Genomic DNA, 72,089 nt, shown 5'->3' on the forward strand with positions numbered 1-72,089 from the left:
GAATATTCTCCGCAACAGGGCACGGAAAGAATGCCTGCGACGGAGTTTGGGGAATCGTCCAACACCAGGCGACACTTTACAACCTAAGAGAACCACTAAGAAATGCGATTCAGACGGCAAAAGACATGGTAACTGTGTTGTCTGAGAAGATCAAGGGCGTTCACTTCATATACCTCAAGGGGAACGAAGGTTCCAGCTATCGCGAAACAAAAAAGGAAGAATGGCGAACAGTGCGTGCCTTTCCCGGCATACAGTCCTGGCACGTGTGGCGTTTAAGGAAGTCATCAGAAGCAGATATATGCGAACTAAAAGAAGCGAGGACTGTTTGTGCCCCTTTGAGGAAACTGTGAACATTGATGCAGCAAGCAATGTGTAAATAAACAGCTAGTAGCTGCACGGTAGTAATGCGGTGCCGATGGAACTCTGTCATGTCAAACGTTGACTTCGTTAGTGTCACTTGGCTATTCTATTCTCCTTAACTCAGAAGATATTCTCCCCTTTCTACAAAATAAATTAGGGAAATCTGCAGAAATTCACAATCGTCGTTTTATGTCTCGGCTCCTTGTCACGAGCATGCTTGACAAGGCTCTTTTGCTTTTCAGTGATCAAAATTATGCGATTTTTTTAATGGCTCACACAATTAAATTAGGAGGTAAATATCCGTGGAAAGCTTTATAAAACTCGAAGAAGCGTTTTTTTTTTACTGCGCGTGAATCTGGAGTTCCTCCGTTTTTTCTTCGAAGAGTACACGTTTAGCGGTGCGCAGATTGTTTATTTTCTTTCCAAAATTCACATAAAAATTTGTTTCACTGCTGAATTCTCTGTAATGCTATATATAAGTAATAGTTTGCCTTTGGCACAAAAACAATTATCAAATGTCTGCACATTCACTGGAAGTTGCTCACTGTTTCATGTCTCAGGATGTTGTGAAGACCTGGCCAACCAGGCTTTTTTCTCGCGCTGTAGGCGCGTCAGGAACAAAATGATGCAACATGTTTTTAATGATCATTGAAGTACATGCACAGGTGAACATCTGGGGAGAATTTCAGCAAAATCGAAGAAGTGTTTTTTTTTTAATAAGCCTCTGAACTCGGAGTGTTTTAGTTTTTTTGTCACACTTGTGCGCCATTTACTTATTAACCGTAGTGTGCACAGACACGATATTTACGGCCCTTATTTGTGCTTGCCAGGAGCAGCCCTCACTCAAATTTGAACGCTCTAGCTCCATTACTTACGATAATACTGGCTCGCAAAGTACACAACAAAATGCGCTCTGAGCAAGATTTGGAAATTTATTTAAAAAAATATATGTTTTTCTAGCCGACGATATTTCGGGCACGCAATGTACACCAGGCGTAGATTAGGCATAAAAATTACCATTCTCGCCTGATGAGTATATTTCTTGGTAGACGCCGCTAAATTTGGCCGCGGCGCATGGGCAGGTAGCGGCCGGGGTCCCCGCGGGTGGGTTCCAAATTTTTTTTCAGCTGGCCAAAATTTTTTCTGCCGAAAATATTTGTGAATCCGCACATTACATACATGCGGGAATGAGGTAAAAAAAATTCAAGTAAATTGAATAGGTCGACCAGCCATGCTTTGTTCGATCTTATCTGAAATGACCCACCAGCAACCAACGTTTTTAGATCCAGCTGCGAGCTGCGTGAACCGCACGGCGAGTTTCTGCACGCGATTCGTGCGCGGTATTTTCGCGGCCGCGTCGACGATTTCGTGCCTGCGGTGGCTCCTTTCCTGAACTAGCAAGTGCCTTGAGTAGCATTTTAAACAGCGGTTAGAAGCGGTCGTGGAGCTACCGCACTACTCAGCGGCCGGTGCAGCCGCCATGTTGCCGGCGCCTGCCGCTCGGCATGCACCGTGCGGGTGGTTTTCGCGGCGCCGTCAGCAAGCCTCAGGCGTGCGCGGCGCGTTTTCGTTTGCAGAAAAACCAGAAAACGTTTCATGCGGTTCACGCTTTCGTTGCGTGCGAACGTGTTGCGTTCGGTAACTTCTGGGGCCCCCCAACTCTGGTTTCCCCTATTCTGAAACTGTGGGGGCAGGCCCCGAAGTGGTTTTCCCCAACGTTACTAGAATTCTAGTAACGTTGGTTTTCCCTGACTGGTACTACTTGATTGAAAAATTCCCTGACAATTTCCTGACTTTTCCCGGTGGCGCAAAATTCCCTGACTTTTCCCGGTTTTCCCGGTCGCTAGACACCCTGAATATTCACTCTAGATAACAAGTCAAATCAGCTGAATACAGTTTGTATCTGTACTATACATAAGAAAGGAGCTGCCTCTGCTAATAAAAATCCAAACCACATGAAAAAAAAAATTGTGCATGCCTGGTTATTCTTCGTGTGTGTAGGGTAATAAACTTAGGCGATTTCACTTTTAAAGCTTTTGATCACATTGCAAATTTCAATGCAGAGAATGGTGTACAGTGGCTGACCAGCACTCACAGTGTTCACTTCAGAGATCCCTTATCATCCCCAGGAGAACTGCTCCACTCTGCGTCATCCCAGTCCTCTTTATTTCCGTTAACAATAAAAAAAAAAAAGAAAACAATATCTGAATCATGTTATCTTCACTGGAAGAGGATGCCAAAAACCGAAATTTTCTCTATTTTGGTTGACGAGACAGCTACGCATGCATCGCTGCCACCGGATGCCCCGTTCTCAGTCAAAAACTGCGCTCTTGCTGAAGGAGGGAACGAAATCATCCATTAAGGGCCAACTGCCCTCAAATTTCACCTCGATGAAATTTATATTGAACCTGTAATATGTGCCACCAAATCAGCTAGGACAAGAGTGGCAGCCCCGTGAAACGCCCCATTAATCAGTCAGAAGCGGTTAATTAAGAAAGCTCCGCCGCAGACCACGCTACACCTGCCAGCGGATCGTGTTAACAGCCATGATGCGCCTGGGACGCTCCAGCTGATCGGAACCTTTTCCTCTGGCCAGCTACGCAGCCGGAGAGCCGGTCGAGCTCTGCTGTGAATGCTTCACCCATTTGCTGCCTCGTGCGCGCGTAGAGCTTGCGCGCAGGCTTGCTCCCGACCTGTTGGCCGTATGGCCGCTCGCTGGTCGGCTGCAACGTCACTTCAATGGCCGCGCTCTCCTCAGTTTCGGTTTCAAAATCGCCGATTTTTGCCGATGAGCGGTGTCTATGCGCATATTTCAGCTGTTATATTTTGCCCCTTGCTTTCTTTAGGCACACTATACAAAAATAGTGTTTTCAAGAGGTGGAAATTTTGAGTGCAGTTGGCCTTTAAGAGGAGCACCTATCCTGGAACTACAAAAACACCTACGCCACGATGTTCTCTACCAGAGTTTGTTTCAAATCCCCAATCGTCACTTTTGCTTTCCTTCTTTGACACAGCTCATTGGAGTGACCCAAGTTTTATTTTGAGGCGCATACTTAACCCCAATGTTTTGCCTCACAAATTCAACCCTGGGGTCCTCACACACGAGGTCCTCACTATTCCCTCTAGCAACAGAGGTAGCTTGTGGTTCATTATTCCAAAGGATTAAGCCAATGATTTCCCAGAACTCTTTTCCCAAGCAAAGGCGCCATTAGTGGCAAATACTGATTGATTGATTGTGGGGTTTAACACATCGATGCTACACAGGCGATGAGCTGAGCTGTAGTGGAGGGCTTTGGTTAATCTGGACCACCTGGGGATCTTTAACGTTCGCCGAAATCTCATACACACGGGCGTTTTTGCTTTTTGCCTCCATCATAACATTAGCGGCAATTAGAAGCTGGCTAACGTGACTGAATTCCCAAACGAATAGCCCTCATTTGCCCTTCTCTCCTCTGGCAGGCTTGTCCGAGGACAATAGCCGATGTTCACAGCACCTTGAGATAGCGAGGGTGCTTAAAAAGGTAGATGAATTAGAACGGCGTTGAAAAAAACTAATTACACACTCTAAAATGCATGCATGAATTGAATGGGCACTGACCCTCACATTCTGAAGGCACCCAATTTTGTAAACCGACGGCCAAAGTTAGGAACTGGTTCAAGATCTCGGAAGTCAGAGAATAGCCCATCATCTCCTTCTCGCATAAGTGAGGAGCAAATTAAGGAACGCTGTTGTTCTTGCACACGTACGAATACAGCCAGAACCTCTTCAAAGGAGGACGTAAGCCTGAATTTTTCCCGCTTCTGTGGCCTTGCAGCCAGCAATGCCCAAAAGCGGATACACCATGAACAAAAAAATGTGTGCCCTCTTCTCCCTATACACAAAGAAAAAACTAGCAACCTCTGTTCCCTCTTTTACAGCAGAGGAACAGTCACGAAGGATGCAACAGTGAACAGTTTATTAACCTCACAATGATGTACAATCAACGCAAAGCATTCAGACTAGCACCAGCAACTCACCGATGTCTCCGCTCATACAAAGAAGGCAGCAGTACTGTCGAGATTCCTTCGAAAGCAGGCGCAACAGAGGGTCGCAGATTTTAGCAAAATTTCTCCACACCACAAAGCACGCGCTTTAGCTGTGTGCGTTTCAAATTGAGTTGCTGAAGCTGCTACAATTCATATTTTAAATTAGGAACCCCTCGTTACAGCCACTTCTGATGGACCCCGTACATTGCATGATGAACTCAAAACAACCTGTGCTGAGCGTTGAGGTGAATGAACCTGATCTTCGGTTGTGAAAAGCGAGCAATGTGGTTCTGTACACTGCATGAACAACCTGTCGTTGCACGGTCTTCGAGTGGCCGCTCCCTCCGAGGCACTGACTACAGTCCGATGGTGTACGACCGGCCGCACGAGTTGTGGACGGTGCCGGCATCCGGACTGGCTACCAGCCACTCGTACCAGACCTTGCGCGGTGACACACACCGCCAGAAGTGCACCTCCAGCTTGCAGCCTTTGGGCAGACGCACAGGTTCCTGCAAAGGGATCAGGGCACGGGTAGTTCGTTAACGGTAAAAGCTCGTTAGTTCAAACTCTGTTAATTTGAACTTACAGTTAATTAGAACTGACTCCCCGGTCTCGGTACAGCCCTGTATATTTCCATGGGGGAAAACTCCCGATAATTTGAATGCATCGGTTACCGTATTTACCTGATTCTAACGCGCACTTTTTTTCCGAAAAAATATGTCGAAAAAACGCATGCGCGTTAGAATCGGATACAAAACCGAAACTGCCGAAACAGCGGAAATTTCGTCCCACCCATCGCCATCGCCATTTCAAGATGGCGCTTTAGTGCTTCAGGAAGGGGCTTTAGTGCTTCAGACACGTCATCATGCGATTGAAGCAGCTCTGAAGTATGGCCGGTATTCAATAGCGAGGCGCTCATGCAGGCAACCATGTGAATGCACCGTTCACTGGTTACGTCGGGCTCCGCGAGATGGCGGTACTTGTCCGTGTCCGTGCTAAGCGCATGATACGGGTTGGACATTGCAACCTCTAGCCCACCGAACGCAAATTAATGCCTCGACTGAAATGAGAGTGCAATATACAACTCTGTTGGCACCACCGTTGAGAATCGGGCTGAAACGGAGCAGACGACGACGCACGCTGGTGTTATTGTTCTTCGGCTTGCGGCCGCAGTGGCATAAGGCGCGCCATGTTTGTGGCGCTTCGGCCATGTCCGTGGCCATTTCCGTGTTGCCAAATGAAGAAATTGACAGCTAAACTTTTCAATGAATACCGGCTATACTACCATGACCATACTTTTGTTTAGTTATCAAGTTTATCTTCAACAGGGATTCCAGGCTCAATTTTAGGTGTTCTGGCTCAGTTGTGTGAACAGGATGCTGTTTTCTTCAATCAACCATGTGTTGTTAGTGCTCGTGCGATCCAGTTCTCTTCCCTGTTTTATACGCTTGTAGTTACGAAATGTATGTGTGTATTGCTGCCATAACAGTGCCAGTGATAATAGGAGTGCCTCCCTTGACACCTGAACAGTGCCCACGCCAAAGACTCGTATTAGGCACAGCTGCTTGCAAACAGAACCTTGAAGGCTGGAGGCGTTGGAGGGCTTCCCATCTTACCTTGATGGGAAAATACATGGGGAACCAGCTGAACATCCCGGGAGAGTGGGAGTTGGGGCAGATACCTGGAAAAAAGGTGAGAAGAAAAAAACAACTAATGTCACATGCAACATTATGGGGAATATCCTTTTCCACAAGGTTTGGTGCATCTAACAGGAAAAACAAAAAATCTTCAGTGAACTAGTTTCCACTGGGTTGTTCACCTAAGCAAGCTTTCAGTGCCCACATCGTGAACGGGTACTATTAGAGACACTCGAAGAAAACAGTTTTCCACGCGGTGAAACTTTTGATGCAGCTAACTAGAGGCCTGGTGGGCAGCAGACGATTTAGCCCAAGGCCACAGTGGCGTGTGTATCTTATTATACAGTGGAACCCTGATAACATGACTTTCAAGGGACTGCACAAAAAAGTCGTATGATTGGCATGTCGTACGACCGCGGTACAGGTAAATGATGCCCTAGTAGGCGTTCTCACGCGACAGGTGGGCTAATAACCTATTAAAACTACTACAGCTGCTGCAGTCTCACACAATTTGCAGACCCCTAACTGAAATCCCAAATTTCTTTAAAAATAAAAAATTACGCCCACCTCCCCTCGCGGGAACCCTGGTGTGATGCGACGCTGAGGGGGGTTCAAGCGCAAGCGGAGAGCAACCGTCGACCGAAAGGCCGCCGGAGAGCGGCACACCGGTTATATGCGCAGCGCGCCCGAAGGAGAGGAGACCACAGAGAGAGAGAGTACTGCACATGCGCAGCACCGCGCGCAGCGCCACCCACCAGCGGAGTGAGAGCGCACTGGGCCGCACACCCGCAGATGTTGACAGAGTGTGTTCGCTCTCACCTGGGCACGCGCCGGCGCCAGTGCGTCTGCCGCAGCTATGACGTAACACAATCCAACACAATCCACTTTAATCCAATCCAGTCCAAATCCAATCCAAGCCAAGCCAAGCCAAGCCAATGCCCCTCGCGAGAGAGTGCTCGCTATCGGAGAGGAGAGGGGGTGAGCGGTGGAGAGTGCGGACGCCGCCGCCGACGACAACGGACGCACGCAGGAAGGACAGGGCCGACGACAAGAGATGCTCTCAGCGTCGCATCTAAAAAAGGAACACCCATTTCGTGCCCCTCCCCCCATGCCGTTTCTGCTAGCTTCACAGCCGAGCGCCATGCTGCATGCAAGGTAAAGTGGGGAAGGCCAGAAGAGGCGAGAGTGCAGAGCTGGCAATGCTGCAAGCAAGTCATACACGGGAGGGAAAACCATCCCAGGCAAAAACCGACGCAGTTAGTGTCCGACCGATTTTTCGGACCTGGAGGGGAACGAAAAATAGTCAGAATAAAAGAGCCGTCCAAAAAATTCGTGAGTCATTACTCCTATGGAAAAACTGGCGGTTCCTCGGGAAAGTCCTGAATATCCAGCAAGTCTGAATTTTTGGAGTCCGAAAAAATGGTCGGCTACTGCAAATGCGGGAAGAGATGGCAACCAATTTAGTGGTGACCAAAGGGGAAGTAAAATAAATAATACTAAGATACGGCAAGGAAAGAAAGGGCGGGAAAGAAGGAAACAAAGCGACAATGCAGCTTTGAAAGACACTGATAGGCAGAGATAAGGTGATAAAAGCGGTAAAATGCAGAAAGAAACGGCGGTTGGCGTTTAAAGAAACGAACAGGCCAAGAGAGAGCATTGTTAAAAGAAGACACTTGGATCGAACGGACGAGGAAAGTGGGAGTTCGCACATTTGTCGGCTAAGATTGGACCTTCAAATTGGTGGTCCACTGGCCACCGACACTTTGAGTTGTCACGGTCGGCGCGTTGATGTTCTGCTGCCGCATGGGGCCATCGAAAGTGAAGGGTCTTCATACAACTTTTTATAATTTTCAAGTAAACTTTGTGAAACTTGTCAGTCTTGCTGCTTTTTTCCCCACTGGTTTCAAATTGCCATAATTTTTTCAGCTGGTCAATTCGTTCCCAAGATAATTGGAGATAATTAGCCATTTTTGGAGGAATAATAGACAAAACAGTTTCAGTCACAAAACTGTAATCTCTATACTTTGCTGTACTATGAACCCTGGTGAGTGCAGTAAGAGAATCCATTTTTTAATGGAGCGCCTGGAACTAATTTTACAGCTCATTAAACTTTGGTGGCACCAGTGGCAAGGAACCATTTCAGATGCCCATTTCAAACACCGAAGTTTAATGAGCTGTAAAATTAGTTCCAGGCGCTCCATTAAAAAATGGATTCTCTTACTGCACTCACCAGGGTTCATAGTACAGAAAAGTATAGAGATTACAGTTTTGTGACTGAAACTGTTTTGTCTATTATTCCTCCAAAAATGGCTAATTATCTCCAATTATCTTGGGAACGAATTGACCAGCTGAAAAAATTATGGCACATTTGAAACCAGTGGGAAAGAAGCAGCAAGACTGGAAAGTTTCACAGGGCTTACTTAAAAATTAAAAGATGTTGTGTTAATTAATTTATTTATTTAGAAAATACTGCAGGCCAAGAATGGCCCAGGTAGGAGTGGAGGTGGTACAATACGAGAACATGACCGAAAAAAAGAAACAATACAGGTGGCACAAACTAACAGGCAAATATACAACTAATTACGGTACAAGATCTAAGTCACTTCACAAAAAATTTTCAATACACCTTAACATGTTTCCAGATTCAAAAATGTGATGTGGCAGTTCGTTCCATTCTGTTATTGCGTGAGGAAAGAAAGAGTATTTGAAATTGTTAGTTCGAGCAAAGATAGGAGTGAAGTTTTGTGACTGATATCATCTAGTTGGACGTGAAGATAACAGAGCAAGAATATTTTTTAGGTCTAGTACAGTGTTTTTTTTTTGCTGGATAGATAAAAAAGAAATTTTAGTCTTGCTGTTTTCCTGCGACATTCTAAAGTTTGAATTTTGTTATCATGCATTAGTTCAGTTGGGGAATCAGACTGGCGAAATCGGTTGAAAATGAAACGGACGGCTAACCTTTGGATTTTCTCTAGATTGTTAATATCTTTTTTAGTATGCGGATCCCACACCACACATGCATATTCCAAACCAGACCTGATTATTGTATTGTATGCTAGCAGTTTAGTAGTGGGGGGAGAACTATTGAGTTTATTATGCCTAGCATGCCTAATTTCCCACATGCGGATGAACAAATCTTTTCAATGTGAGAAGACCAAGTTAGTTTGCTAGTTATTGTTACGCCAAGATATTTGCAAGTTTCTGTTAGTAAAATGGGGGTTCCTTTTATACTGTACGGGTAAATAAATGGCTGTTTCCTGTTAGTGATGCGCATGAACATAGTTTTATCAGGGTTTACATTCGTTCCCCAGCGGTCACACCACATTGGCAGTGGTGCAGCATTACCTGATCATTTAAGGAGGTAATTGAACGGAATAGAAGACAACCATCAGCAAATAAGCGGATTTCTACACCTTGTTTAGCACATGTTGTAACATCATTAATATAAATAAGGAAAAGCAGAGGCCCAAGGACACTTCCCTGGTGAACACCGGAGTTAACAGGGAGAGGGTAAGAACAAACACCGTTTATGTCAACAAACTGTGTACGTGAACTTAAGTATGATGCAAAATATTTAACAATTGCAGAGGGAAAACCTATCAAAAAATTAAGTTTGAGAATTAGTTTGGAGTGCACTATCGAATCAAATGCCTTGCTGAAGTCAAGAAAAATGACATCAGTTTGGCCTGATTTATCTAGTACCACGGAGAATGAATGGACACAAGGAATTAATTGGGTAGTTGTGGAAAAGACCTTTACGGAAGCCGTGTTGGAATGGCGATAGAACATTCCGCGCGTCTAAAAATTTGATAATGTAATTTGAGATGATGTGTTGCAGCAGTTTACAACATCTGCTTGTAAAGCGTGAACCGCATGGTGCGTTATTGCACGCGATTCGGGCGCGTCAGCGTTGCGCGTGCGATTTTTTGACGCCCGCGTCGGCGATTCAGTGCGAGCGGCAGCTTCTTCCTCGCTCAGAAAATGACGCGTGTCGCGCGCGGCAGTGGGAGGAGCCTGGCGCCTTGCGCCAATGGGGAGGCGCACACCTCATGGCGGCGGTTTCGAAGCGCTCGCGACAGCTGGCTGGCTCTGCCGGGGATGTTTAGGCTTACCACCCCGGCAGATATTGAATGGGTGCTTTCACTAGCGGCGCGGATGATGTTTTATAGTACTGTTTTCGCCCACATTATAAGCTCCTTTACCGCACAAGCAACTTCATGCGTGCCTTGAGCGGCATTTTAGAGAGTGCTTAGAAGCGGTCCCTCGAGCTCCCGACACCACTTCGTGGCCGAAGCCACTGCCACGTTGCTGCCGCCGGCCTCACCGCGCGCACCATGCGGGTGGTTCCGAGGTAGCGTTTAGCACGCTTGTGCCATGTGCGGCGCGTTTTCGCGAGCAGAAAATGCTCCATGCGGTTCTTGCTTAAGTAATTGGTTATGAGGAGATTATTTCCTTTTTTAAGTACTGGTATGTGCCAATGACTCATGTGGCCCCTTAACCTTCTCAGTGGCTCTAAACCACAAATGAGAAGTGCCCTATTCTGCGCCAACAGAAATATGAGCATGCACTGGAAGTGAGAGCTTCAAACGGGGTGGCCTCACTGAGCTTGACGTCCTTGTAGAGCACCGTGTCGAAGTAGCCTGCGAATCCGTGCAGGTAGTAGTTGTCCTCGATGTCAAAGTGCAGGACCTTGTAACGGCTGTTGTCGATCGGAGTATCTAGAAGGAGTCAAGGAAGGGCCGACACTACTCCCGAAGGGCCGAAAATTTCCCAAAAAAGCACTTTTTTAAGGTATCCCTTTTCTCTTAGTTCGCACAATATTTCCCCTGAAAAGTTGGCACTTGAACAGTACCAGGTACCTGTAAAAGCTGTAGAGGCCCGATTTCAATGAAAAGAATAACAATTTTTCCATAATTTCCACCTTTTTCACCTCGAGCGGTACTGCAGTACTGCAGTGGTAGGAAATCATTTAGAGGTACATCCCAGCATGTAAAGCGGCTAGAAAGATAATTTCTTTTGCAGTGTAAAGCTAAATGTTTAAATTTAACGAATTTAGACCGTCCGCAGAAACAATGGTAAAATTACTGCTGTGGTACAGTTGCACTCCCTGGTGTTTCTAAAGCCCAACAGGATATGAAGTATTAAAGTATATCATAGCACATCGAAAAAATTGCCCGAAACGAAATGTCAAAACATGTTGCACAACTCTAAACTTTCACCGATCAGACAAAAAAGAGTGCATGTTTGCGCTCAGGATGTTAAAATACTCTTGACGAGTAAATCTCAAGCACATAGGTTAAAAAAGAAAAATAACATTCCCAAGGCTCGTGTTCCCATTTAAAGAAAGAAAAAAAAAACAGACACCGGTTTGTTTGCCATGTTGCACAGTTAGTTCTATTTTGACAGCTCCTGCCCAACTACCCAGAATGTCGGCACAGGCGAAAGCAAGGCGCAGCAAACTAGAAAGACGCCATGAGGTGCTAGTGACTTGGATGTAACTGAGACCTTGAAAACTCTTTCCCGAGTCTCCAAAACAATCAATCACAGGTGGGGAGGCACGAAAGAGAGTCCCAAATAAGGTCGCCCAGGAGAGCATCTGTTCCACTGACCTTTGTTTGGATGCTTGAAGGTGAACAAGGGCTGGACTTCCGTCAGAATGGTCACATTGTGCAGGCGAACCACGTAGGGTGTCTCCACGGAATGCTGAAAGCACACAAGAGAGACGGAAAACTTCACCGTGTTAAGGGGGGACACTGCTCTTAAAACAACTTCTTTGAATTTTCAAGTAAGCTCTGTGAAACTTGTCAGTCTCACTGCTTTTCCCCCACTGATTTCAGAAATGTCATTATTTTTTCAGCTGGTCAATTAGTCCCCGAGATAACTAGAGATGATTAGCCACCTTTGGAGGAACAGTAGACAAAACAGTGTCAGTCATAAAACTGCAATCTTTACATTTTGCAATAGTGTGAACCCTGGTGACTGCAATAAGAGAATTAGTGCTTGGATGCACCACTTGGAACTAATTTCCCAGCTCATTAAACTTTGGTGGCACCAGTGGCCAGGAACCAGGAAGCTGTAAAATTAGTTCCAAATTGTTTTCAAAGCAGTGTCCCCCTTAACTTCATTCATTCATTTCACAATGTTCTCTTCTCAAAGTTGGGCTGCACATGACCGATCTGCCTCACCAGCGGGTGCTTGTCCTTCTCCCGCTGGGCCACGGCCTCCGAGTACAGCTTGTGGGACTGCAGGGGGGCCAGATAGGAGGTGTACTCGCGCGGAATGCTGATGCCGTCATCTGGCCACCAGGGGGGGGGGGGGGAACGCAAGACAAGAGTACAGAATTACAAACAGCTGCTTGGCGAAACATCGGGGCAAAATACGCTCCAGAACTGATTTGAAAGGTGTCACAAACCTCACCGATGTCATATCCGTCACGGAGTGACATCACCAGAAAGAGTTTCATTGGTGCGGTGGCACTAGGTTTCGAGCCCACGATTACTCTGGCCGCAACAGGACGTGTGAGATGCTCTACCGGCTGAGCCATGAAGTCATGCCCGGGTAGCTGTACGAACGCACCTGATGTCTTTCCCTCTAACTTGTCCATTCAGATGGTGCTTGCCGTCTAGGACAGGTGAAGTGACGTAGTGCGTCATGCCGCTAATGAGCGCCGATAGTTGGTGCCTCGATAGGGCGGCATGTAGCACTGGAAGCTGCTGTGTTTATCCGTCCGCCGCCTATGTAGAACGCCGCTCAGCATGTGGAACACCGCCACCACGTTCCACAAGTTGAGCTCGTCACAACGCAGGTGTCCGGCATACACAGCATGGAGCAGGACCAATGTGGTCGCACCTTTGCCTAAGCGACCCGCCAGCAGGACATCGCTCGCCAAGCACACCCACAAGACTGCTGCCGGCCCTCAAATCATGCTTTTTTTCGCTGTAACGTACTGTGACTTCACCAAACAATTTGCTGACAACCCGTTTGGTTTCGTTCGCACAGTTTGCGAGCGCCTGGCATTTCAATCGGATTTACGCAATGCTCCGGCACGTGCAATCCAGTGTCTAATGTTCATGCGTCTGACCATGCCATACTGACAAAATATAAATAGCGATGTGCAAGTTCATATCAATACACAATAAACATTCAACTGCTCCTGTGAAGGCACATTTCACTTTCGTGTTTTACCGACTCCTATGAAAAAAGGATCAACCACATTTTTTCCCCTTTATCTAAATGCCAAAATGCAGGGTGCAAGAAGTGCTCGTCTACAAAATTAAAAACAGTACCGCAAGCGCTGCCATACAAAACGTGTTTTTGTTTCTTTTCATCCAAACTTTGCAATTTTAAATTTGCACACTGAAAGTATGCGCACGATGCGACCGATTTTCTGCTCAAATCGGGCGCAGTTAAACGTGGACCTGTGTACTAGTTCCAGTTTCAGTGCAACAGAGAAGCCATCCTCTGTAAGGTATTCTTGCGCAGAGGTTTCTCTTTCCAGCCATGCAGCGTGTTTCTTGGGCGGTTGCTGCTGCCACAGGGCCAAGAGGGCACACCAGATAAAATGCCGGGGCTGAGAAAGAAATGTCCAGTTGCCTTCACAAGCAAAGCTAGGTCAGCCATCAAACGAACAAAAAACAGCGCATAAAAGAGACAAAGACTGCACTCAACTTCCAACTGGTTTTATTGCGAATGAAGCACAATATACAGATAGCCGCCCAACCTGGAGATGCGTCAACGATAGGCTGACGGAGCATGTGAACAATGTAAAAAACATGCAGGAGGAGAAAGATGTGGAAGGCTTGTTGGCAAGCCATTGTTTGAACTGCAAAGACTGTTTGCCAGATCGGCAAAGCACTCCCATTATCAGGAAGTGCAAAACACGGCTGTCACGTGAAATTGTGGAATCGGAACGAATTCTAACACTTGGTGAGGCATGCGTCAGCATGGCCTCTATCATGCTGTCTGAAAAAGAACAAAAATTTCTACGCAAGCACAGATGAGTCACCGGTTGGGCGGCTACCTATTCATTCGCAATAAAGCCAGCTGGAAGTTCAGTGCAGTCCTTGTCGTCCCTTCTCAGACCTTGTTTCGTTTTTGCACTGCTTTTTTCCTTCGATCGTGTACCAAGACGCCCAGTTTTCTACGTCAGCCGTCAAAAGCCCTGGCAACTCTGCCGGCTGAAGAGGAGACTAAATGAATGCAACATCCATGGTTGGAAAAGGCTGAAGCAAGTCTCTCCTGCATGAAAGGCAACGCTAATTGGGTACCAGCTACGCCGCCAGCAACGCCAATTGTGTACAAGGCGATGCTCTTATGTTCGGCGAGTTTTTGCAGGCCAAAGACAGGAGCAGCTAACCAAGCAGCTAACGACGGCCGCTGCAAGCGAGATCGCAAACTGAAAAGGTATTTCACACATTAACATCACGTAGAGCAAGCGATAGCTATCAAATTACATATCACAGGAGCTCCCTAAAAGGTGTGCTCGGGCCATGTACTGCAAAGAAATAAGTGTTTTAACTTAGTTTCCCACACTCACAGCTAAATTCCTCCCTCATGCAGTTTTCCTCACTCACAGATGCCAAGTCTTCTCCAATACATCCGCACTGCAATCACCGATTAGGAACACGGACTTGTGCGTCACTTCAGGCAGGGCTCCCGCATTACATTCTGGAATAAACTTAATCCGTCTCCAAAGCGCTGCACAGCTGCTCGTTCCCTTTTGCTACTGCCGAGTTAGAGCGAGCGCTATGGAACGCCTTGTGCATCAAAGGCATGTAAAGCGTTGGGAATTCTTGTGTGAGGACACCAAAGAAAAAAAAAATGAAAAGCAGCGAAGAAAGCGGGAGACCTTTGAGGAACCGCTGGGCGCCGTCCAAGCACTCGGGCGACACCTCGTTGTCCCCAAAGGAGCCGAGCAGCTCGGACACCAGGACGTCTGCCTTCTCGGGGGCCCGGAAGTCACGCATGTCGCACGACACCACCGTCACCTGATCCTTCCACTTCTCCTCTTTCTGGCACATCAGGCTGCAAGTGTGTATAGACAGAAAAAGTGGAGGAGGGGAGAGGAAATGAACATCTCCCCCCCCCCCCCCCCCCTGCTACGGCACCATCAAGGATGGCAAGTACTGGTAACTAAAACTGACGGAACGCCGATAGAATCAACACCTGAGAATGTCATTCTGAGCGAGAAACGTCCAATAAACTGGAATATAAGTTGAGTTCACCCCCTCTCCTCCCAAATGTGCATGAAAGTATCCACTCGTCCCTGTAGTGGTCTTTGGCAGGTTGTCTATATTAGTCTGGCAGCCATAACAGCACGAGCATCCTACTAAAATAGAATTTCGATGATACAATTCTGGGTGATACTAATTCCGGGATGATATGAATTTCTGAAAGGTCCCGGCGAAATTGCATCGTTTGCAATGGAAAAATTTTTGGCTGTTACAAACGGACCTGCGCAGCCCGGCAGATGATACGAACGAGCCGCCGAGACGCCCGACTGCCGAACGAGCAAGTGACGGCTCTCTCTCCCCTCTTTATCACTCTTTCTCCAGAAACGGCCAGGCTGTTGTTTTCGGCTCGCGAAAACGTGCCACGCAGCACGCCCCACGCACGGTGACACCGCCGCGAAACCCCCCACATGCTGCGCGTGGCGCGGCCAGCGGCAGCAACATGGCAGCGGCTCCAGCTGCGAAGTGGCGTGCATACTCAAGCGATCGCTTCTAATATTCCTCAAAATGCCACTCAAGGCAGACATGAAGTTGCTTGTGCGGTAAAGGAGCTGATAATGTGGGCAAAAACGGTGCTATAAAACATTTTCTGCGCCGCTAGTGAAAGCTCCCATGAAATATCTGCAGGGGTGCTAAGCCTAAACATCTCCAGCAGAGCCAGCCGGCTGTCTCAAGCACTTTGCAAGTCATCAGGCTCCTCCATTCTGACGCGCGCATCGTGCGTCATGTTCTCATCGAGGTAAGAGCTACCGCGCGCGCGAAATCGTCGATGTGAGCATGAAAATACAGCACGCACAAAGCCGAGGCGCGCGAATCGCGTGCAAAAACGCACCATGCGGTTCACGCTTGACTGATGTGGCGTGTAGCGAGCTTGGGCACAGCGAGTCAGGAGACGAGCGCGAAGCCTTACGCGCTCCAGAAAGGACTGCTTTGCGACATGGGGGTTAAAAAATAAGCAGAAAAAATCCCGGATTTCTTCCCGCGGAAGTAAGAAAAGAAATACTAACCGAAAACTTTTTTCAGCACTCAATTTTTGGTCTGTGTTGGTTCATACGAATTTCGGATGATAAGAATAATTTTCGCAGCCCCACGAGATTCGTATCATCGAGATTCTACTGTACTGGTATTCCCACCACCCATGCCTCAATGACAGAGCCACATTTTCTCAAAGGGCAAGCATATTAACAAGGTGAAGGTTTGGGCGAGTTGGTATATCATACTTGAATATTCAGAGCGCAAACGACTATTTGCGCTTTACTGGCCAATGACATCACGGGAACCGACCGCTCTGCAGCCTAGGGTGCCTTTATTCACGCGCCCGCTGCAGAGGGTGGAGACATGTATACGCTGGCGCCGCCATTTTGGGTCCCTCGCTCGATGCCGAAGCAAGTCATTGTATCAAAACCGCGCTAAAATTACCGCCGCAACGCGGTTTACTAGCGAATTTTGAATCATCTTATCGGTTTTGCGTTGTTGGGTTTTGTGGGAAACAAAAAGAACAACGCGTTGAGCACGTTGACCCAATTGTGGTGGCAGGGGGCCATTTAAGAGTGTCTCCACCCTGTACGGCGGCGCTGGCATCGAGATACCCTACGGCGGCGCTTGCGCGTTTGTTTACGTTACTGAACCTATGTTACACCACCATACCGTGGCAAGCCGTATTTCAACCTGGCTTGTTTTTGTTCTGAGAGAAAACAATCGTTTCGTGAAACATATTGCTCGCTCGACAAATATGGTCACGTAAGACACCGTTGCTTGCGTCAATCGGCCAGTGTCGGCTGAGACAACCCCAAAGCCCCGCAGTGCTGTGCAGCTAAACCAAGCATAGTGCGTGCATAACCAACAGCAGTATACGCACCGGTACTTCTATGTTTACGTGTACTTTCGTAACTTCCACTGTTTGTTCCACCATTCTTATTGCTTTAAAAGGAATGCACCCTAAATTTAAGCACAAATAGCTCATTCTGCAAGCTTATAACTTATAGCTCAGCCTAACTTGCGCTTGCTTTTGCCGGCCTCCGCCAACCGCAGAGCAGGCTGGTATGACATCATAGGTTCTGTTGTGAGAAATCAGCAGGTGGGTCGCATGGCCATTCCCTTTTTTCCTAATTATGCAGCTTATCTGAGCGAAGTTTATGTTAAAAGTAGTGTCAGTGTGATTCTAACGAGGCCGTCTTTTGAATGAACCAAACTTGTGTTTTGTCTTCCTGGCTCCTTTAATGACCAGCTGGACTGCATCACATGTTCTTATCCAGATAAGCTACTTCTTGCGACGATAGTCCTAGGGACGGCTGGCTGACACTGATACATCCCTAGGACTACTGCTGCAAGAAGTAGCATATCTAGGTAAGAACATGTGATGCAATCCATAGTATCAGTGTGTAACATGCGCAGGTGGTGTGTTCCTACTTTTCAAAGTAATCTTCAGTTGTGAGTGGCACCCTGTTCGTGTTTACCTCAATCCTTCGTCCATGTCTTTTTGCACCTAGTGAAGATGTTTCAGTCGTAATATCATGAACATTGTAGTCATTGTGGGTATGCAGTCAAGCCCACTCAAAACAATCATATGACACTCGCTTACCCAAAACAAAAACAGTGTGATAATCAGAAATAACATTAGAGCAATGGCGCAAAATTGCAGACAAAAGGCACGTCCGCGAGTGCGAGGGAAGCATCTACGCACGTTTCTAGAGAGAGACAGGTGGAGGTGGAAGGAACAGGGGTCAATCAAAAGGTGCGAAGAGTGAACACTCACGAGACAACCGCGTTGGGGTTCTTCTCAACAGCATAGACGCGAACCTTTCGGTCGGCGCGCCGAGCAGCATTCAGCGTTGCCGTCACCAGGGGGCCCCTGCCAGCTCCGACAACCATGACGACGCTGCAAGTCGCATGTCAAAGAGGAAGGGGGCAGAAAGGAATTACTTTCGCCTTTGGCAAGATTAGCTCGCGTTTTGCAGCCGGCACCAATTATTATTCCGAGCAACGTCACCATTCAGTGCCTAGGCTGCCGCCGAAATGCCTGTTCAAACTTTTCAAATGCCTCTTACTGACATGTGGCAAAGAGAGAGAACACTGCTGCTACTCAGTCTGCTGAGCAAGTTTCATCTCAATCACGCTTTCGACAAGCGCGCCTTGCAGAGGCCGTAAATTTTATCCCGCTGCACGAAGTAATCTGCGATTGCGTCGATACGATCCTTCTTTCGTGCCGTTGCCGTCAACTCTGGCCGCCATTTTGAATTTTGCGACCGGGCAGCTTCCGGTAAAGACTGCAGCTGTTTTGTTTCGACAGCAATTGTGGCTGTTTTGAACGTGGTTGATGTATGGTTACTGCATGTTTACTTGTTTTTTAGACCACAGTCGATAGTCTTGTCCACAGCGACCATAGTGCGAGCTTTCCGTCCACAACATATTATTCCCGCTCCATGCTGCCCATGTGCTTCCAAAGAAGTACCTCATCGTGATCCATGATTGTGGTTATGCTGTGTTTTCGCATCCTACTGTTCATGCCTGCAAAGTGCTCGCTTCTGAGTTACGAGACGCTGTATAGTCTTTGCCCATGATTGCAGTACAGCAACTCCAGTGCAAGTAGTTTTTTTTTTTTCTTTTCAAATGTGTATCGTGCCCACTCCGGATTCTTGGAGTAGCACCAATGCGAGTTAAAAAACGCATTCTCCAGGTTGAAAAAAAGAAAAAAGAAAGTGATGTCTCCCAAACATGCAAAGTAGCTTCTACTTTGGAGCAAAAACTTGTATAAAAAATCAAGGCCTGAAAAAAAAAAAAAATGATATTCGATATCCGATTTAATATTCGGCTTTCTTTCCAAATTCGAATCGATATTCACTTCGAAAGTTACTTTTCGGTATTCGCACACCTCTAGTAACCACCAACCAGATAAATGACCAGCTTTCAACTCTCTCAAAGCATCACCCATGGGTCAAATTTAAGAACAGTGTTGAGAAGAGGGAGAAGGCAGATGAATGCATCTGCCAAACCACAGACTCCAAGCTCTCGATTAACTGCTTGTGACGCAGGGAGGCAAATCACCGAGCACAGATAAATGCGACAAGGAAAAAAAAAAAATGAAAAGAGGGAGATACCACTCACATCTCCTTGTCCTTGCCCAGCTCTTCCCCCTTGTCGATGAGTGCAAGGTATATGGCCTGTGGTAGAGAGGGAGCAAATAAAATCCAGTCAGCTGCTCTAAAAAGCTTGCAGTTTCGGGGGAAAAAACCTCAACCAATATTTCCGTTTCATACAGTATTTGTGTACATGCATATCTGGTTTTTGTTGTTGCAGCCCGTTCAACAGGGTGTGAGTTTACCTGCGAGTTCGCAGCTACAGCGCCACTCGTGCGGCAAAACAACTCATGTTCGTAGCTTTGGGACACGAAAATACCGTAAAAACCCGCATATAATACCAGGTGTAATTTGAGGAAAGCAAACATGAATAATAATAATAATAATAATAACAACAATAAAAACAACAACAACATTAATAAAGTAATTTCAAATCTGCATATAATACGAGGAAAAAAGCTGAGAGAGATCATTTATTTGCATTGCAGTTACTGTTCAGCTGTAGTCAGCTCCACTTTATGGAATGGTTATTCTGTAATTGCGACCCAAAATAATGGCAATCAATCATTAATTATATAAAAAAAAAGATCAAATTTCAGAAATCTAATTGCAGATTTGAAATCAGCACAAAGAACTGCATAATACTGCGCAGTTTCATTAATATTGATTAGTAAATAAAAAAAAAAAAACCTCTAAGACCAATACACCCCCTCAAAGGCAGCTGAGTAGCGCTTTTGCAGTCCCAACATCATGATAGATAGACTTTCAATGAGCGTGCCGATTCTTGGTGTAGTCCAGATGGCACCACTTGAAAGAAGCAGCAGACCGCTGAAACCACCGCAAGATGGCGCATCATCCTCCACGACGAGTCTTGACAATGGCACTTTCAAAGAAACCCAAAACTGCAAATTTTCGGCTGAAAACTTTGGTGGGTATATAACACAGGGCAGAAATTTTACATGGTAAAATTTAGAAGAAAACTTGCACTATATGCGGGCTTTTACGGTAGGCCATTTTGCTTCACGAGCAGAGCCACAGCTGCAAATTCACCGGTAAATTCGCGCCACGTAGAACGGGCTTGAGCTCTCACACCGCAGGCAGCGTGTTTTCAATGTGCAACAAGAGCCCCTACTTGTAGAGTATTGACAGTGTTAAACACTGCATCAGGAACGCCACGCCCTCACCTGCTGGTACTCTGTGTACTTGACGGGGTCCTTCTCAAAGGTTTCGTACGTCACCGACTCCAGGTTGTCACCCAGCGGCTAGAGGAGGAGAAGACGAAGAAGAAGAAAAGGAAAATGAGAACTGTTCATACAAGTGCATGGAGAAACTCAGCTACACAGTCAACTGGCTCACACTACCAGACACAATTTTGCTATTCTCCCGCTCATGGCTGACGACTGCCAGTCAAAACTTGTCATTTTGTGAGTCTAACCTCATCACAACAGAGCAGCATCAGAAGCAATAATTTCTTCTCGGTGGCCAGCACAAACTGCAACCTACAGCGGGAGGCCGTTCAGCTTGCGCTGGCGGCCCTTGAACGCCAGCGGCCGAACACGCTGCCTTCCCCCCACCAGGAGGCCGGCGACAGTAGGTAACATCTCGCAGGCAATAAAGATGTTGTTTCTCTCTCTCTCTCTTCTTTGCATCATAGAAAGGCAGTGCCTGATTTTTAAATAGCAAGAGCAATGCTATCGACGATCGGAGGCAGAGGACAACACTGCATCTGATAGGACTCCACACATGGCAAAAGAACTCCGTTTCAACATTTCCTTAGTTTAGGTCACGGCTAACGACTTACGTAATAAACTTTGCGGTTCTGATGCATTCACTTTAACAGCATGTTCTGTGCAGCAAGGTGTGTCAGTAGCTGAGCTTTGTCCGTGGCATAAACGTGACTTCCCATTACCAGAAACATGAGGCTTGAGATGGGAAAAAAAAGACATCCTTTTAGACTCAAAGGTAGGACACTGGTCTTCGAACAGCTTTTTTTAAATTTTCAAGTAAACTTTGTGAAACTTGTCAGCCTTGCTGCTTTTTTCCTACTGATTTCGAATATGCCATTACTTTTTCAGTTGGTCAATTAGTTCCCAAGATAATTAGAGATAATTAGCCATTTTTGGAGGAACAATAGACAGAACAGTGTTGGTCATAAAACTGCAATCTTTGTATTTTCCAATACAGTGTAGACCACTTATAACGTAACTGCTTATAGTGCGGGACTGGTTAAAACGCGGGTTTTTGTGACCACTGGTTCACCTCCCATAGAACTCAATGCATAAGCATACAGCTTAGAATGCGGTTGGCCGAAGCACAATACCTTTTATAGTGCGGTTTTCTGGCGGGACTGCTGATCGACCGGCACAGCTGGGGCATTAATTTAGGGTAGCAAAAGAAAAAATAAAGGATGAAATCGGCCATCTGACGCAGCGCGCACCCCTTGCTCTCCTCTAACTTGGATACACAAGAAAAGAATAGGCACCCTTTAGTTCACGCGTACGTGATAACCACAACTGACCTTGCTTGACGCACCTCGGAAGACAGCGACCCCCGTCCCCGTCCACGCGCAGCAATGGCCCATTTTCGCACACGATTCATGCATGTCGATTTTCGCGTGCGTTTTTTTTTTGTTTTTCACGCCCGTGCCGATGATTTTGCACTCGCGGTGGGAGGAGCCTCGCGATTTGCACCAATGGAGAGATGCGCACCTAATGGCGGGAGATCCGAAACGCTGAGACCAGCCGGCTGGCCGCGCCAGAGATGCTTAGGCCCACCACCGCGGTGGTTTTTGATGGGCGCTTTCACAAGCAACGTGGATGGCAGTTTATATGCCTCTTTTCGCTCATATTATCAGCTCTTTTCTTGCATGAGCATCCTCGCTTGCGCCTCGTGCGGCATATCAGCGAGCAGTTAGAAGCGGTCGCTAGAGCTGCCTGCACCACTTCACGGCCAGGGCCGACGCCATGTTGCCACGTCTTACCCCACCGCACACCACGCCAGTTGTAACTGGGCCAGCATCACCACGCCTGCGGCGTGCACTGCTTGTTTTTATGAGAAGAAATCGCTCCATGCGATTCACGCATTAGAACGTGGTGCAGATAAGCCACCGCTCTTTCCCTTTCTGAACAAGCGATCCACGCGAAGACAAAGATTTCCACCATGCTGCGCTGAGAAGCAGCCGCCTTCGGCATCGTGAACACAAGGTGGGATAAAAAAAAAATCCCACTGCTGTGTTCTTATCACGTTCCGCGGCATCTGTTCATAGATGCTAAAAACGCAGCCATGGTCCTCCAAAACACAAACACACCGGAAGTTAAAGCCGTGCTCGCTGTTTGTAAGGCCGTGCTTGCAATGTGTAAGACCCTGCGGCGGTTGATGTGAGGAGAAAAAAAAAATATAAAGGCCAGGCCTTTGCTTTTAAGTGCCATGCGTTTGAGTGATGATACATAAAAGATGATTTGAGAGGTAGGTTGCGATGGGGCTGATTTCGCGCATGTTTTGGTTATAGTGCGGTACCGCTTATAGTGCGGGTTTTTGCCGCTCCCGCGACATACGTTATAAGCAGTCTACACTGTACTATGAACCCTGGCGAATGCAATAACCAAAGCAGTTTTTTGATGCACCAATTGGAACTAATTTTATAGCTCATTAATATTGGTGGCACCAGTGGCAAGGAACCATTTTGAGTGCCCATTTCAAACACCGAAGTTTAATGAGCTGTAAAATTAGTTCCAAGCGATGCATCAAAAAACTGCTTCGACTATTGCCTTCACGAGGGTTTGTAGAACTGGAAAACACAAGGATTACAGTTTTATGACCAACAATGTTTTGTCTGTTGTTTGACCAAAAATGGCTAATTATCTCCAATTATTTTGGGAAATAATCGACCAGCTGAAAAAAATAATGGCATATTTGAAATCAGTGAGGAAAAAGGCAGCAAGTCTCACAAGTTTCACAAAGTTTACTTGAAAATTAAAAGAAGCTGTTTTAAGACCAGCATCCCCCCTTAAGACTTGTAGGAGAGCTATCTTTCCCATCCTGGAATCCCCTCCAGACTTCTTGGCTTCTGGGCTTTCGTTTCCAACAAAAGACAATGACAACAACACAGCAGACACAAAACTGACCCCCACAGCATGCAGGCAGCACGGAGTTGACGTCACCCGTGAAGAAAAAAAAAAAAAGAGTTTCTCAAACACTTACGTGCCATCTAGGGGTGATGATGCGAACTCCCTTTGGAAAGAAACCAGAGCGCAGGAATGAAGAGAAAGACCCGAACCAAGCAGCTAGCCAAAAATTTCCTTCCCACTAGTTGCGCGCATGAACCCTTCTATCTGGCGTACAACTGAATGCAGTAATGTACGAACCATAGTCAATCAGCGTTCCAAATAACTTCTTTTACAAGAGGCACAGTGCTGTCACTGAAATCCAGTGCTCTAACAGCAGGAGCACATACGCTTTAAGGGGGGACATGGCTCTTACAACAATTTCTTTTATTTGTTAAGTAAACTCTGTGAAACTTGTCAGTCTTGCTGCTTTTTCCCCACTGACTTCAGATATGGCATTATTTTTTGAGCAAGTCAATTAGTTACCGAGATAACTGAGAGATAATTAGCCATTTCTGGAGGAGTAGTAGACAAAACAGCAATCGCCATAAAACTGTAATCTTTATATTTTCCAACACCACGAACCCTGGTGAACGCGGTAAGAGAATCCGTTTTTTGATGCACCACCTGGAACTAATTTTACAGCTCATTAAACTTTGGTGTTTGAAATGGGCATCTGAAATGGTTCCTTGCCACTGGTGCCAGCCAAGTTTAATGAGCTGTGAAATCATTTCCAAGCGATACATCAAAACACCGATTCTCTTACTACACTCACCAGGGTTCAGTGTATTGGAAAACACAAAGATTGCAGTTTTCTGAATAACAGTTTTGTCTATTGTTCCTCCAAAAATGGCTAATTATCTCTAAATGTGTCTTGGTAACTACTTGACTGACTCAAAACATAATGCCATATTTGAAATCAGTGGAAAAAAGCAACAAGACTGACAAATTTCGCAGAGTTTACTTAACAATTCAAGGAGGCTGTTTTAAGAGCAGTGTCGCCCCTTAAAGACCACAGCCTTTCAAAAACAGCAGTGAGGCGTCTACCTGAAATGGGAATCAGCAAGCATGAACTCACCTGCAGTGGAGTTTGGAGGTAGTCTTCGAAGCCCCTGACGAAACTCCCCAGCGGGTCGTCGTGCGGCATAGTCTGCAGAAGACACCAAATGTAAGCAGAACAGGACAGGAAACATGAGGTGCAACATTAACCGTGCAGGTCTAAGACGTCAGCTTTTAAACTGGACAGCAACAACCGCAAAGCTAACATAAAGCTGGAAATGTGCCACAAACTTTTGTAAAATGTTGCGCCTTATTTTTGGCACGTATGCCGAGACACCAGCCTCATGGCAGCAGGAAGAAAGGCTACTTGCCCAATTCATCAAGTGCTTCAAATGGTATATGCAGAAAGCAGATGCAGTGCTACGTCCCTTTTTCAAAAAAGTGGGGGCAGTGCCGAAGTGGGGGCAGTGCACGTTGCAGTGCTGAATGCAACGTGCCATGACGCTGTCGTTTGCTCACTATGGACCACAAATTACTACAATACACGCTTTTGACATTGCTTAACTCTTTCGTTACCACACCTATTCAAATCGAACACCGGTGATCGATGGTTTATATTCCCTATTTCAACATGTTTGAGTCGTTTCTTGTACACCTAATGCGGCCAGTGGTTAGTCTAGGCACTGCACTTCTAGAATCAGTTTAAATTTTCCCGCTCCGGCGACACCGAGATTCTTGACGGCGTTTTTTGGAGCTGAGGTGAGTGTGTTTTTGAGGAAGGGGACGTGGCTTCTGCACTCGACAAAAAAGGATGCAGATCGTGGTTAGGCTGCAGTACCATAATATTTTTTTGTCGAAAGGCTCCTGGCAAGTCAAGTACCAAATAATGATGTCAGCTTTGTAATCCGACAGCATTGAGAGGTGATACTACCAGATTTCTTCTAGAGAACCATCCAAAATAGCAAAATTTGAAATAGTGGTTGGCCTTCACCACAAGGCCGGCACCACATGGGCTAACATTTTCTTTTATATCTGACAAATTGTATTGCACAACTCAATTTTTTTTCCAGGACATTTTTTTTAAATGTTTACCTACAAAATGTATATTCTAAATTTTTTCTACTACTGGTGGTTTATTATACACAACTTACTTTTTTATTTTCTTCGACGCCTGGACAAAAATTTCAAATTTGGTAATTTTTTTGCAATCATTAGTATTTATGAAAACATTATTAAAACTGGTGTCGTTGGAAAGCGCATGGAATCATCTGCATTTTATGTCACTGCAATGTGTGCCTAACCAATAAGGATAGCACAGAAAGAATGCTTTGTTCGGTCAATCGGTCAATTGTTCTAAAACAGCTTCCTCTTAATTTTTAAGTAAACCATGTGAAACTTGCCAGTCTTGCTGTTTCTTTCCCCACTGATTTCAAATGTGCCATCATTTTTTCAGCTGGTCAATTAGTTCCCAAGATAACTGGAGATAATTAGCCATTTTTGGAGGAACAATAGACGAAACAGTGTTGGTCATAAAACTGTAATCTTTATATTTTCCAATACTATGAACCCTGGTGAGTGCAATAAGAGAACAATCTTTTTTATGCATCGCTTGGAACTAATTTTACAGCTCATTAAACTTCAGTGTTTTAAATGGGCACTCAAAATGGTTCCTTGCCACTGGTGCCAGCGAATTTTAATGAGCTGTGAAGTTAGTTCCAAGCGGTGCAGCAAAAAAATAAACGATTCTCTTATTGCACTCACCAGGGTTCGTAGTATTGGCAAATATAAAGATTGCAGTTTTATGACCAACACTGCTTCGTCTACTGTTCCTCCGAAAATAGCTAATTATCTCCAATTATCTTGGGAACTAATTGACCAGCTGAAAAAATAACGGCATTTCTGAAATCAGTGGGAAAGAAGCAGCAGCAAGAGTGCAAGTTTCACAGGGTTTACTTGAAAATTAAAAGGAAGCTGTTCTAGAACCACTGTCCCCCCTTAACGCTGCAGCGCACAGCAGTGCCAAAAAATTGTCTGAAAACCTTACCCCAGCGTGCACAGAACATCCGCTCTAGAGCATGAGAGGTGACGCGGAAAGCCAAGGATGTCGGAGCGCAAAGCAGAGAGCTTAACTTTATATCGTTTTCCCGCAAGCGACCCGCTGTTCCTGCCGCGAGAAACATTTCATGCAGCAGCACTCACCGTGTACAGGTGGTCAAGGTACTGGTAGTAGAGCCGCCTGTGCTCATGGTGGCAGTTGCCTTCCACCATCACCTGGCAGTTCAGCTGCACAGCGAGATGCAAAAGAAAAATGCAGCACAATCAATACTATGCATATAGAGTCCAACTCCACTACAACGAACTCTGCTCCAACGAAATATTTCCAACTGCCTTCCAGCAACCCATAGAAGTCAATGCAATAAAGTATTGCCCACGACGAACTATTTGTCTGTCTTCTCCCCACTTCAACGACATTTTCGCTCAATGGGGCTGGGTTTGGACAGTGATTTTACGATAAAATGAGCATAATGCCATCCATCTGTAGCTTTTTATACATTCAGGGCACCCACACCGCCACACACGAATGAAAAACGCCATTGTTTGCTGGTGAGAACGATGTGGCTGGCCATTTTTACAAGAGGCACAGGCCCGGTTTGCCCAGCCGCAGCAAAAGCCAATCGGTATCCATTTGAAATCGCGCGGATGTGCCTTGCTTGTGCTGCAGTGTCACGCATCCGTAGTGAGCAGCTGTAGTTACAATTTTCCTTCTACCAATTCATGTTCAGTCTTGAACCCGCATCATCCTATCTTAAAGGAGCCATGAAGACAAAATACAAGTTGTGTTTATTAGAAAGACTGCGGAGCCCCGATAACAATGACACCAATATCATCGCAATCTTCGAACAAATAACGGAGATATTAAAGAAAACGTGTGAGGCAGTCGCGATCCCCTAGCCGATTTCCCGCAACTTTTCTATGACGTCACGGAACCTTGTGTGTGCGATTGGCGGCCGCCTAACTGACCTGTCGCGACGACACATGACTGGATGTCTGTAATGGGGCCTCTAGTTCCATTTGACTGCATCACTTGAATGCTAACGTGCAGTTAACGCACTGAAAATTATGTTTTATCGTTGGCCCGTATAACGTCATTCTTGCTCATAACACGTCACTGTGGCGCAAAATTTGAAAGTTTTTAAATACTTCTTGCTTTTTTTTTCGTTAAAAAAACATCTTTTGTGGCTGTAATGGAGCTGAGTGAGATACTGAATCCTAGTTCTTTCAAATTAAACGAAGTTGTATTTTCTCTTCATGGCTCCTTTAATGGCAAGCGTACATTTGCTATAAATGCAAGCGCGCATGGCTTGCCTTTTAAGGCCAGATGCCACCGTGCCCAGACAAAGGATAAGATAACGGGCGCTGCTCCTGGCACAAGGGAGAGGGGGGCTTCTGACAGGGCAGCAGTTACCTGCTAGGTAGATGTGCTTTGTTGTACAGCGATATGTTTTCTGACTGCTTCCCCCCTCGTATCATGCCCTCTACGTCAGGGGAAAAAACGGATAACCACCGGTACTTTGGTTATCTGAATAAACACGACATGACTGCGCATCACTCCTTTCCCTAAAGATAGCATGATGGGGTCAATGATGTGGATAATACATGGGGCGGTTTTTCTTGCCCTTCTGTGGTGTGTTGGGGCACACTTTGCCTCAACAAATTTCCGCTTCAATTAAATTTTTTGTTCATCTCGTCAATTTCGTTGAAGCGGGATTTGACTGCACTATAAATCTGTCCACGGACAAATCTGGTATCTAACCCTTTCAGATTTCATGGACGTACGTCCTCTGCAAACACCTTCAAAATGGTCAATAACGTACATGTACGTCTTCGCTTGTATGGGGCGCTTCCCGCTTTTTGCACCCGCGAAACTGATGTCTATTTGATTTCGATTCACCCAAAAGGTGCCGGCTTGTTACTCTCTCATTTTTATTTAGAATTTTTCTTGTGTTACTCATGAATTAAACACATGTACGTAACAACACAAACGATTTTTTTGTCACTTTATGGTCACCATAAAGAAATTACGACAATTTTTTCTCGAAATAGACTCGTCAGAAGAATTTAAATCAGCAATAAAAAAAATCGACCCTGGGGGGGTCGCATTCGATGAAAAAATTCGCCCCTCAAAGGGCTAAACTGGCCTTCCCAGCTCCAGCAATAGAATCGTCTGAAACAGTGCCCAAATACGTCCTTTTTCTTCTTTTCTGGAGCCCTTTCACAAACCAGCTGTCCAAATATCTGCTAAAAATCCCTTTTGAATACTTGTACACAAAATTTACCCGCTATCGAAAGCATTGAAGTCGCCAGAAATAACACAGAAGTGGCGAGAATAATCAGCTAAGTAGGGCGCCAGCAAGTTCAAACGTCTCACCAGTCGCCCCTTGTGAAACTCTGCTCAAGGGTTGCCCGCCCCCTTTGAAATGAGAGCCTCAAGTGCCCCATCCACTACAGACGATGACCACCACTGTTACTGTAAATAAAAAATGGCGCAGCTGGAGAAACGGCCTAGCTGGCGGCCCGTCTCCCTTCGTCGAATACCCGGCTGTTGAACCCCCCATAGACTTCCGAACTTGCCGCTGAAAGTTCTCCATGACTGGCAGGCCCGGATCGTTTCATCCGCAGGCTTTCACATCTCTCCCAAAGTGCACCGCGTTAGCACGCGCCAGAACCCACGGCCAAGTCCAAAGCCTAACGCCCGCGCTACGAACCCCCCAAAAAATGCTGTGTGCCTGGAATGTGATGACAGCTCATTTGGAGAGACATCGGTTTGATAGCATGAGGTAACCAGGTTTGATTACGACCACGGTAAGCTTTTTTTTTTCTTCCAAATTGTCTGCGCATGTTATTTTGCCCCACTGCTGCCAACCCTGAACCCGTCAAGCCTTTGGGGTGGTTGTGGTTACGCTGCTGGTTTCACGGCATACAGGTCCTGGGTTCGGTTCCTGGGACCTCCCTGAACACATTTTTTTCTTGAGGCTTGGGGCTTTTTTGGTGCGACGAACGGAAAAAGCTCGGCCTAAACAGCTCTGTTCTTAAAGAACACCTTAGTTCGCACAGGAACCAAACCCGGGAATCCACAGCAGGAGTCCAGTGAGTTACCACCGTGCAAGCTAAACACGTCGCATGCCAGTCACAGAGAACTCTGATTCTGAGAGAGCCGTGGCGTGACGCGTCGCCATTCTGCCTGTCAGAGTAACAACACGTCCCAGCAGATGAACCAATGAAAACGAAGAAAGGGACGCAAAAACGATGCAGCAGTAAGGAAGCCTACAATAAGCATCGCCAAGTAACGCACTGCGAACCCTTGATGTACGAGTCCTGGACAGTCCGCGGGGAGTCCGAGGACTGCGTTCGGACCGGAAGTCTCACAGGAAAACATAGGAAAATCGAGCGCCGGATCACATCTCAGGTAGTCCGCAGATGATTCGGGACTCACAATCGAGGAGGCCCTGCAATGCTTTCGCCTACACAGCAGGGAAGCAGCCCCGAGGGTGTTTTTCCACCGAGCGGCGGTCGGTACCTTGAAGAAGCGCAGCAGCACCTCCTGGTGCGGCCTGGACAGCACGGGGAAGCCCTTCTTGTTGGTCAGGAACAGGGTGGTGCTGACCACCACGCAGCGCACGGGCTCCCCGAGCCAGCGCAGCAGCCGACGCTCCGACGGGAGGTCCGCCGTCAGCCGGAGCACCAGGCCGATGCGCTTGTCCGCTCCGCACACGCCCCGGAACACGTTCCACCTGGATCGCGAGAATGCAGTCGGATTGTCGGAAGCTGAGATCATCTCCCCTTTAGCCAGCTTCGTTGCCACCTTCGCGGGCAGCCCGCCTTGTTAAAGGAGCACTGACACCAATTTTCGGCGTTAATATTATTGCACAGTTCGCTTCCTTCACTCAACAGAATACCCTGGCTGAAATATGAGCGGCCTGCGACGCGAAGAACATAGTTCAATTGGATCTCATTTATTGCGCCAACGGAGCAGCGCGCGGAGCGGCACTCAGCAAATGGACATCAGCGTGACATCACTCCAGGAGAGGAAATAGAAGTGACGCGGCAGCGCCCATCAAAAACTCGTGACGTCACTTCATGCGCGCGGCCCCACGAGCAGCGAGCGGGCGCAACACCCTCTCAAGCGGGCGCCGGTGACGTCCGCACAAAGCGGTGAGGTCAGGCAGGGAGTCTGTCATATGCGCCGTTCGGGATGAAAGCGCGGGAATTTGAAACAAACGATTTTCAGGCCGTTCAATGTAATTAACTATCGCACGCTGAAGTATTTGAAGTGCTGTTTCAGGTTGGCCAGACCATTAAGCATCGATAAAAGCAATAAAAGTGTAACATAAATTTTCGTGTCAGTGCTCCTTTAAGCCCCATTTCAATTCGAACGAAGCAGTCAATGAAGACTGCTTTGAGGAGACGGCATAAAAGTCAGCAACGATGCAGGCGACCTTCCTGTCCAAACTAATAAGCGACGCTAGCACCACGTTTTTGCGTGTTAATGTTGGAACAAAAGCCCCTTTTCCTTTATTGAAATACGCAGTATAATTTATTACTAGTGGTGAAGATGACTTTAATTTTTAAATCACGTAATCTCGCCGATTTCGTAAATAGTATTACCGTTATTATTACAAACATTACGTGATTTAAAAGCTACAAACAATTGTACAATTTTAAAATTTTACAATTGTACCAGGCTTGTACCAGAAGTTACGACCATTTGAAGTTTGGGCCTGGAATGTGGGAACTAGAAAAACTGGTTTTGCCTTCCAGGCCCAAACTTCAAATGGTCATAACTTCTGGTACAAGCCTGGTAGAATGATGATGTCAGTCTTACTGCACTCGATTTGTGCACAGTTCACGGGTACCTTGTTCAGCTGCATCCCTCCAGCAGTTATTTTACAAAGGCTGTCCAAAAATCAAATACAAAAGTTCGAATAAATTTGAATGTAGTCGTTTTACACAAAAACAAATTTCATATTTACAATCAGAATGAAGAACTACATACGTTTTTCAATTTCCATCATCATAACTGTAAAAATACAGCTCTTGGACATCAAAGACCCATGTGCCCCCTTAAACGGGATGCACAAGTCCCATGCGTCAACAGGGGGCATATTGGCCAACCTTTAACATGCTCGCAGCACGCCGCACGCCCGAAACTCCAGAACGGTGGGGCATATACCATTCCCAAGGGTCGTCGACGCCGGTGGGGTCGTTGTCCTTCTCGTCGATGGTGTCTTCCGAACGATCCCCTTGTCCCTGTTCCGCAGAGGAAGGCTGGCACAGGTAACTGCGGGTCTGTGCGCTGCCCGAGTCCATGGGCACCAGGATCCACGGCTGGAACATCAGCTGCGAGGCAGCCACAGCCGGTTCAGAACGCGCCCGTTCGGAACATGCAGTCGAACCCACTTGGGTATACTAACAACATTGAAGTGCCACCGAAAAGCCACTGTTACAACCAGTATTTGTTATAACAGTGTTGAGCAGAAAAAGTTGCGTCTGCAAGCATTACAGGTTTTCACCCAGTATTTACAAAACGGAAATGGAACTGCACGGCCGAGCACCCAGACTTAGCCAAGCGGGTGCCCCTAGAAAAGACCACAGTCTTTCACATCAGGAGGAAGTCTCCGCATCAAATCTTTGACCATTCCTTTCTTTCTGGTTGGCAGATTGCATGTTACTGAAGTGGCATTGTTTCCTGCCTTTTTTAACATCGGTGATCAACAGTGGCCTTTGCCCCCCTGTAGCTTTACTCTAATCTGGACAGCATTGCAGGGCTGCCCCTGCCTCTCTCACTGCCTGGGCCGGCTGACAGCAGGAGATCAGAGGGGCCGTCAGGAGGTCTCCTCCTTCAGGGATAGCATATGGCTGCATAAAAGGCACCAACTTTTTCCGAGTGTTGGAAAGATAGAAGAAAATGCCGCAACTTATTTCACGCTTAAGAAGTCATGCTCGGTCACACACAATGCACCCATGATCTCTCAGATCTCCAAATACTGCACTTTACGTAGGCTCGCACCGTCAGGCTCAATTGTTATAACCAACAATAAGGAAAATGACCATTTCTATAAGCGGTTTGTTTTACCATGCAACATATAGCAAAGTTGGTGGTGCCACGACTGTTCACTGTTATATCCAATATATAAATTTGTTATAACCGGTATTGTTACAAGTGGGTAGGACTGTATTGTCATGCAGTGTAGAACAAAGCAAAGCTAACGTTCACTGGGGCGAAGTTTTCCTCTGCAATAAACAAGAAGACAGGACAAGCGGCGAAGAAGCAGTCAACGAAGTGACATGCACAGTCGGGCATCGGCAAATGAAATGCCATGGCGTTTGCTTTTCATGCATTTCTTATCCACAGTGCTAATAGTTCTGGTAACATCAACAAAGTTCAACCTCATTATAACGAACACTCACGTAGTGAACTAAATACCAACTTTCATTGGTCACACTTAACGAAAGTGAAACTGTGAGATTCGCGCGTGCTATCCAATACAAACGAAGAAATATGTGGCCAGTAGGCTGAGAAGCAACTCGGAAAAACTACCGGCGTCCGAAACTACAGAAGTAGAAAATGCTCCTTTGCTCAAGGCCACCGTGGAAAACTCCATCCTGCTCAGTGCTGTGAGCAGCCACCAGACAAAGATCACATCCTTCCTCTAAAAAATAGGAATGCAGGCCTGCTGTGTCAAATGAACTTTGTTCTGTTCGAATTTCCCGTTTCATGTTCTGGTTCATTGAGCTTGCAATGCCAGGAGGAGGAAGATCAGGGTTACCTTGTTTGCAGTAGGTTTGAAGATTAAAATCATCTGTTTTTGTATCAAGGATTTTTTGCACAAGCCAGATTACTGATTGGTTGGAACCGATTTTGAGCACTACTGTTACAACGAATTTCGGATACAGTCAAACCTTGTTGAACGAAGTAGTATCGGGGCAGTAAATTAGTTCGCTATATCCGATATTTGTTATAAACGGAGGCGAAAATCAGCCCTAATAAATCGGCAACCTGGCTCGCGCAACAATCCTAGATAAAAAACGCATTGTCCTAGGCCTTGAACCCACTATAAACGAGGTGGTCCTTATCTGTCTCCTTGTGTCATTTCAAACAACACAGACCGGAACGTGAGAACGTGAAATTACAAAAGAACAAGGTTTGTTCGACTAAACAGGCCGGCCTTCTTTACTTGAAGGAGGACGTGCCCTTCGCCTGGTGGCTTTTCACAGTCTGAGCGGAATGAAGTTTTTCACAGTGTCCACGCAATAAAGGGCCTTAAGCTTCTAAAAAAAAATGATTGTTTTGTCTCCCTTTTTTTTAACATTTTGCTTTCATTATGCTAGCTGTCAAGCTTTGAGCCTCGCGGGAACCAAATATCTCTTCGTTACAGCCAATATCGCGCGGCTCTCGAGGTTTCGGTTTCGTAATAAAAAGAATGGGTGTCATTGAAATGAAGCGTGACCAACAAAACTTCATATTTAGTTTGTTATATCTGATAATTCGCTATATCAGTGTTTGCTAAAACGAGGTTAGACTGCATAACGAACTAAATTACTGTCCCGACACTGCTTCATTATAACGAGGCTCCACTACACATTGAGAACATTTAGAAACAGCCTAGAAAAGTGACCACAAAGGAACATTAAGACTGCCCGCACACAGTACAAAAGAAAATGGAAAGAAGAGCGCATTTCGCTTCAAACACAGATCTGGGTGTGGCCAAGCGTGGGCACAAAAACGCACAAGAATCGCAACCACCACCATGGTTTGCAGCTATATTGCAGGAGCACAAAAAAAATTACAACTGCAGCCTCCGGAAAAGGCAAGCTAGGCAAGCATCAATCACACCTAGGAAGAAACAACATCCCCACAGACACTGGAACATATTCAGTGGGGCATCTTTCTTCCTTCTTACACCAGATTAACAGCTTAGGGTGTCTATGCAAACTTCACACGGTTGCAACCAGACAGCGTAATCAAGACGTCACGACTACTGCCAATATATGGATGCATGTAGACTAAGGAAACTTAATAACAGTACGGAACTTGTATGTCAAAAGTTTACCACTACATAAGAAGTGCGTCTTGCTGTACCTTGCAGACTTCTATACTACAAATCTACTTCACTGCGTCCAGAGATTTAAGGATTAAAAATAAATTAAGCTTTGCGAACACTTTTTTTGATTAACCCTTTGCGACACGGCGTGCGACCTTTAAGAGCATTTTTGTGAGTTACATTCGTCGTCGTCCCCACTGGAACCACTCAGCCAGCATTCGCATTTCCCGCTCTACGGAACGGTGCTGCCATCTCGTGAATTCCGCGCCGTTACCATCCACCAATGCTTTACCAAAACAAGTGAACAAGACAAACGCCTCAGCGATCTACAGTGCGTCAAGTAGGCAGGTGTTCTTGGTGTTACCTTTTCTTCCTAGTTGAAACGCTTATTACAGCAAAACTGAAACTGTTACCTTAATAGGAGATACACAACAATGTCTATACATTTTCTATTGTAGCAGTGGTTAGAAAACGGTGGTCACGTTCATGATGGCGTGTTTACGATTGGGACACGACCAAATTAATTAGTTTAAGCCCGTTCTACACGGTGCATTTTTCGTCTGTGAATTCGGTGGAACGAACATTTGCCCTTGCGAAGTTTGCAATGCCTGGCAATGTGGTCTACATGGCCTGCGAACATCCCGATCTTCGCATTTCAGAGGCACATTGTTTGCAGACTGAATATAGTCTGCAGCGAGCAAAGCTTGTGATTTTTTTTCAAGAAAAGGTCTTATTTTACTTTCTGGGAAAGTTGCTTCAGACTGTTTTGCAATAAATATGAGTTTATCTGCGGTTTCATATAACAGTCGCCAATTATTTATCAATATACGCACACCTACCAGAGAAGACAAACACAGCAAATAACTCTGGGTTCGCTTGTTGTGCGTGCCTAGCGCACCTCAGTTTACCTCGACCGGTTCTTCTTGCTTTTCTGTACTTGTTCCCTGCTGTGATGTCCGCCACTTGCGCGTGTACCAATGGAGCATTCGATGAAAACGGCGCGCGACATCGTGTTGTGAATGCGCGCGCATTTGTTTTGGTGCACCCTTGCTTACGCCGCGCGTATACAAGCAACGCCATCTGGTTGCTGAGCGTGCAGATGGTGATGCCGTGACGTTCACCTAGCTGTGTTCCCATGGGCCGCAGGTCCGACCCCTCTACGCCGCACGAGCGGCGTTCGCGGAGGATGCTCGACCGTTCCAAACATTTGGCACTTTGCCGCAGCAACAAAAAAAGCTCGTTTCGTCGCACGAGCGGCGCCGCATCTGTAAATTCGCAGGGAAAATCGCAACATGTAGAATGGGCTTTACTCATGAGATGGAGTTGTTTATGGTTTTTAAGTGAAGTTTTGGTTATCGAAAGCGTTACAAATTTCTCTGATGACGACATCCTAATGCGTGTCGCAAAGGGATAAAAGTGATGAGGGTGTGTTCAGGGAAAAATGTCCCTAAGGGGGGACGCGGCTTTCAACTTCGGAAAAATGACCAAAACATCGTTTTTTTGAAACCCACATATTCGGCTTCTATGTTTCCTATTCTGTGCGTTTGCAAAGTTTTTACGCTGAAAAGCGTCGCAAAGTGGCATAAAAAAATACTTTTGTCAGGCGTGGTGACAAACTATCTGCGCAACAATTTTCGGAGCGCTCTATCTCCGCAACGGTGCCACCAGGCGCGGCCATTTTGATATGGTTAGATCGGCCGAGCGATTGTCTTTCCGGTTCCGCTCGTCTCTTGTATCTTCGTTCATTCACAAACGCACAAACGGCAGAAAAGAAACGATGCACAAACGAAGCTAGAAATAGATGCTGAAGCGCTATTGGTCCTCCGGTCGGGGCGCAGAACAACGACCCTCCTGATTGGATGTCGCGGGCGCAACGCAAGATGGCGGCTGCCTGAGCTGCAAAACGAGCGGATTGAGTTCATTTTCGCCGCTTCGCTCGGCCGAGTTTCTGTTCAATCTGTGGTATTCAACACGCATGTTATCGCGATGGGAATGCCAGAGATAACGAGCCAGATTACGGGAAGTTGTGTGGCTCGAAAGGCGGAGGTCATCGAACACTTCGTGGTACGCGTGACTCTACCGTCGCCAGACCCCGAAGGGTGACGCGGTGTGCGCGCTTGCGATAGCGGTTCGTGAAGTGAACTTTTAGTCGGATTTGCAATGTTTACACGCTTAGTTATTGCTGTGTTTTGACTGTGGGCTCGCTAGCCTTGAGAAAGAAACGGTCGACGCGTCAAACGCTGCGGCGCGCACGGCATAGCCGACGCGCATTGGAGCATCACATGACTGGGCAACCGGTTACGATTAAACGCCAGTAGTTGTAATTAATGCCTGCGACGTTAGATTTAATCTTAAAAGCGACCTGACCAGCCATATCAGGTATAATCAAAGTTCGATATGTCGCGGTAAGCGTGCGCTGCGATGCGCGCGAGCCATATCGCCTTTTTTTGCGCTACGTTTCCCGTGCACTTGTAATTTTCATGCAAACAGGTTTGAGTTACTAATATAGGAATAAAAATATGCTCTCTGCGTTAAAAATGTACGTTACTGTGGCAGCATTTAACAGTGATTTTTTTAGGGAAATTCTTGATACCATTGCTTAGGGCATACTGGCTGTGCTGCGAGAAATATTAGATGCCTTAAATGTCAAAAGTAGTAAAAAAGATATGCTCTTGCATTGAAGTTGGGAGTTATGCAGAATACTCTACCAAGCTCCAAAGTAGCTCATTTTCATCCTTGTGGTATGCAAACTTTTGGCAATGAACACCTGCACGTATGAGTACTAAGTTGCTGTGCCAGGCAAGATAAAACATAAAAAAAGCCAAAAATGTTCAAATTTAAGTAAAAAAATGCTTAACTTGTTGCCATGGTGACAACACTGCAAAAGGAGGTTGTCCAGTGCGATACAGCCAACTAGCTAACCTACTTTGCATTGAAAGCCCATTGAAACCCATCTTCCCCTCCATTTGGTTTGCAAAGGGGGTATGTACTTTTCACAGAGGAGCTGAAAATGATGTTTTCTGGAAAGAGAAAGGCTGTAAAAGGCACTCCAATTTCAAGGCAAGGCCTTCCAGAAGCCCCATGTTCAAAAGGACATGAAAGGCTGCAACCGTGGCGACTTTTGATAAGTGAAACCTATGTTGCAACTTCGGAAGCCGTTTTCTCAAAACAGTTTTTTTTGCTACCTATGTCGCTTGTTCCAGGGATTTCGTCGTGACCACTGGGTCTATTTTGATTCCGTTTCTTGCATTACATTCCTTGATGAACAGTTCAGGTCGTGACACTTTTGGTTTTCCAAATTTGTTTTTTGTGACTTTTTTATTCAAATAGTTGTTCACAGTCGACATGCCTGTTGCACATTAACCTCTAAAAAAATGAAAACTAAAAAATATTGTTTTGTAAAAAAAAAAAATTCTAAAACTGTCACGACCTCGCCCATTCATTTGGGAATGCAAAGCACTTCGAACAAGTTTTCTATCGTGTTTTATAAGTCGCTCAAGCTCGGTACAAGCGGAACAGAAAGAAAATTTAATAAATAAAAAAGTTATCAAAATATTATCTTGAAATTTTTATGGTGTTATCACAGAAGCATTTCCAGTTGCTGTGCCAATTTTCATCAAAATCCACTCAGAAATAAAAAAGTTGATCTTGAAAGCCACGTCCCCCCTTAAAAGAGCCCCTCAAATGTTTCAATGCCCTACATGCGCAGTTCTTCTTGCTCTGCACCAGCAGCCACTGGAGTCTGCGGTTCCTCCATTGGGAGGTGACGCCCCCCCTCCCCTTCCCCCCTCCCCCACCTGGTAGCTGCTGGCGTTGACGAGGTAGTCGGCCAGCATGCGGGCCATGTTGACGCAGCGGCGGCTCTCCACCTTCAGCAGGACGGCCGGCACCCCAAGGTGGGCCGCGTACGACAGCTCCTGCAGGAACACCTGCAAAAAGGGGACAAACACACGGCCTCTTGAAACGTCTAGGCTTGTGCGAACGTTCGACCACTTCGAATATTCAAACGAGTATTACAGTATTTGAATTCACTTCGCCCCGAATTTAAAATTCCCAACATTTTGAAGTATTTGGGGCGAATGAATATCAAAACTGCGTTCGTTCACCTACTATGCGGAGTTTCGATTTCGTTAGGCAAGCCACAGTGTCACTGGCATCAGGCTTACATACTGACTACATGCGGAGCCAAGACAAGCTGATTCACCTTCGGAGCGTAGTCGCAGCCACCTTACGCGCGCACATTCGTCAAGGTAGTCAAGGCTCCCGTTTCACTGTTTCAAACAATGAAACGGCAACTCGTGTGGCATGCACGCGGTGAGCAGGTCTTGATCGCCCTCTGCGCTTCAACTTCAGTGTGCATCAGTTGCTTCAATCAGTCAAGTGATGTGGCCAATGTGTTCACGGGTGCCAACCCGGCATGAAACTACAAAATATGTTACCAAACAATTTTCTGTGATGTTTTATGCACGTGTGTGTTGTAGGGTGTTATCTGTGTAGAAGGGAGCACCTTCTTCTACAACTTGTCTGTATTAAAAAAAATTTTTTACGGGTTAAGATATGTTATCACAATGTGATGTGATGTGATGTGGTATGTGATGTGATGTGATATGTGATGCCTTTGTATGCTGTAACCTCAGAAATAAAAAATTTTTGCATAGAACAACTTTAAACTGTTCAGTTCTGTTCTTCGGACATTTGACAACTATTCTAATTTGCTTTGAAAGAATTCAGCCCCGAGAACTATTCGCTTCAAACTAAAGCACTACTATTCACACGGGCCTAGAAATACCCGCTCCCATGCGGAGCACGACGGGAAATATGTTGTGTACACCGAATTCCCCACTTCTCTCTCATTCCATTTTCACAAGCACTGCCACCTTGGCAAGGCCAGCATTAAAGGGACAGACAACCGATTTTTGTGGAGCGCACGTCACCTAGCTTGTGTGAAAGCCAACGTGTTATACAGTGGGGTAACCGCAAAAAATTTCCAAGTAAACAGGAAAAAATAACTTCAATTTGGCCCTAAAATTTCTCAAGTCCGAAAGGTGGCGACACGTAGTGTCTCCGTGCCCAAACACCTTCGTCAATTTCAAGACGCAATTCAAAAACCACATGAAAGAACTGGCAAGATTGCACATTATTATTGATTTAGCCGGGAACAAGCCTTTAAACCTCTCCTTTTAATCTAACGTACAGTTAAAACTATGTTGCCACATGGCTCACTGTCACAGTTGCCAGCATTCTTAACAGTTATATGCACGGCTGGTAGATCCAAAAATTGTGATTTGAAAAGTTCTAGGGAGCCATCAGCCAAACCACTTCGGGTTGAGGTGTTTTAGGTGCTGTTCTTTCATTTGAGATAGACCCGCCGCGGTGGCTCAGTGGCTAAGGCGTTGCGCTGCTGAGCACAAGGTCGCGGGTTCGATTCCCGGCCGCGGCGGCCGCTTTTCTGATGGAGGCGAAAAGCAAAAACGCCTGTGTGTACCAGATTTCGGCGCACGATAAAGATCCCCAGGTGGTCAAAATTAATCCGGAGCCCTCCACTACGGCGCGCCTCATCGCCTGCGTTGCGTCGGCGCGTTAAACCCCACAATCAATCAATCATTTGAGATAGGATAAAGAAAATGCACTTGGCAAAAATCAGCTGCCTGTCCCTTTGTATCTTTTATTTGCCTGCCCAGAGCAGCTTTGAGCAGTTCCCGGGCAGGCCAAGGCTGCCCCTGCCATGGGAATTCTATGGAAAAATAAAGTACGAAGCTACTATGAGGCTGTTTGGAGCTGTCCAAAAGGACAAATTAAGAGAGGCCTCTTGTAACGAGCATCTAACGCGAGAAAGAGTACAGCCAAGTCTCCGAGATCAATGCTTAGTTCTCATTTACAGGGACTAGAAAAAAAAACTATAGCAAGATAATGTGGAAAAAAAAGAAGCAAAACCAATGTGGAACGTGCAAAGATTTCTGAAAGCATCGCTACAAAGTTTCCATGGGACCCAGAGTATGCCTGCATCATCAATGATCGCTTAAAATGTGTTCTTCGAAAAACTTTTGCAGTGAAAACTAATTCAGCGACCTTCCATTACAATGCACCTTACAGGCTAGGAGTTTCTTTTACATGTTTACCCGCCGCGGTGACTCAGTGGTTAAGGCGTTGCACTGCTGAGCACGAGGTCGTGGGTTCGATCCGCGGCCGCGGCAGCCACTTTTCTGATGGAGGCGAAAAGCAAAAACGCCCGTGTGTTCGCGATTTCGGCACACATTAAAAATCTCCAGGTGGTCAAAATTAATCCGGAGCCCTCCACTACGGCGCGCCTCATCACCTGGGTTGCGTCAGCGCGTTAAACCCTACAATCAATCAATCAATCAATCAATCAATCAATCAACCAACCAACCAATCTTTGACATGTTAGGCCACAGGCTTAAAATTTTTGGAAATTCCTTTTCCTCTAATGAGGGATACATGGTGACAACAACCCTCGAAATGAAACCCTCGCTACTGAAGTGTGCTCCAAGAGAGCCAACTACACCCCAGTAATGGCTATAATGTACAAAAGAAATCGAGCGTACCTTCTCAGACATTTTTCGGAAATTCTCGGCCGGCGAGTCCACGTCAATCCATTCCGATATCTTGAGCGTCACCAGGCTGCCCCAATCTGCAGTTGAAGTAGAGGTGCTCTTCAACAGAGGGAATTGGCCACCAACACATCAGCGCCAATATTTGTTGCGTCTCGTGAAGAACGCGACCCCGGCTTTGCAGGGAAACATAATATCGAAACTGGCAACACAGACATTTGCAGAATTTACGCAAAAAAAGTGTGGGTTTTGTGTCATAAAATTCACACAATTTGGCACACGCTCTGCCAAATTTTTATTGAATTGCTAAAACTTTGTAATCTCAATTCCGGTTTTATGTGCTGCTGGTACACCTGGGCTTATTATAAGTGAAGCCATAGTGGAGGGCTGCGGATCAATTTACCGGCTACCTGGAAATAGTCAATGTACGGCAATATCTTGTATACACTGACACTTTGATCCATACTATCTTTGTCAGTAAACTGACCCGCCCGGTTGGAAATCCGAGATGCTCAGTAACAGCACTAAGCTACCATGCTGGGTAACATTTAATTTCTACTAGATGAAATCGGATGCAAGTACCAATAAAAACACCAGTAACAATAAAAACACCAATAAAAACATCGCTGTTTCCCTACGCACAAAAAAAAAGTGAAAACAGCGGCACACAGACTGCCGACAACACTAGAAGTGCAATTGTTATAACTGGCTGATTAAAGTTACTACTGCTTTTGCACAAGAGAAAGACCCTTCTCGCGACTTGTCCCCAACAATTCTCATTTATATTCTTTTGCTTAGTCCTCTCTCCACACTGTATCCTTTACACATACGTACCAAGTGGGTGAATTAATATACGTCACTGCCATTACTCCTCTGATAGCATGTTCATTATCCCGATAAAGAGGACCTTTCTGGGGTAAATTTAAATCAGTGGTACCATCAGAACACTGTTTTCAGGTAACTAATTTTAGTTCTACCTTTTTTTGCTACCCTCCCACTCAACATTGCATTTATAATATTTTTCCTTCTGGCCAACATCAGCTGGTCAGCTCTTTCGTGACCACGCCATAGGCCACCGTTCGCGGGTGAATGATGATTTTCAAACTTCCCACAAAAAGTAAAACCGAAGCCATCTGGCATGTTCATTGAAAGCCCCTTTTTCAGTTTCATTGACGTTTGTTTACATTTCACGCGGGTAGACAGTGTCGGGAGCGGAATTTGAACCCAAGGTACCTGCAAGTTGGGCGAAAATGGCGTCCTGTTTCACTGCGCGCTCTGGAAAGGTGGACAGCGGTTCCAGGGACTTTGACCACTGCTACTGCTAATTTTTTTTTACCCCAGAGGCAGTGATGACTCCAGCAACTATGTGAATTCTTCACATTTTAGTTCTGATGAAGACTGTCCCGTTCAACAGCCTCAGACTTCTGCAGGTGCTGCCAGGGAAGGTTCGTTTTTGACTTCGCGCTGTATTTATAAGCAAAACGTGCCTAATATCCGACGACTGCGGTATTACTTTCCCGTGTAAGGTCTGGACAATGCGCGGGGGGGGATATTCTGCCAAATGCACCGCGCCGTATCGCGTTATCACCTTCAAGATAGCCTGGCGCTCGCGTAAAATTAGCGCTGCAGAGCGATGCACGCTGCTTCTCAAGAGCGCTCATTTTTTTTTCTTGCTTTTTGCCACTGCAGTGATAAGGATTTTGAGTGAGGCCAGAAACAAGCACGCTTGGATGCGTATTTTAAAGAGACTGACTGACTCTCGAGTGGCTTCGCGGAGTGGCACAGCCGTCAGGGCCATTAGGTTGGTGGGCCCGCGAAAATCTAGAACTTGGTGTACAGCGTTGATGTATATATTGAATCATAGCTTAGGAATGTAGAAACCTTTCGCGTATCTTAGTATTCCCAAAATAATTTTTAGGCTCAGTAAAACCCCTGTGTTTTAAGTATACTTTCTTTGCAGATTTTTTTTTTTTTTCGTTTTGTTGGCCAATAAACTCTCAATAACTACACCTTTCACAAAACTGCTGGTTTGTGTTTGAAAGAGAAACCTATAAGCTACAATTTCAGGCATAGCAATGCTAAATGTGTCCAGTAGCTCAAGAGAAAAAAAAGTTTTCTGGACGCATTCAAAATCAGCCATTTTTTCACGGTCACGAAGGAGTTTATGTCCACATCTACCTACATATGTTTTTCTAACATCACTTTCACACCCCATGCTCCTGCCTTTAGCTAAATCAGCCAAGAAACAGTTTTACTATATCCATCCCCTAGTTAGCGGCCATTCAGTGAAACTTGGAGCTAAAATGAACATGGCCGTAGCACTCTGCCCTTCAGTTGTGTAGATCAGTCTATCAGGTGCTAACGTGTACAGATGTGTGAAGCAGTTAAATTTTCAACCAGAATAATGATGGACAATGTGGCCTTGTAATCTGATATTTCATCATTCAGCGAAAGCCTACCATCCCACCCTACTTGCAAGATCTAGAGGAAAAAAGGCAGAGGTACGTCACGGCCCTCTGTAGTAATGTAATTCGGGTTTCCGCTGCGGTACGACGCTACCCCAGTCGTCAAAATTGCGATTCCGACCTAGTTTGCGGTCAACTGCGACCCTCTGTCTCTATATGCATGGTTCACAAGGGTTAAATGTGACAGCAATCTGCGGCATTCCACCCTGCGGGCGTGACAACATGCTATCACAGTCGTAGCCGCCAAGTTGGCAAGGAGCAAACAGTACAAAAGTAAGGGCCCTCCAGAATGCACTTTTCTCACGAAAGATGCACATCAATCAATAAAATCAAATAAGATCAACTATACAAGATAAAATTTAAACTCATAAAGTGATTATAATTCAATAATAAGTGATAATAATAATAAAGTGATAAAACAATAATAATAATAAAGTGATTATAATGCAATGTTATAATGCAATTTGGCAAGGCACCCTCTTCATCTTGAAGACAATCATCACAGACTTTACTGCGAGCAATTCAGCATTACTTGCAACGGTGGATCAGTGGCTAAAGCGTTGTGCTGCTGAGCCCAGAGACACGGGTTCATACCAGCCGCGCTGGCTGCTTTTCAAAAGATTGACGCGAAAAGCCAAAGCACCTGTGTGTCGAGATTTCAGCACACATTACAGTTACCCAGGTGGTCAAAATTAATCCGGAGGCCTTCACTACAGAGCCTCATAGCCTAAGGGTAGCTTTGGCATGTTAGCCCCCCCCCCCCCCAATTTGAATTCGAGCAATCCAACTCGAATGCCAGCTGTTGACCAAACTACCCTGTGCTGACCTATAACTTGTAAACCGAGCAACCCACCCTGAGAGGGGAGCACCAGGTCAGGTCGCAACGACGATATTTCGGTCTTGTCATTGGAATCGAGGACCCCTCGCCTCGCTCGAGGGTGGCTGACATGGACCGCCACAAACTTGAACCTACGAATGGAACGGGTGGTACAAGAATTCAAACAATGCAAATGGATCCCCGTTTTCAACCTCATCTAGCAAAACAGTAAACTTACCAGCGCGGTTACAGCATGCATGTGTGCATATACGTATTTATGGGGGGACATGAAAGACATTTTGGCAAGCATCCTGAAAAAAAGTGAGTGCACCTTTCGCAATACAAACAATCCCATTTTTAGCCCGCAACTATGAAATTCCTGCCAACACACGTGACCCCGCATCCATTTGACATGACATTACAGTGTCGTCTCTAGTGACACAAGCCAAGCCCTTCTGCTGCACAAACAACCAGCGGTATTGATAAGTTCAGCTTATGCAGGTACACGTTTCCACCTGTTTACGATCGTTCTTGTGCTGCCAGTAAACCTTTTTTTAAACTGTGACCTATGCAACCTGATGGCAACCTGTTCTTGGAGCACAGCAACGGTCAAGGAGGTGGAAAATGACATAGCAAGGAAAAGTGACAGCACAAAAGAAAGCATAAACATCTTGTTTAGAAACAGTTGGCCCTGTTGTTTCCTCTCCATCTTGTGGGAACCGAAGCTCAATGAAGCTTAGTCACTTGCCCTCGTGCCTGCCAATGAAATGAAGGCGCTTGGGTGACGGTCCGATAATGAGTCGATGGTGGAGTCACTGTGACAGTTTGAACAGTGCCACAGAGCCCTTTTCAAATGTGCTTTGATTGGCCCAACTTGAAAGGTTTGCACTGAGTTATGTCTTCAGGTATGGTTCTAGAAATGGCTGAAAAATTGCTGCCGCACTGGACAATCGTTTGTGCTTTGAGAATTACAATATCAGAATGAACAGCTATCCTGCCAGAACCGTGTTTAGTGCCTTGGTTAAGCAAACCTAGCCGCCTGCATCCGTGAACGAAATCGTTGTTATTATAGTGGGTATAAAATTTCAAGCATATTGAAAAAAAAAAAGAGCAATACCCCAAAGTTAATCTAAACAATCTATTTGTGGTGGAATGCTACTATCAAATGTATGCACACACATTAACAAAGAAACCAAGGCACGGAATCGGAATCGTCTTCGTGGCATTTCACTCATGTTAACATGTTTATGACAACCAATATACCCTGAACCAACCTTTGCAAACTAAAATTTGACGTTTGACTGCAATGAAGACCTGTGTTTTTTTTTTAGTTAACATTGCTGAAAGAGTTATTTCGTACTGATCGATGAAATTATTATTTAACCAACAAACTATTCCCTCAACGTGGCAAGTCGTTCAAGATAGTCTGCAAGATTCAACAGGTATACGCAGCATTGTCAGGGGCCTAGCACTCAACAAAACTGCAACAAGATACGACAGAAATAATTCTAAAGCTAAAATGTTACAAATTCCAAATGAATGACTAACGTTGATGTGCGTTCCAAAGCACGCACATGTCAAGCGCGCAGCGTATGAACCTAGATAAGCAGAGCGCATGATAACGTTATTTATGAATTACTTGCACTACATTTATTCCTACGACATCGCGTCGCGAATGTAGATCCGCCACAACAGTGAATGCGAATTAGAACGCGAGCTAGAACGATTTACCAACAATGCACGCGACTTCAGACGCGAACTACAAAAATTAAGCGAACAAAACTGGCAAGACAAAACAGGCATTTCAACACAAACTTTCAATGACTTTGACAAAAATTGTGATGCACAAACCCATCTTGTCCAGCAGAAATAAGTGCTTGAGAGAGGTCTTTCACAAAATGCAGGTCAATTCCACACGAGACTGACTTGCGGCCCGCCATGTTCGAACTCGCCGGGAAAGAGTGGAGGAGGAGGTGGAGGAGGGCATACACTAGCCTCGCTCCGGAGACAATTTTAAATGAAATAATGTTCAGAATCTTCAAGTATTACTATACCCACATAGCTTTTAATAATTTATCATACCTATGACTAACTCCGATCGTTGCTCCGTTGCTATGACAACAAAGAGCGAAATATGGCCGCGCCCACGCAAAAGCATGTGTTCCGTCAGCGAGCATCGTTCACTGGGGTTCAACTAGGGTACAGTAGGGAGAGCGAACTAAACGTTTATTGTAGCCAGGGCATAGATCACAGAGTTTGATGCTGCTACATATATAGAAGTACAAAACTGTACTGGGCAGATATTTTTGTTCTACAGCACCTCAGTCGAACCATCGCGATGGTCGAACGCTCGCGCTGACATACTTCTGGACACCGTGGCATTTGTTGTCGTTTGGCGGATATCAGTAAGCTGAAAGGTAGCAAGTAAACGGAAAGCCTTACCTGTGCTCAGTGTTTGGTGGCTGATTTTCTTTTTCTTTTTGCGGTCGCGCTTCTGGTATTTTGGCTCACTGGGCAGCAAAGTACCAAAGCTTCCTGGAATGACGCCTCCCACCAAAGGACGACTACGGTTCCGTAAACGTTTACCCTCTTCCTTTCCGGCGGAATACACAGCAAGAGCGTGCTATCATAGTTTTCCAAACGAAAAGTTTGTTCCGAGCATTAGCGAACATTTGAGGCAAAGGCTGCGACAAAATTTTGTCAGCCTTGCCAATGAATCGTAGCATGCGAGAGCACGGCCCAGGTACTATATGAGAGAAGTGCGAACACATCTGGTTAGGCTTTCCGTAAACGCCCAGCACTGAACACGTTTTAGGCGAACCAGAAAGCATCCTACTAATTAGGTGAGTCCGTCGAACAAAGCAGCGTATTTGTGTATACAGTGTCCCTCCTCCAGCGGCGTAAATCATAGGGGTCAGGACCCCGACTACCCCATTGCGCGGAATATTTGTTAAAACCTATACTTATAAAAATAAAATGGCCATCAATGCAAGATGTGTGGCCCCTTGTGTGACATGACAGCACACCTGGCAAACTGTACGCAAAAATTACCCGCATTTCTCCGAGGGGAAGAATGTGAAAGTGCGAATGCAGGAGTTGAATTTGCGCGGTTCGGTAATGTTCGCGAAAGAGAGATCACACACACACACACACAACTACAAAGAAAGAAAGATGCATTTATTCACAGACACCTATTTGTGTTGTCGTTGTACTTGATTGCTAGAGCGGATCTCAGCTTTGAAATTTCGTGTCAGTACTCCTTTAAGCGGGTGCATTAGCCCTTCTCACGCCCGATTCCTGGCCAATCCCCCACGTGGGTATGTGCCATGCACAGACACCTATTTGTGTTGTCGTTGTACTTGATTGCTTGAGCGGATCTCAGCTTTGAAATTTCGTGTCAGTACTCCTTTAAGCGGGTGCATTAGCCCTTCTCACGCCCGATTCCTGGCCAATCCCCCACGTGGGTATGTGCCATGTCAGCGGCCAGGCAGCGCGCGCCCATCTCACCCCGTTGCCAAGGAAGACGAGGAGCGCGCGCACCCGCAGCTGTTGCTATGTGGACGGACGGCGGTCAACGGAATTCAGGGTCGCTTATAAAGTGCATTCGCACTTAAAATTAAAGCCGTTCCACTCAACGTGAAAGCTGTCGTAAATGCAGAGCAGTGATTCGCCATAACGGCCCGTGGCACCGTTATCCGCTTACTGCTACTACCCATCACGCTCTTCGCCTCCCTGTCTCACTTCACTCTTGATAAATTGAACGGAGGTTTGTCCAAAGCAGTTCAAATTTCCCGCCTTCGCAGTGCTCGCGCGCCCCCTGCCTGGAACGAACAGCGCGAGCGGTTCTCGCACGTGCCGGCACCTTACTGCGCAGTCCACAACGCGTTGTTTTTGGCGGTCCCATCTCCCCGCGAGGGGGACTCGAGTAAATGCGTCGCATAGGGGGTGGGTGTATTGCGTTAACGTTTAGTGTTTGGGGAGTTGGTGGTAGTGAATGCGTTGTATCAGCAGCTTCTTGACGTAGTTTGAATGAGTCAAGGATATAAGGCGCGTTCGTAGCCTCCCATTCTGTGTCGGCTTTGTGGCGCAGTGGGTAGAGCACCATGTACATTGCGTTCCGCCCGCAGGGTCGAGGGATCGAAACCAGGCGCCGGATAGTATTTTTTTATATATAGTGTAGGGGGAAGGGTGCGGACAACGACGGTGCGGACTACAACGGACGTCAACGCGGGTGACATCGTGAGTTACTGAAATGCTCTGCATTTAAAAGGATCGCTTGTATCCCGAAGATAAAGGAACCTGTTCACCAACTGGCAAACAAACAGGTGGGCCAATCCAAGAGCGCCCTCCTTGACGGGTTGAAATAGGTTATCTCTACTGAACTTTTCCCAACTAGACCAGATAAACACAGCGAATTCTCGACGCATTTTTTTGTTGCACATGCACCCGCGAGGAACGCAACACTTGCATCACGTACCACACTTTGCCAATAAAAAATAAATTACACATGGTCGCCTTCGCAAACATCGACAGATAATCTCATTTCCACTTTTCTGTCCTCTAGCGTATGCATCCTGCGTTCGGCTTGTAACTTCATCTTGAACGAAAAAAAAAAAAAAACAGGACGTACGAAGAAACCACGGACACAAGCATTGTGTCCCTGTTTCTTACTACGTCCTGTATTTTTTTCGTTCGAGCTGGAGTTACAAGTCGATATGAACCAACTCACACAAGAAATTCTGCGTTCGGACACGCCAATACGGTTCGCTGTTCTGGTAGCACTCCAACGGCGTCCCTAGATACTTAACGGGGCTAGTTTCCCAGCTCACGTTGGCAAAAGATTACGGGGTCGATGACCTGTCCCCTTGCCACCAGAAACCCAAACATTTCCCTCAGTTTACCCCAGTACCTGTGATTCACCCAAAACGCTGAATAGTGTCCACCGCGTTTGTAACACTTTCCTTGGTTGCATACAGAAAACAAAAATGTCGTCTGCGTAGGCCAGAAATTTCACTACTGCCTCGCACAGCTGAAACACGCGAATATGTTCATCTTCAGTTATATTCAAGCAGAGCGTCTCAATACACCGGCAGAAAAGAAACGGGCTTAGAGGGAAACCCTGGAGCATCGACCATTCCACGCTAATGGGGACCCCCAGCACCTTGCTACCAATTAATCTCGAATTGCACCTCTCCCGTACGCCAGAGCCACCCCAGCCCCTCCTTGATGACTGCTCCTACGTCCACGTGATGTAAAATCAGCAACAACAATTTATCGGACACACAATGAAAAGCTTTCTCCAGGTCAAGCTGGAGAACAGAGCTTGGGCAGCGTCACAACCCGCTTCCCCTATCCCTAGATGAGGGTACTAGTGATACTAATTTCGCCATTCCTACATCGTCGAAGCAGTTTGGATATTGGGCTTTTACTTTGATTCAGGTTGCATCGGGGGAATTTTTTGCTTCGCATTTTAATCATCTTTGTTTCACCCATCTTGAATTTTTGTTCTGTTTCACACCATTTAATCACTGAGGGTGCCACAATTATAGCGGAATTTGGATCAGGTCGAAATAGGTCACGTGTTCTTTTTTCTTTTATATTCTATTTATTGCTTAATAATTACCTGCCTATCAGAAGGCGATTAAAAGTAGCCAATCTCCACTGTAATTCCGTATGACTACCAGAAGACCCTTTGACAGTGGCCAATCTCTACTGTGAATACGCTCAACTCGTTAAGGGCTTAAGTGTTATCGTCATCAGCTTGCACGCTTGCAGTCCCTGCTGGAACTCTGAACGGACCCGTTTCCTCAAGTTCCATTTCAGCGAAGAAGCGCCGTCTCACTGCGCAGACTGCCGCTCCTGCTAGGTACGCCGCTATGCCTCTCCCCGGCGGCTTTTAACACTGCAGCCTCTCCAAGAGCCCTTCTTCCAGTTCCGGTCAGCAGGTCTGGAACTCGGGTCGGCTTCGGGCGGGCCCAACGCTCACCTCATGAAGCTTCCAGAGAGAATCTTTGCCCGCGGAAGCCGCCGGCCTTGCAGCTCCTTCCAAAAGAAGGCATCCCTGACAAACCGCTGCGCCACCCGCAGCACTCGGGCGCTCGAAGACGCGCGCTAATGGGCTACCAGCCAGATCGGCGCCACGACGACACGACCCTGAAGCGGGCCGAGCGCTGCAGCCTGCCCGGGCATTGCGGAAGCAGAACCCGCAGGCAAGAGATCTGCCTCTGCGTCATCTACCACAGGACCCTTGCCTGCCGCGTCCGGGGCTCGTCTGGCGGGGATTACGGCTACCAACATGTTGCCCTGCGTTTCTGGCAGTGGGTCGAGTTGATGCACGCGAACATCGTGTGCGGCACCGCGCTGACTCTTCTGAACAAGACACGGCCAACCTCTTTGCCGTCGTTCAACGCATCGATCGCTGGATTCGAGTGTTTCCCCGTCTCCCCTACATCATGCATCTGCGAGCGCTCCTCAAAGAAACTCGCCTCGACCTCAATCAGCGGTGGTTTATATTTAGACCTTTTCTTCTGTAAGAACGCTTCAATGATTAATATTCCGTCGAGATAAAGAATATATTGTTCATTAATAGGCGTTTATAGGATCTATTCGACAGCAAGATTAAATTCAAAACAGCAGGTATAATGTGCAACGAGTCAAATGTTGTTTTTAGAACAAGTTTAGCCTCCGCCGTATACTGTGCATTTGCTCATAGGCCCTGGGACGTAAGGGATGCTTGTGTGTAGATGTTAAGCCGCTGTACACGAAAGGTATGGAGGGGAATTTGGACGGTGTTGCTGTCACTTGTACCTGCCTCACTGCATGCACGCTTTATAGGTGACTCTTAACGGTACATAGGGACCGATCTTGCTACCATCCATATGGTGATGTCGGCACAATGGTGAGGATAACTATGGCGAGTACCTCGAGCATCTCGAAGTGATTGGCCGGAAGTTTACAATGGTCAAGCTTGCGGCTTCACTCCCTGGGTATAGTGTATGCCCAAGTCGCGGTGAGTGGTGTGATCTTGAAATCATCAAACTTTGGTCGGAGCACCGGTAGACATGCTTTCATACAAAAAGCTTTTCGCTCTCATAACTGTAATTTCGCGTTCTTTCTCTCTTGATAGAATATATAGTAGGCGCCAAACGATACGATCGTGGCAATGCGTTGCCTTGACAGGACCCTATATATATATATATATATATATATATATATATATATATATATATATATATATATATATATATATATATATATATATATATATATATATATATATATATATATATATATATATATATATATATATAGCGAATCAGAAATGGGAATTGAGGGGGGGGGCTCCGTTAATTAAGACAGAATAAGGGTTGGCAGTTAAGAAAACCTCGGAAAGCAAAGGGGGGAATGCGGTAGGTCATAGAAACAGATGAAGAATTTTTTGAGTCAGAAATAAAGTGGTGAAAAGATGCCCGCCGGGTGGGATCCGAACCCACGACCTCCACGGCCTCCTGGAGGTCGTGGGTTCGGATCCCATCCGGCGGGCATTTTTTCACCACTTTCTTTCTGACTCGACAAATTTTTCATCTGTTTCTATGACCTACCGCATTCCCCATTCCCCCGTTTGCTTTCCGGGGTGTTCTTGACTGCCAACCCTTATTCTGTCTATCTATCTATCTATCTATATATATATATATATATATATATATATATATATATATATATATATATATATATATATATATATAGTCTGGAAAGATAAAAACTTCCACAGAGCGCGGAGAAATAATGTTAGTAGAGACAGAGACACACGAGAAACTGAAACGAACTTATTCTGTACTCTGAAGAAAGGAAATCCTCTTCCTGAAACGTCAGTATACTTATTTCTATTTTCAACGTCTTTCTCGTGTGTCTCAGTCTCTACTAGCCTTATATATATATATATATATATATATATATATATATATATATATACATATATAGGTTTTTGGAAATGAAGGGCTCGTTAGGAAATACAGAAAGAAATGCCGGCAGTCTACAACGCCAAGAAGACATAGGGGAATGGTTGGAGTATTTTTTACCGTTAGTGACGTTACAATTTATTTATTTTATTAATTAGGTGAGAAAGAAAGAAAGAAAAACACGCGCCCAGAGTGGGGACCGAACCCACGCCTTTCGATTAGATCTCGAATGCCTTACCAATTCGGCTATCTGGGCGACTGTGTTCTCCTTCATTTTCTGGGGTATTTATACTTACTGCAACTGTATCTGAAGCTTGAGGGTGGTAGCCAGCGCCACTCAGACTACACGGGGAGAAGGGGACCTTCTTTTTAACCCCCGGGGCGTGACGCGAACGTCTACAGCCTGTCATAAGCGGGTAACTGGCGGGAAACCCTCTTATGCTACCTTAGCATCAAGGCTGCCATTACCGAGGCCCTCGCTAAGCTTTCGCACGATAATAGGTTTTTGGAAATGAGGGGCTCGTTAGGAAATACAGAAAGAAATGCCGGCAGTCTACAACGCCAAGAAGACATAGGGGAATGGTTGGAGTATTTTTTACCGTTAGTGACGTTACAATATATTTATTTTATTAATTAGGTGAGAAAGAAAGAAAGAAAAACACGCGCCCAGAGTGGGGACCGAACCCACGCCTTTCGATTAGATCTCGAGTGCCTTACCAATTCGGCTATCTGGTCGACTGTGTTCTCCTTCACTTTCTGGGGTATTTATACTTACTGCAACTGTATCTGAAGCTTGAGGGTGGTAGCCAGCGCCACTCAGACTACACGGGGAGAAGGGGACCTTCTTTTTAACCCCCGGGGCGTGACGCGAACGTCTACAGCCTCATTTCCCCCTCATTTCCAAACGATCCCCTCATTTCCAAAAACCTATTATCGTGCGAAAGCTTAGCGAGGGCCTCGGTAATGGCAGCCTTGATGCCAAGGTAGCATAAGAGGGTTTCCCGCCAGTTACCCGCTTATGACAGGCTGTAGACGTTCGCGTCACGCCCCGGGGGTTAAAAAGAAGGTCCCCTTCTCCCCGTGTAGTCTGAGTGGCGCTGGCTACCACCCTCAAGCTTCAGATACAGTTGCAGTAAGTATAAATACCCCAGAAAGTGAAGGAGAACACAGTCGCCCAGATAGCCGAATTGGTAAGTCATTCGAGATCTAATCGAAAGGCGTGGGTTCGGTCCCCACTCTGGGCGCGTGTTTTTCTTTCTTTCTTTCTCACCTAATTAATAAAATAAAGATATTGTAACGTCACTAACGGTAAAAAATACTCCAACCATTCCCCTATGTCTTCTTGGCGTTGTAGACTGCCGGCATTTCTTTCTGTGTATACATATATATATATATATATATATATATATATGGTTCCCCTGTTCGCACGTTTTGTGGGAATTCATATAGAGGACTTCTCAAGCGAAAAAACGGCTTCGGCGACAATAAATGTACTCAATCGCCATCCGGCCCTGTGAAAGCTGATGGCCAGCGATGTTGAGAGAGAGAGAGAGAAACATCTTTATTTGCCCTTGTAAAAATCGTTAAACTAGTGATGGGTGTATACGCAATCCTGTATTGCTTAAATGTAAGGGTAGTAAACAATTACTTCTTGGTCGCAGGGGTAAATACCACGGTGAGTTCTCCGACGGCTTTGAATCCATACTTCCCCAAGAACAAATCGAACTTGATGTGCAGTGTATCGCGTGATTGGTGGACTGGGATCGTCGTATTAAGCGAGTCCAAAGTTGTCATGATAAAGGACGGGGAGCAAGCTTACTTGCCGGGTTCGTTAGGTTCGGCAGGTCGTCGGCTATGTGCCGTCGGCCAACGAGCCAGCGAGTCATCGTTTCAGCGATCAGCAGTCGTCGTTTCGTCGATCATCGGGCGACCGATCAACGGAGGGTCACACCTTTTGAAAGTTAACTCTGCTGATAAAACAATAGTGGCTGAAACTAATACCTTGTGTTATACAAACACCACGGCATGCGATTCACAAATATCGCAGTCTGCGATGTGTATGAAACACTGAAAGCAAACGTTTTAGTTTTACGGCCCTTCGCGTCTGCGCTGCACTTAATGTACTCGTACTCACAATTTTACTCCTTCTACTGACAAAAAATGTCATGGCTTTCTTACTTACTCGACTCTTCATCCTGCAGAAATCTATTTCTTGCGACGCTCCTTCTCCCACGGCGGCCCGGGAAACCTGTACAGAAGGATGCCAGGCTGCCCTTCGCGATTGTGGCAGTCCTTCACCCAGCAGTAGCGGTGCTGCCACAAATTCGTTCCTGCAGCATTTTGATCCTTTCGGACACTGCAACCTGCCATTATAGCTATGTTTCTTAAAAAAACTTCCGCCACACAGCGTGGAACCGCACACAGCGCGCGTGTTTTCACGTGCGTTGAACGGCTGGTCACCACGACATCCACCGACACAAAGTTGTTAAGCGGCGGCGAGAAGCGGCGCTGCAGTCGCGGGCGACCTTCAGTGTCCGGTGCCTATAAACCAGGTTAATATATAAAAAAAATTAACACTGCTTTTGCGCAATATTCGGTGGTTTACGCAAGCAATTAAGCACTCTTTTTTTTTAAAGCAAACCTTTCTGTGCCTCACAGATGGCGTTCAATGTCGCGCTAAAACTCACCGCAGGAAAGCCAACTTTACAGCGTGGGTTTCACAAAACGATGATGATAAGTGAAGGCACACCAAGAGCCTCGAGATTGATTGGTTGATTGATTGATAAATCTTTATTTGCGAGCACGAGGCGCAGATGTGAAAAAAAAGAAAGCCTTCACGTGGTCGGAAGTGCACCTCATGATACCCTCACGTTATGAAGCCGTCGCCTATCCAATGCGCCATTCCGACACGGTCAAAGCAGTCCAGATTATAGACTTTGACTTTGACTCAGGCTGCATGGGAGAAAGCTTCGTGCTATAACCACCGTTCCCTTACCAAAGGGCCTTGATTTTTGCTTTCTCTTTTACACCACTGGAACCACTAAACATGCAACAATTATCTCGAAATTTAGATCTGCAGGTAGAAATAGGCCACGTCTTGTTTAATTTTACCTTTTATATATTACTTATTGTGATCCAAACTTGAGATGCCTATCAGAAGGCAGTTTAACATTGGCCAATCGCCGTTGCTGGTCCGCTCTACGTTTTAGGGCATCAGTGGCATCAGTGATATCGTCATCAGCTTATTCAGCTAGCACGCGTGCAGTCCCTGCTGGAACACTGAGCGCACCCGTTCCTTTGCGTTCCATTTCAGTGAGGAAGCACCGTCTCACTGCGCCGCAGACGTCCGCTCCTGCCAGAAACGCCGCTACGTCTCTCGCCGGCGGCTTTTAACCCTGCACGAAGAGCCCTCTTCCAAGCTTCGGTCAGCACGTCGACTTCGGGCGGGCCCAACGCTCCCCTCATAAAGCTTCCAGAGAGGCTACTTGATCAAGGAAGTGAGCCTTGCAGCTCTTTCCAAACAAAAGGCGACCAGGACAAACCGCTGCACCACCCGCAGCTCCCAGACACTCGAAGACATGCGCTGCTGGGCTACCACCAAGATCATCGCCGCGATGACGCGAACCTGCAGCGGGTCAAGCGCTTGAACCTTTTCGCCCTTGGTGGACGCAGAATCCGCAGGCAAGACATCTGCGGCTGCTTCGTCTGTAAAAGGACCCTTGCCTACCGCGTCCGGGGCTCGGTACTGCGGCGCTCACGGCTGCCTCCATCTTTCCCGGGGTGTTCTGCACTGGGTCGGGGTGATGCACGCGAACATGGTGTGCGGCACCGTGCTGGCTCTGCAGGACACACGGCCAGCCTGTTTGCCTTTGCCCGACGCATCGCTCGTGGGACCCGAGTGTTCCCTCGTCTCCTCTGCATCTGCTTCTGCGAGCGCTCGTCAAAGCCATTCGCCCGTCGTGTTACCTCAATCAGCGGCAGCTTGTGTTTGGACCTTTCTTTTGAAAGAACTTTGAGATGCTTAGTTTCCCGTTGTGAAAAATAACGTAGTGCCACTGGCCTGCGTTTTTAGGTTTTATTCGGCAGAAAGATACAAGTCGAGACAGCAGTCCCCAAGAAGTTATCTTGTTTCATGAATGAAGTAAGCATTATGTTTAGAACTAGTTCAGCCTCCGCCCTACTGTGCAACTGCGCATAGCCCAAGTTCCGGCTGGGCTGTAAGGGCTATAGTTGTATGTGGATTTTAAAGCCACTCTACACAAAATGTACGGAGTAGAATTTTGACGGCATACTGAGAGAGCCGAAGAATGGGAAGTCCCATGTCATATGCAGGACGTTGCTGTCGCTAGTGCCTGCCTCACTGCATGCACGCTTTATTGGCGCCTCTTAACGGTACAGACGGACTGGGTGGGGCGAGATTTCGTGGTTGGCTTACTAATTCGGAGTGCCATCAATCAATAAAATTCCCCGCATTTCCCCGAGGGGAAGAATGTGAAAGTGCGAATCCACGAGTTGAATTTGCGCGGTTCGGTAATGTTCGCGAAAGAGAGATCACACACACACACAACTACAAAGAAAGAAAGATGCATTTATTCACAGACACCTATTTGTGTTGTCGTTGTACTTGATTGCTAGAGCGGATCTCAGCTTTGAAATTTCGTGTCAGTACTCCTTTAAGCGGGTGCATTAGCCCTTCTCACGCCCGATTCCTGGCCAATCCCCCACGTGGGTATGTGCCATGTCAGCGGCCAGGCAGCGCGCGCCCATCTCCCCCCGTTGCCAAGGAAGACGAGGAGATTCCTGGCCAATCCCCCGCGTGGGTATGCTATGCGGACATCGCCGGTGGACGCAGGTTCAGGGTCGCTTAAGAAGTGCATCGCACTTAATATAGAAGAGGAGGCACGATGGTGAGGATACGTTTGGCGAGCATTTCGTGCGTCTCGAAGTGATTCGTCAGAAGTTAACATATAGGTTAATCTTGGGGCTTGACGGCCGAGGTATGTGCGTGCCTCAGTCGAGGTGAGTGGAGGGATCTTAGAAGTCATCAACTTGGGGCAGGGCACTGGTACACATGCTTCTCCCTCCATAGAAAAATAAAGCTTTTACCTCAGTAAAATAAAGTTTCGCTTTCTCTCTCCTTCGTGATAGACTGGTATAGGAGGGGCCAAAGGATACGACCGTGCGTGGACTGGGAGGAAGCTTAGGCATGCTGCCGTGTTAGCACGTTTTGTGCGAATTCGTGAGGTCTTGTGAAGCCAGAAAACGGCGTCGGCGGCAATAAAAGTGCTAAGTCGCCATCCCGGCCATCCCAAAGGTGGTCCAGCGATGTTAAAAATCACTAAACTAGTGGTCGGTGTATGCAATCCCCTATTATTATTATAAATGTAATGGAAGTAAACAATTACTTTGTGGTCGCTGGGGTACACACCGTGGTGGATTCTGCGATGAATCAGCATCCGTACTTGGCTATAATGCCAAACCCCACTTGATGTGCAGTGTACTGCGTGGCTGCTGGATTGGGATGGTCTTATTAAGCGAGTCCAAAGTTGCCCCTGCTAATGGAGGGGGAGCAAGCGTATACTTGCCAGGTTTGGAATTGAAACGTCAACGGTAAAGTCACGGGCGATATCGTCTTGTCTAACCCATCCGAAGTGCTTTGGCACGAGGTTCTGAGTTTATGTTCTGGAATTTCATGTGGGTACCATTGCGCAAGTTACACAGGACCCCCACAAAACGGAAAATACCGGCCAAAGCATTAATCAGTACGCTCAACGCCATCATACGAAGGTCCTACAAGTCCGCGCTAGGCCCGTTTGATTCTACAAGCGCACCGCTCCTCCTCAAGTTAGGAGTCCATAATACGATCAAGGAGATAGCAAAAGGTGCAACGTACGGCCCAGTTCGAACGTATATATCTACAACAAAGACTGCAAAAAAGATCCTAGACTAATTAATGGGTAATTCGGGTTTTAATCATAACGAAGTTTCAATTTACGGTCTCTGTATTTCCGGTAATAAATTAGTATTTTGAGGTCCTCACGAATTTCAACAATTGAGTTAGCCCTGGCAAATCCCACTTGTGGGTACGCGCAAAAAAAAAAAAAAAAAAAAAAAACGTTGAGGGCACCATCATCATCATCTTCTTCTTCTCCCTGCTCAGCGACCCACCCGCTGATTGTTGTTGTTGCGCCTTTAGATAAGGCACATACCCAGTAAAGGGATCGGCCAATCAACAAAGGACGGTTAAAATAAATGGAATTCTTTTCTAATTACAAGACGCTTGGAAATAGTTTTGGTACAATGGCATTAACGACAGAAAAAAAAAATTACACCATCTTCCCGTGGGGAACCCTGATGAGGATGCGAAGCATCGTGGCGGTTCCGTGTGGTTCCATTGTGTTGCCGTTATGTTGAGTGATCTGGTTTTTACTAGCGCCAGAGGGAATTCCGCGTCCGGGTCCAAACCGGTGGCAAAGGCACGCAAGGGCTGTTGTGTTACGGTGAGTAGGCGGTGGTTCTCGAGGCGCCGAAACTCGTCCATCATGTTCTTGTCGATGTCTCTGTGGTAGAATCGGTAGCCTCCGTCAGCTTTGGTGAGGTAAAGGTTGTTGACATTGGTGCCCCGGCTGAGAGCAATGTACACGCCCTCCTTTTCGCAGCTTTGTCTTCTCGTTCTTCTTCTTCGGCGGTTCCCCTACGGGAAGACGACGATGGTGGTTGAACGCGAACCTATCTCGTGATGGATTCTTTGGTTGGCCAATCCCTAGGGGCATCCTGCCACAATCAGCATCAGAGGCGCTGCGGACGGGGCTGGTTGAGCTGCAAGGCGCGTGGCGCTTCCCGCCACAGCTTTCCCACGGGAAATTCAGCATCCCCCTCTAAAGTTTTCAGTTCGTCGTTTCCGTTGACGTTCAGCTTCGCGTGCCTTCGTTGTATCAGTAGCTTATTGACGTCGTTTGAATGAGTCAAGGACATAAGGCGCGTTCGTAGCACTTGCTCCAGTCACGGATTTGTAGCGTAGTGGGAAGAGCACCGCGTACCTCCCGTTGCGGCCAGAGAGTCGTGGGATCGAAACCGGGCGCCGCTAACTATTTCTTTTTTTTATAGTGTAGTATCGCGGAGCTGTGGGAGTAAGGAGGAGAGTTGCGCATGCGCAGTGAGAGTGTGGACGGCGCCGCCATCAACGACGGAGGACCAGGCGAGCCTAAGAAATGCTCCGCATTTAAAAACTGGAAAAATCAAGGCGAGGGTGACCAATGGCAATCATGAAGTAAATCTATTGGAATTTTTAATGTAGAGCAGGAGGGCAGAGCATACATCCCGGCGGCAGAACCCCGTTTCGGATGCCCCGAACGATAGTAGAGCCGGCACTGTTAGGGATATCCCCAAACTACAAAGCGGCACCTCCAGGTACTGACGTCTGAGACTCGAAAAACGTCGTCATGTGGTAGTGTTCTATACACTCGTCTTCGTTGCAATAGCTGCACAGAGCTGTTGGCGCCAGACGAGACCTGTGTAAGTACCTATTTAAGTGGGGTACTCGACAACGTAGAGCTGTAATAATCACCTCTAAGTTGCGTGAAAGGCACTATTCGGGTTTCCATGAGAATTTCAGATGATTAAAATCTCTTCATGACAATAAAACGTATTCTTGCTGTTCGTGAAGTATCAGCATCCTACGGTACCTAGCAGCGGTTATTAAATTCGTCGGCTCTATGACGTCTACTACAGGCCCAGAAAGTGCAGTCCTTGCTAGAGAGTCGGCGGTCTCGTTGAGTGTGATCCCCGCATGACCAGGAACCCAAAGAAGGTTAATTTCAGTGAGGTGAGGTGGCAGGAGTGACAGAAACGTCCGCAGAAGAGGAGTGTCATTAGGGGAAGAAAGGGCTAAGCATACACAAAAAGAATCTGAAACTATTATTGGAGATGCAATTGATGCATCCAGCTTTCGTAGTGCCAGGACAATTGCCAGGGATTCCGCGAAGATTATAGGGATAAAATCAACCAGACGAACCGAAAAGCACCATTTAAGGGAAAGGGAAAATATAATACCTATACCGGATTTTTCTTCTCGTCGAGAGGCATCTGTATATATTATAGCACCTGGCTTCATGGAGGCCAAATAATCTTGGAGAAGACGATTGAGCAGTCGGGCTGGTAACAGTTTAGCATTTTTGGGAAAAATGTTCCGGAAATTGATAGAAAGAGGGGAACTACTGTCAATATATGGAATAACCTGATTTATTGCTACACTCAATGGATAAATGAAGCTCTGTACCAAAGTGCTTTGCAGACATAAGGATCCGGGCCATTGGTGCACCAGAAACGCACCTGGTTCAGCAATAAAGATAAACTGCTCCCTGTTCACCCCAGAGCATTAAGCTCTCAGAAAAGTTTCCACAGTAAGTATCCGGAACCTATTAGGCAGAGGAGGAACGCGCGCTTTCAAGTAAACTACTGCATTAGCTGCGTTCTTAGGTAACCCTATGCAGCAGCGAAGAGCCTGGCGCTCCAGAACAACCAGACGATGTAGCTTATACGCCGCAGACCCCGCAAATACTACACACCCAAACTCTAAAATGGGGCGAACGTACATTCTGTATATCATAAGGAGGGTCTCTCTGCGCATACCCGTCTTTCTATGACTGAGACGCCTCAACATCCCAACAGCACGTGCACCTATGGCCTCTATGAGGGCTGTATGTAGGGTCCAGTCAAGCTCACTGGTGTATATTATGCCAAGATACTTTAAAGAAGGAACCTGAGGAATTATGCACTGTCTGTAACTGAGTGTAATGTTAATAGTGGTTGAGATCAGAAAAACTAATAAGGAGCTTTGTTGACATTCATAGAAAGACAAATACAGTCCAACCAGGAGGCAATATTGCTCAGATATGACTGCATTAATTCGTAAAGTGCTTGAATGTCAGGTGGTTATGCAAAAAACGCAATATCGTCGGCATAGACATATGTAGAGACACCAGAAACCACCGGAAATGGCGCTTACAAGGATGTTAAAAAGAACAGGGGAAAGAACCGCCTCTTGCGGTACACCCCTAGACAGTGGCCGCTGTGAGGAAGTAATATTAAATTTTACACAACTGAACTGCCTGTCTCTCAGAAATTCTCAAATCCAAGCTATAATGTACCGCGGGAAGTTTAAGACTTGTAACCGGGACAACAACCCAGGGTATTACACGCTATCAAAAGCTTTTGATACATCTAGGGTCACCAGAGCTGGAAACTGGTTAGTGCGACGGGCTAGTTTAACCCGGCTTTCAAGGTCCATATGCGCACTCCACATCGAACACCCAGGGCGGAAACCAATTTGTCTCGGGCTAAAGATTCTAGAACTGGACACCAATTGCATTATGCGCTGCTGTAAGATCCGCTCGATTAATTTAACCATGTTCGGTATCAATGCGATAGCCCTGACGTTTTCAATCAAGAGGCCTTGACCAGCACTCTTAAGTGCAAGAAGTATTTTGGCGAGACGCCAGACATCGGGGATCCATGCGTGTCTGATTACAGTTACGACTTATTTTTCTCTTCCTCCTTCTCGCCATCCCCATCATCACCTAGTTGCATGCGCTGGCATTGCACGTGCTTTCCCCTGCGTTCTTTCAGGCTTGGTTCGTCTCCTGGAACGCCGCCTCATTTAACAGTTGTTGCGGAGTACGCCGAGCTGTCGCCTGCGACCACCGCCAAGCATCCGCAAAACCGCACTTGTATCCCGGGTTGCGGAACTTACCACGATCAGGAGGCAGCGACAAGGCGCTTAACTATGCAAAGTGAGCGGGTGACGAGCGCTGCTCCACGGCCTCCCCACCGGAGCAGCCATGTCGACCCGCTGGCGTCTCCTCGCCCGGCCCAAGAAGAAGGCCTCCGCCCTTCACGGGCGTCCAAACGACGCCTGCCGGCGGAGGGAACAGCGACGCAGGGTGCAGCCGTGGGGACAGTTCCTCGACCCTACCAAGCTTTCCCTCCCGCAGTCCGCCCAGATGGCGACGCAGACCACCACGGCGAATGTGACCATTTCAGCCAGAACTACACACTCATATTCACCGTCATTCTCGCCTGCTGTGACCTTTCGTCGCATGCGCGCCTGGTGGGTGCCACGGCTACGGCCGGAGCCGGCGCTGCGCTCAAGGTGCATGCGGACGGCGGGTGCGCCGCCCCGTGGGACGGTGACGTGGCCTTCACCCACGACCAGCCGGTCGCCGAAGCGGAGGGTGTGACGCTGCCCGTCCTGTGCGGAATGGACGTGTGCACTGCACTCGTGTGGCCACTCGGGGGCTGGTTTTGCTGTGGACATTGTCCACGCTGCCGAGCTCCATGGAACGAATTCTTAACGGAACTCTTAGCGGGCACTCTCAACGATTGGACGATACATTTGAACTGCAGCGGGTGCACTACTCTCCCTTGGCGCCTAATTTCGCATTCATTTTTGATAAAATAGTTTTTATTGGCATCATTGTAAATATTTAGTAATTACGTCTCTTTTTAATTAAAGCCTACGTACATTCAGTATCCGGATTTGACGTTAAAATTACTTCTCGTTGGGAAACGTATGGCGCAAGTCAGGCGGTCTTTCAAGCTCTCGGAGGCCAGTGGCACGGCCGGTCGATAGGCCAGACTCGAAGGCGTACGTCTTAGCGCAGACTTAGCTGTATCTAGTGGTTGAAAGGCCCAGACGGAGCACATGACAGAGAAGCAAGTGAAGGCCATGGTGTAGCACCCGCCACGTCCTCGTTCTTCGTCAAAATGTCGAAAATCATTCCGGGTACACGGGTTAGATTTGACGTATTTGAAGGAAAAAGAAGAGCTCGCTCTGTCATTTTGTCTATGCCATTCAGCCGCGCCAATGTCGAGCGCGTGTCCTGACAAAAGAACGCCGTGAAGTCCCGCAATAAAAAAAATGAAGTCCCCCATAATGAGTGGCGTCCTGCACGTACGTTATGGCCTCAAGTTGTAAGGTGGCTATACTTCTGGGACTTTCAACCGATCGCGAAGATGTTGCAGCTTTTCAACTCGTGAAACGTACACGGTTGAGCCGAAGTAGAAGCCAAGGGAGTCGCACGCCTGCGGAGCTTCCTGTGTGTAGTTGACGTTCAAAAGAAGACATACGTTGGGGCAATGCTTGCTAGGCGGCGCTGGTTGGGGACTCAAAAAGCCAGTAAGTCTTGCTTTGGCGTGATTGAGACAAGTGATAAACCAAAACCAGCATTGGACACCCTGGAAGCTACCTAAAGCAACATCATCATAACCATCATAATAATCATCATCATCCTGCTCAGGTCCAATGCAAGATGAAGGCCTCTATCACTGACCTCAAAGCGCCCCTGTCCTGCGTCGCTCGAGTCCACAGTTTACCCTTGAAGTTCTGTATTTCATTCCTCCATCGTGTTATTGGTCTTCCCGTTCTTCTTGACCCATCTATTGGTATTCACTCTGTCTGCACATTCATTCCCAGAAATGCCACAGTGGCTTGAAGCCATTGAAAAATAATATTATGTCCATCCTTTACTAGGGCGTCATAATCTTGACGAATCTCGGCCAGAAGCTGCTCGAACGCGCCGCTGCGAAAAGAAGACTGCAGACACTGGAGAGCTGGCCTAGTGTCGCAAAGCACAGCCCATTTTTCTGGTACTTCTTGCATTAGGTACAGAAGAGCCTCGCGAATAGCTCTGAGTTCGGATGCAGTTGACGTTGTTAAATTGGACAGCTTGAGGGCAGTGTTTATAGATCTGGCTAGCACGACTACAGGTCCCGCAGAACTGGAGTGTGTTACCGAGCCATCAGTGTAGACATGAATCCGCTATCTGTAAACGTCACGTAAAAAGTGCATGGAGAGCTGTTGGAGACCTTGTGGTGGAATATCCGCTTTATTTGGTTTTTCCCAGGATGGTTAGATACACCACTGCCTTCGAGAGGCACACAAGGGGTGATGGTGGTCGTGCCGAAGGTGTGTATCATGAGGAGAGGCTCTCCCAGTGGGCTGCGACTATCTTCGAAAAGGATTCCCGTGGTCTCGTTGACGGCAGGAATGCCAGGCGGTGATGAAGCAGCCAAGCCAGATGTCTAATATGATCCCGAAGTGCATGTACCGCCACGTAGGTAGTTATTGGGTGACCTGTCGTGATGCATATGGTTGCCACTGTTGTGGAGCAACGCGGTAGACCAAGACCCGTCCGTACACCTCGGGCTTGTATCGCCTCAATTGCGCGTAAGTTGGTTTTGCCTGAATTCGACAGAACGGGCAGGCTGTAATGTAGAATACCGAGAAATAGTGCATTGTAAACATGTAGCAGTGAGCGAATAGATACGCCCCACGCTTTTCCGACCAGAAACTGGAAAAGGTCGACAATTTCTGTGAGCCTTTTCTTCAGAGATGATATTTGTGCTGTCCATGATGAGTCCCGATCGATAATGATTCCAAGAAAGCAGTGCCTGAGTCTTTACGTAAGAAATGGGGTGTCCATTTAAATGGATCCCATATTCCGACATTGTTTTGCGAGTAAATGCCACTACCGCACACTTATCTGGTGCTACTTCAAGTCCTTGTTGATAAAAGAATACACATGTGTGAGTCCCAGCTTTCTGAAGGCGTGCCTGAACCTGAGGGCGTAAAACTCCCATTGCCCAAATGCTAAAATCATCAGCATACGTGGAGAGTTGTACAGTGGTTGGTATGGCTTTTTTTAAGTCCGATCAACGCGAGATTGAACAATGTCGGGCAAAGAACACTTCTTTGTGGGATGCCCCGGGAAACCTATTGCTCGGAGGCTGTGCCGCTGGTGGACTCAACAAAAAATGATCGTCCAGATAGAAAACTTTGAATCTATCTGTACGTTCGGCCAAACACTCCAACATCCTACAGGCTATTCAAAACGACGTCCCGTAGTACGCTGTCGTAAGCCCCTTTTATATCGAGAAAAAGCACTACAGATAAGCGTTTCAGCGATTTCTCGTGCTGCACTGATGTCACAAGGCAATAACACTGTCGACGGAAAAACGGTCTTGCCGGAATCCCGACAACGCGTTTGGGTAAATGTTGTGGTGCTGCAGAAGCACCAAAATTATTCTTTCCATTAATTTTTCTATGCAGCTAGGGCTAGGACGATACAACGCCAGGTCCATGGCACTGGAGACTTGCCTGGTTTGAGCGCTGGAACGAAATGGTTAGATTTCCGATTTTCAGGGACGGTGCCACCTTGCCAAGACTGGTTTATAAGTCAAAGAAGGGTGTGACGGGCTCCTTGACCTAGGTAGCACAAGGCGGCGTATGTGACACCGTCTGGTTCTGGTGGATATGTACGTCGGCACAGAGATGTTAGTGCAGCGTCGAGCTCTACCATTGAAAACTGTGGGCTCATGAGGGAGTCCCGTGATGTTGGATCAACGTGTATCTCGTCTTGCTCGGCAAAGCTGGACCCTGGGCGATTCTGAGGCAGAAGTCCTTCGCAACATCAACTTCCAGGCGTTTCTCATGAAGCGCCAAGGCACTAAACGGGCGTCGTCGCTGCGTCCTTTATCGTAGGCCCCTAATAGTGTTCCAAATGTGAGACAAACGCTCTCGATGATCACTTTCTTCGCGGATTGATTTCCATCGTTGTGCTTGCACTTGTGCAATACGGCGTCGAATTTTCTGTTGGGTACGTTAGGCCTCACGAAGATAGGCAAATAGAAAAATCCCGATAGGGGCTAACCTGAGCGTCACTGTAAAATCCGTATTGGCTGCAAACGCGTGTATGCGAACGCCCGATGTCCTCATTGGTTGAAATGCGTCATAAGGTACACTATCAACAACGGCATCGAAGGGGCCAGCCGATCAGCTGGCGTCCTGGGGAGTGGGAAAGACGCGGGTAGGCACCGGCAGGCTAACATCACGCGGGAGGGCGTCATTTTTGCCAAAAGGCGAGCCCAACAGCTGGAGGGGAACGTACGAGGAGACGGGGGTTTGTGCTAACAGCCCCACTCCTGGTGTGGCACAGGGAAGACGTGGAAGATTACGCGGTGGACTTCGAAGAACGCGTTGCCTAAGCAGCACTGAAACTCTCTGGTATCCAAGCAATATTGATGAATTTGTGCTGCCATATAGCAAAGAACCTCGAAAACACTGTTCAGCATATCTACGCTTTCACACCCTCCCACATAAGCGCAATTAAATCTCTTCTGCACTTTCTTTTTCTTTCTCGCAAAATCTTGGAATTGCATATGTAACATGATCGATTCTGTGGCAGTTTGCGCTCTTATGAAGGGAGAAGATATCATTATCATCGGCGACGTCATGCACACCGACGTAGAAACGGTTAACATCTTGGAAAACGGTCAGAGGCACTGAAGGAGCCGAACACTGCGTTCTTTTTTTTTCACATCTGAGGGAGGTTTCAGCCAAGAGAAAAAGTGAGAGCGTTGTTGTTCCAAGATAGGGCGCTGCAACTCCTAATGCGATTCCTGAGTGTTGTAAATATCCTTACTGTGAAGTAATACCAAGAGCCATAAAAATTGTTCAGGCTTTTTATTACTGTTTAATAACCTCCTTTCGGTGCCCCTGCATTGAATGTGCACTAATGTATGGCGCAGCCTATTACGGAACGAAAGGACGTGCTCATGGGAAACTCGAAAGTTCTCAGAAAGCCACCAGGGGGCCAACCCGAGCGAACGCGCAGCATATGGGCTCCTGGAAAAGTGCTCCAAAGCAACGAATAGGTCCACTGTTCACGAGAGAAAACTCGACGGCCACTTCTATGAAGCTTTAAGGATCACCCCGATGCCAAGCTTACGGCTGTGAGTGAGTTTTTCGCTATTCCGCGGTACTTTGAAGATTCAAGGCGAGAGCCGCTTTGCTAACCCTAACATCGGCGCGGCCGACACCGGCACGAATACGAAGCGGTGGCGACAGCGGTGATGGCTGCAGGCGCGGCAGCTGTGCCCGTCGACGAACAAGATAACGAGATGGAAGCCCAGGAAAGACTAGAAGCCCCAAGTATGCAAGAAGACAACGAAGGATGGATTGAGGCGGTCAGCAAGGCGACGCGCAGAAAAAATAGAGCAAGCCTGGACTCCACCGCGCAGCAACTGACCCAAACCGAACGTAAAACGAGCATTAGGCCGGGTGCCAACGTAGCAAAGCCAAGACCACCCCCTCTACCGAAAGAAGATTTCAAGATGGTAATTCGCCCCAAGGAAGGACTCGAACTGCGCAAGCAAAGCCCGGCACTCCTCGCGGAGAGCATTCTCTCGGCCGCCCAAATCACGTGGAGAGAAGCTGAGCTCCGAGTCCGGGTCGACCCGAGCCAGAACATCCTAACTATAAGCACACCACATCAGCAAGCCGCCAGAGCCCTCAACCGCATCACGCAGCTAACCCTACAAGGGAAAACCTACCCGGTGAGCCTATATGGACTTTCCCCGTACGACTCCTGCAGAGGCATAATACATAATATCCCTCAACACTACTCAATGAAGGAAGTCTTCGAAGACCTCTGGCTCCCCGGTACTGAATTTCTAACATGTCGTCGTCTCGGAAGTACTTCCACGGTACTGATCACGATTTTAGGCAACAAGGTACCCTTCTACGTATACTATAAAGGAGTGGAGACAAGGTGCTACTTATACAAGCAAACAATTCCTTACTGCCACAACTGCCATGAGACAGGCCACCGCACTGATGTTTGCCCAACACCTAATGCCAGTGCCTGCGCCAAGTGTGGAAGACGAAATCCAGAGCCGGACCACCCATGCTCTCCCAAATGCTCACTCTGTCAGGGCGAGCACTTAACAGCGAGCAAAGACTGCCCGCTACGTTTCAAGGAGCCCTACTACCTTCGCCGGAAGAACTGGGAGAAGGATGCCTGTGCCGAAAGCCCACCCTCTGGCAGCCGCGAAAGATCGCGAAGCAGAGGGCCCTCTCAAGGCAGGCGCTCCTCCAGGTCACGGTCGCGCTCCAAGTCCAGGGCCCCCGCCGGCAGGAGCCAGTCAAAGCTGCGGGCGCCGACCACCTCGAGCAACCAAGAAACGCCGACTCCGCAGGTGAGCTGGTCTCAGATTCTCTCTACCACTGCTCATTCCCCCAAACCCACCTGCAATGAATGCACTAACCTACAAAAAGAAGTCACCTGCCTTAGAAGCGAAATTGCATCGCTCAAAGCAGCCATATCGCAACTGACGCAGTCCAACACCTCAGCCCAGCACACACAAGCAGGGGTAGAGAAAAAACGTAAAATCTCCGACGCGAGCAAAACAACCACTCCGAATCATGCTCCCACTCCTACACAAATTGATGACGTCAGAACAGAATGCAAGGAAGCCATCGAGAAACATGCTCAAACTGTTAATGAGCAACTTGGTGCTCTCATTGCGCAGGTTAGCTCACTCGCACAGATCATGGCACAGTGCCAGCAAACAAATACGCTCATACTGAACCGCCTTGACCACTTGGAAAGTCAATCAACGCCGTCCCTCAGCCGGTCATCTCGGAAAGAAAAGCCGTACCAACGACTAACCACGACAGACACGGCAGACAAGGACCTCTCTACGTCCCTCCATGGGTAGGCAGGATGCAGGAACGTCCAAAGAACTCATAATCTGGCAATGGAATTGCAGGAGCATAAAAAACAAGATTGGCCTACTCCAGCAGTACATTGAATCAGTGTCCACTGCACCCGACGTCATTGCGCTTCAAGAAACCAACGCACACGCTAGACTTCCAGGATATATCACACATGAAGACTCAAAGGGGTTTAATTCTTGCACACTAATCAAGAAATCCATAACTGCCATACACCACGTCATAACACAAGCAGAACAAACTGGCATCCTCACCGAGCTCATCCCGAGGAAGGTACGCAAGGGGAAAAGCCTGTTTGTCCTCAATGTCTACTGCCGACCAAAAAATAAGCAAGATTGCATTGACCGCATAGTGCAACAAGCAACTACCACCGCGGGCTCCAATCCCCTCATTGTCCTTGGGGATTTCAACGCGGCCCACCCCATATGGGGATACCGATATGCGAACAAGAGAGGCAATGAGCTCCTCCGCTGCGTGGGTGAAGAGGGTTTGGTGCTACTTACGGACTGCAGTACGCCGACGCGAATGGGCAACAGCGTAACTCACGACACGTGCCCGGATTTGACTTTTACTAAAAACGTCAACCACGCCACATGGGTGAACCTGGAGGAGAATCTAAGTAGTGACCACTCAGTCATTTCAACGACCCTTTACGGGGAAGAATATCGAGCACCCCTAGGCGGAGTTCGAATAACGAACTGGGACAAGTTCCGCGAGCGCAGGGCTGAGCTGCCTAGCTCCAAGATAGAGGATATCAACACCTGGACGCAAGCGCTACGAGCTGATGTAAAAGCCACAACGCAACAGCTAAATACCACTACACAGGTTCCGCATATAGACACCAAACTACTCCACTTATGGGAAGCTCGCCGGTCGCTCATCCGCAGATGGAAGAGGCAAAAGCACAATCGCAAACTCAAATTGCGAATTGCAGCCCTGACTCAGGACGCGGCCAAATACGCTGCTGAACTTTGCAAGAATAATTGGCTCACGATCTGCGACAGCCTCGGTGGTACTCTCACCACATCTAAGACGTGGCGGCTACTCAGATATTTGATTGACCCTTCAAAAAGTAAAGGCGCAACTACCAAAACAATGAAAAACATTTTGCACACTTTCCCAGGCACCAAGGACGACCTCCTCAAAAAGCTTCAGCAAAGATACCTGCCTCTATCTCCGCCATACTCAGCTCCAGACTACTCGGGCGATCCAAACCTCCATTTGGATAGGCCCATTGACGAATCGGAGGTACGGGCAGCGCTAGCCAAGATACGGAGAAATACCACACCCGGCCAAGACCGTATCACAAACAAGATACTGACTAACCTTGACCATGACTCCGTCACATCCCTCACACAATTCATGAATGGCTGTTGGGAAAAGGGAGTCATACCGCCGGAATGGAAGACGGCTGAGGTTCATCTAATACCGAAACCAGGAAAGGAGCCAAGCGTCGAGAATCTCCGCCCAATTTCATTAACGTCCTGCATAGGAAAGCTACTGGAGCACGTCATCCTCGCTCGCCTACAACAATACCTAGAAGATACTTGCCAAATTCCTACATCCATGTACGGATTCAGACCAAGTCTCAGTGCCCAAGATATTCTTCTTCAGCTCAAAGAGGAAATCATGATGCAGGCCAATAATCACACGCCCAAAGCAATTCTCGCCCTCGATTTAAAAGGGGCGTTTGACAATGTAAATCATCAAATGATTCTGAACAATCTCAATAACCTCCACTGCGGCGCCAGGATGTACAATTACATCAGGGATTTTCTTACAAACCGGCAAGCAGTCCTGAAGGTCGGTGACGCACAATCACCTCCCATTCAAGTTGGAGGTCGAGGCACGCCACAGGGCGCAGTTCTTTCCCCACTGCTATTTAACATCGCCCTCATCGGCCTTCCCAAACTATTAGATGCCATCCCTGACCTTCGACACGGCCTATATGCCGATGATATAACGTTATGGACGGGCGCAGGGTCGGTAGGGGAAATGCAAGATCGTCTTCAGCAGGCTGCTGACACCGTGCAAGCTTATGCAGCCAAGTGTGGTTTATGCTGCTCTCCAGAGAAATCTGAGCTTCTCCTTGTCCGGAAGCGCCAAAGTCGAAAACATCAAGACCCAGGCATCCAAATTACCCTTGACGGAGCTACGATCACGCCTTCCCCACACATAAAGATACTGGGGATGACCTTTCAAGAGGACTGCTCCAACTCTATACTTCTTCGGCACCTAACTCAAACAACAGGACAAATTGTTCACATGCTCCGCCGAATCACCACGAAGACTAGAGGGATGAAGGAAGCAGACACACTACGGCTTGTCCAAGCTTTCATCATCTCTCGCATCAATTACGCCATCCCGTACGCGATCCTCTCCAAAAGCGACGTAACCAAACTTGATACACTCATTCGGAAAGCATACAAACAAGCACTTGGTCTCCCCGTCAGCACAGCAACGGATAGACTTCTCAAACTGGGAGTACACAACACTGTGGAGGAGCTCATAGAGGCTCATTTGGTAAACCAGCATCACCGTCTAGCGACCACAAGAACAGGACGCCAACTGCTTGGTCGCCTTGGATACAGTACCCCAGAAGAACAAGGCAGTTCTTCCATGGACATACCCACAATCATAAGGCAAAACATCTATGTGGCTCCTATTCCACGGAATATGCACCCTCAGTTTCACCAAGGAAGACGTGCGGCGAGAGCACAGGCATTAGATATAGTCCATGGATCAAACCCCAAAACTGTGTACACGGACGCTGCCGACTACGCTCGCATGGATACGATGACAGCTGTCGTCACCACATGCACCGAGCATGTCGCCAGTGTCACACTTACTGGAATAAACACTACCCAAGCAGAAGAAGCAGCCATCGCTCTTGCCATTGCCCACACCTCCGCCGATACAATCATCACTGATTCTCAAGCAGCATGCCGAAGCTACCTACGCGGAAGAATATCAAGACCAGCTGCAAGAATCCTTCTCCAGCGACCCCCTCAACGCAAGATCAATCTGGTTTGGGCGCCTGCCCACTCGTCCCTTCGCGGCAATGTCATGGCCCACACGACAGCCCGAGAATTAGCCTACCGGGCACCGCGAGACGACTGGCTTCAAGCGACTCATCCCCTAGTAACATACCAAGGCATCACACAGCACTACAA

At 47.1% G+C, this 72,089-nt stretch overlaps 1 protein-coding gene across 2 annotated transcripts; it reads right to left on the reverse strand.

The window, feature by feature from the left end:
* Positions 1-4,299: 4,299 nt before the first annotated feature.
* On the reverse strand, positions 4,300-46,386 carry LOC144149463 (protein arginine N-methyltransferase 5-like). Of its 2 annotated transcripts, XM_077681039.1 has the most exons (18): positions 46,237-46,386; positions 44,422-44,537; positions 41,098-41,183; positions 38,332-38,463; positions 31,663-31,829; positions 30,010-30,223; positions 26,631-26,714; positions 24,511-24,582; positions 23,530-23,559; positions 20,514-20,591; positions 19,358-19,413; positions 18,009-18,131; positions 14,872-15,047; positions 12,209-12,318; positions 11,633-11,726; positions 10,625-10,741; positions 6,003-6,067; positions 4,300-4,895 (listed from the first exon to the last, which is right to left on the reverse strand). In XM_077681039.1, exons 1-18 carry the CDS (start codon positions 46,323-46,325, stop codon positions 4,743-4,745), a joined length of 1,962 nt encoding a protein of 653 aa, XP_077537165.1. In that variant the 5' UTR covers positions 46,326-46,386; the 3' UTR covers positions 4,300-4,742. The 2 variants fall into 2 exon arrangements, with proteins under 2 accessions (XP_077537165.1, XP_077537166.1); XM_077681040.1 differs by lacking the exon at positions 23,530-23,559.
* Positions 46,387-72,089: the final 25,703 nt, after the last annotated feature.

This window comes from Haemaphysalis longicornis, unplaced genomic scaffold (genome assembly GCF_048455015.1).
Source record: "Haemaphysalis longicornis isolate Haplotype H1 unplaced genomic scaffold, Haemaphysalis longicornis Haplotype H1 scaffold_8, whole genome shotgun sequence".
Lineage (NCBI taxonomy): Eukaryota > Metazoa > Arthropoda > Arachnida > Ixodida > Ixodidae > Haemaphysalis > Haemaphysalis longicornis.

What these genes read in the sequence shown, in the direction of transcription:
- LOC144149463 (XM_077681039.1), bottom strand. Translation starts at nt 46,325, where the DNA reads ATGGCGGGCCGCAAGTCAGTCTCGTGTGGAATTGACCTGCATTTTGTG. An exon ending in TGCTGCTGCGCTTCTTCAAG is followed by an intron (nt 26,715 to 30,009) that starts GTACCGACCGCC and finishes CTCGCTGTGCAG; the next exon opens with CTGAACTGCCAGGTGATGGT. An exon ending in TCATCACCCCTAGATGGCAC is followed by an intron (nt 20,592 to 23,529) that starts GTAAGTGTTTGA and finishes CTCCTCCTCTAG; the next exon opens with CCGCTGGGTGACAACCTGGA.